The sequence below is a fragment of the Eubalaena glacialis genome, chromosome 1 (genome assembly GCF_028564815.1).
Source record: "Eubalaena glacialis isolate mEubGla1 chromosome 1, mEubGla1.1.hap2.+ XY, whole genome shotgun sequence".
Taxonomy (NCBI): domain Eukaryota; kingdom Metazoa; phylum Chordata; class Mammalia; order Artiodactyla; family Balaenidae; genus Eubalaena; species Eubalaena glacialis.
In genome coordinates, this window is record NC_083716.1 from 204,780,173 (window position 1) to 204,852,261 (window position 72,089).

Here is a 72,089-nt window from a genome sequence, read left to right on the forward strand (position 1 = left end):
GGGAACTATATTCAATATCTTGTAATAACCTATAATGGAAAAGAATCTGGAAGAGAATATATATATGTGTAACTGAATCACTTTGCTGTACACCTGAAACTAACACAACATTGTAGAGTAACTATACTTCAATTAAAAAAATCTATGTCTAAAGAAGTCTAAAAGCAATCTTTAAGTACAAGATTCTAAGTGCTAAGAAGCATCGAGTCATTGAGTTATCCAAGCAGCAGGAATTCTTCTTTCTCAATGGTAAAAAAAAACAATGACCTAGAATCAATGGATCTTAGATTTAATAAAAAACAGTACATATTCACAGATAGCCAACTTTAATATTTTAATATTTAAATAAAAGTATAAATTATACAAATACATATGAATACATATGTTTTCCAAGGACATACCTTTGTTTTGTATCCCTGTGGTGACGGTGCCATTACTACTCAATGCAAAATTGGAATTGTAAGCATTGCATATTTTCATTCCATGCAAGGAATTTGACTTCTGCATTAGAGAATAATAGCCAAAACATTATGAATAGGTAATGAGAACAGAAGTGCTGAAGGGAAGGGAAAGAAAGGAATGCTATGGAAAAGGACTGTTTTTAAGTAGAAATTTTAACAGGGCATACTCTATGATCACAATGTAATAATATTAAAAGTAAATAATAAAAGGATGACCAAAATCATCACAGCAACTTGGAAATCTAAAAACACTCTTTTAAATAAACCCCGAAGATGAAGTAAAAAGAGAAATTATTAGATTACAGAAATGTTTAGATTATAAAACTTAAAAAAGATACAGCAAGATCTTTGCAGAGGAAAATTTATGGCCTTAAATTATTTGTTTTTATAGAAAAAAGGCTAAAACTTAAAGAATTAAGTGCTCTCTCTCAAAACACTGGGAAAATAACCACAAAATAAAGCTAAAGAAACTAGGAAGCAAGAATCAATAATAACAAGAGATAAAAGTAATAAAATAGAACACACAAAAAAATGGAAAGGATAAATATATCATAAACAGTTAATCCTTTGAAAAGACCTATAAAGATATTTTTAAAAAATACTCAAAAGCCAGATAGTGATAAAAGTGAAACAGGACACATTTTAACCACAGATATAAAAGAGATTAAAAATTATGAAAATACTATATTAACTTCATAGCAAACAATTTGAAAATCTAGAGGAAATGGATGATTTCCTAAGAGAGTACAAATCACCAAAATTGACCTAAAAAGTAAAAACTTAAATATGATAATTACCACAGAGAGAGCTATCATTTTGAAAAAGTCAACAGGGCAATATGGTTTTATCCCATCTTTCAACAATTCGAGTTGCAAACACACTTAAATTATTCCAGACTATAGCAAAAGATGGAAAGCTCTTGAATTTATTTCAAGCATAACTTTAATATCAAAATCTATTAAAGATGGTAACACAAAAAAGAAAAAACCATAGATCAGTTTCACTATAAATATAGATAAAATTCTAAACATAATATCAGCAAAAATAGAACCAATGTGCCAAGGGAGTAGTTAATACAACTAAGGGCAGTTTATTTAAAGAATGTAAAGTGGTTTAATGTCAGAAAATCTATCATTATGTGATACTTGTGTATGTATACTTACATCCACACATTTAAGAAAAAAATCATTGAAAATATTAATAAATGCCAAAATGATATTTGATGATTCAACAGGCATCTCCAATTATAAAAACTCTAAGAATAATAGCAATAGAAGAAAATAACCTACAATAGAATTTACTAAAAATCAAGAGTATATATTATCCTAAATGGGAAAACATTGCAAGTATCTTAATTAAAATTAGGAACTTAGCAGATATGCTCAGTATCTTCATTATTATTTAATCCTGTCTTGAGGATTTTTGAAGAAAATAAAACATCTAGTATAAAAATTAGAAAAGAAGATATAAAACTATGTATTTTCTGTTGGTAATATGAATGCATGACCAGGAAGCCTATGAGAAATGCAAGTTTAAAAAAAAAAAAAACCTTTAGAATTAACAAAATTGGCAAGATAGCTGGATATAAGATAAATATCTAAATATCAACATCTTTTCTCCATTTAGGTACCTATAAATGATAAATATATTTATAGTAGCAACAATAAAATACTTAGAATAAATTTTCCAAGAAAGATACAGGACCTCTTTGAAAAGGACCATAACACTATTGAAAAATGTCAGATAACGTCTGGCTAGTGGAAGGACATACCAGGTTCTTGACTGAGAAGACGTAATTTCATAAAAATGTCAATTATTAAATGTAATGCCATTCCAGTTAGAATTTCAACAGGATTTTGTTTTGGGGAGGTAGGAAAAGAATTAGGTAATTTTATCTTAAAATACTTTTTGAAGGGCTATGTAAAAAACAAATTTTAGGGACTTCCCTGGCAGTCCAGTGGTTAAGACTCTGTGCTTCTGCTGCAGGGGGCATGGGTTCGATCCCTGGTTGGGGAACTAAGATCCTGCATGCAGCGTGGTGTGGGCAAAAGAAAAAAAATTTTTTTTAACTTATGTATTGCATAAAACATCTGCAAGGCAAGAAAGAAACAATAGATATAGAAAAAAACATATTTGCATCAGAGATGATATACAAAGGGGTATGTTTGTAATACACAAAGAGATCTCACAATTTGATTTTTTTTAAAAGGCAGAATCTAATAAATGGGTGAGGATATGAATAGGTAATTCTTATATAGATACAATTTTTCAATAAACATATTCTTTAAACTCATCCAAATTGTCTGCCAACAAATTCACTAATAGTCAGGAAGAGGCAAATTAAAGCAACAATAACATTTTACTTTACACCTATCAGAGTAGCAAAAACTAAAGAGAATTATAACACTTACTGCGGTAGGGACACAGAGAAAAGATACTCCCAGGTATTGCTAGGTACGAATATAACGTATTACTGTCCTTTGGGAAAGTAACATGGTAACTTCTATGAAAATTTAAAACACATAATATATTCTTTGACCCTGCAATCCCAACTTCTTGGACTCTAGCCCATAGAAATATAAACACTACCAGTGAGGAAAAATGTACAATGATGTTCACTGAAGCATTATTTATAGTAGAAAAAATAGAAATTAAGCAGTTAAATAAATTATGGCCTATTTACCACATGGAATATTAAGTAGCCATTAAAAGGAATAAATAGGAACTATTGTATATCAATTAATTTGGAAGGATTTCCATGAAATACTGCTTTATTTTTGTAAATGTATATATAGGTCTGTATATAGTTGTATGAAAACAGAGGGGAAAAATGAAAGGATACTTATCATTTGTTAACACTGCCTACTGGGGGAAGGAAGAAGAGAAGTGAGATGTGGGGACCCAGCAAAAAGAGGAAGAGAAAAAGGAGATTTTACTTTAAGAGTGTGAACATGATCAAATTATACATTTATGTAAAGTTATAAACCTATATGTGAGTATACAAAAAAAATTTTTTTTGAATAGGAAAATCTAAACGTCACCTATTGGATTGTGATTGAAAAAACATGAAACTGAAGTAAGACCCAGGGGAAGGACAACACCATAAAGCACTACAATTTAGTCACTATGGTAACCTGCAAAGTATTTTTGCAGAGCTGTTCTCATAGTTCCCACACGTACAATCAAAACAAATATGCTAAACATTAAAATTTAAAGAGAATTGGTCATTTTATGTGTTGTATTAACACATTTAATAGTGTCATTGTACATAATGTGAAATTTATGTTAAATCCATATAATATTATACAGTAAAGGCCATCTATTTTGTTTACTCTGATGACTGTGGTTTCCAAAGGACTAAGAGTATAAAGAAAAAATTTTGATGCTACAGTACAAGGTGATGAGAGAGGCTACATGCAAATATAAGGTGTCCTTTTCAAACATATATATGCACGCAGGTATACCTATATACCTATTTGTATATACTATATGCTATACTGTATTTGTATATGCTATCAGATTTGAAAAATCACATCACTTATGTGAGTTCATTTTCATAGTGGTACTAGAAGAATTAACTATATTACCCCCTTTAGAAGATAAAAACACGTAGATAAATAATGTGGAGGGTTTTCCATTATAAATTTTGTCTTTTTTCTCCTTACAATTTTAGGCATAAAAAACAATTCACTGTGAATTTTGTTAAAAAGAAAAAAACCTAAAAACCTAAAAAATGATGGAAGATGTAATTTGGGGAAAATTATAATTTTTCCATTATACTTGATGAACTGACAATTTTCACAAATATGAAGTCCCAAAGCAATTGTGCAACAAGGTCTCACAAAGTAGTAGGTCTTTTGTTAAATTTAGAAATAATTGATACTAGATTTTAAAGCGCATGGAAGATTGTTTCTCACTAGAGATCTCACTTCTATCCAACCAAATCTGGTATTCCTTTTGTTGAAAGTGCCTGTCCCGTTCTTCAAACTTTACCTCCTTCTTCAAGAAGCCTGCCCAGACTCCCTCCAGTAGCACAGGATTTTTTACTCTTACCATCTACTCTCACTTACTGTTGCTATATTAGGTGGCTTGCATACTCTTCTCCCTGCTGACTATGAGCTCCTTGAGGGCAAAAACCAAGGCCTGGGACTTTCTCCACCTTCAGTGTTGACTGCATACATGCCTACCAACAGCCCATTTAGGTACCATTTATTTCCTATTTCTGTGCTCTTGCTTATGTTATCTCATTCTTCAATATTCTCACCCTTCTCAATAATTTGTGTTTCCTGAAAAACTGATTGAATTTCCTCTGATGATTTCTTATTTCTACAGACCATTTATGCCCAGCATAGAGATTTATCTCCTTCTTGTGTCCATGTACTGCTTCAAATTGCTCTCTAATTACTCCATATGTGCATACTTTGTATCCAAAGCTAGATCCTAGACAAAAACCATGGAGACTGTTTTTTAAATTTTCAAATATCCTAGTACCAAGCACAAGTAATTTAATCATCAATTCTGGTTAAATTAAGGAAGACATCTTTTTTTCTCTCTCTAGATTCTCATTGTACTCTCAAATATGTTATTAAATTTAGAATTCTTTGATTTGTATTTAATGGATGGATTCAGGGGCACACACACAAGCACAGTGACCTCAAAATGCTTCTGGAATCACACAATGGCCAGAGGAGATCCTGGGAAAGTGATGAAATGAGGCTTTCTTCATCTCCCTGCAAGAGGACTCAAGTTCCTTTCTCTTACTGGAGACAGGCCTTGATCCTAATCGCCACACTTGTACATGTGAAATTAACATCTCAAACTGCCTGCAAGTATCTCTCTGTCCAAAGTTCCCTCAGAAACATAACAAGACTGTTGGAAATGTAAATAACACATGAGGTTGAAAAATAATAATAAATTAGGTGAGATAGGAATAAAGGACATATAACCCAAGGCATAGTTCTTGTCTGGTTTTCCATAGAAACCCTCTGGGGGTTAATGCAAGTTGCCTGGGAATAGACTGAGGAGGGGGATATTTACTTGAGAAGCAACTGACAGAAACATAAAACATATATGAATGTTCATCGTCCATTTAAAAAATAATAAAATTACCAAAAACAAACTAGAGAACAAAGGAAGGGATAAGTATTTTTGAAGTTTGGTGAAGTACATTTATACAGTCATTTTGCCCTTGTGAATCTTTACCACAAAATCTTATCCATTCTTCAGAGCTAACCATGATTTGATTACAAAGACAGTTAAAACTCTAAGCCAATTTTTGATCTAGACCTTTTCATTTTAAAAAAGCAGAATCCAGTATTAAAATAAATGCAGAGCACACATGAATGAAGAGAGGGTCTAAATGGCTATTGGAGTGATATTTCCCCCTAAACATATGGCATTGACATCAAGAACACACAACCACTTGGGCCAAGACCTAAAACCAGCTGTAATGTGAATCTGCTAAAGAAGTAGAAAAAATTCCTGTGTTGCATTAAACTTCAGTTTCTTTCCAGAGCTATTATTTTAGCAGATACTCATTATATGTGCACTTCACTTTGCTATCATTTTTTTTTTCTCTGCAAGGTTAGTTCAAAGTGTAGGACCAAAACCTTACAGAAAGGAGCGACATGAAGAGGAAAATCTGCATCGCTAATCATCCCAGTTGAAGATCACTCTTCCATACACTGATGTTCAAGTGAATCAGTACCCCACCTGACATGTCTTAGATGGATAGAAATCCCTAAACTTCATCACTGAAAATACAGATGCCCTAAAAAATGTATAATTCCAGATGAATAGTAATGGATATTAATCTCATTAATATTATCTGTTTGAGTACAGACTGGTAGAAAAGGTGGGAGCTGGCAAATTTTTATTTTCCCATAATTTTTTTATATTTTCAAGTGTGCCTAAAGAAAAATTTCGACTTGGACTGTTGCAAAATGCCCAACCCAACACCTGCCACACAGGCATTCAATAAATAGTAGAGGGCAAAATTATTTTTCTAGAATGGTATTTATTGGAGAATCAGGGACCCTTTGACCTGAATACTCTTGTAAGTTGTCTCTTCCCCACTTGTGATGCTGTGTCAAACATGATCACTCAGTACAAGGTAACTAGATAGGAGGGTTTTGTCTGGTTTATTCCAGCTGTCCTACTGCCTTGCCTTTCTTCCATACAAGTACACTGTGTTCTTTCTGCCCTATCTCAGCTCAAAAGGCATCTATCAAATAGGCCTTCTCTGACCATCTTACAAAAATGCAAACACACCCTAGACCCTCACATCCTCCGTATTCTGCTTTTTATTTCTATGCAGTAATTAGCATCATATGACAGCTTTTCTATTTACTTGCTTATTTGTAGACTATCACTAGAAAGCAAGTTCCCTGAGGGCAGGGGCCTTGTCTCATTCACAGCTCTATCTCCTAGAACAAACACTGCCTGACGCACAGAAGATCCTCAATAAATAGTTATTGAATAAATTCTTTTCTGAGAAGAATAAGCTGCCTCCTTCCAGCTAATGACCTGAAAGCACCAATAGACTGGCACCTCTTCCAAACCCACTGTGGGATTTCCTTCAAGGAGGGGATCTCTGTGCTCACTTTCAGGCTGAAAATGACAATGCAGAGTTTGGGGAATGCTTGTCCCTCTGATCTGTCTATAGCACACTGTCATTCATCCTCTTTTTACTTGTTTGAGTTCTGTCTCTCTTAATTTCAAGCTTTTAGGAAAAAGCACCGTGTCTATATGATTTTCTACCACCAATAACTTTTAGGTGCTTAGTAAATGCTGAGAGGTGATTTTTGCTTTGTGGAAAACATGCAGCCCTCTGAATTGTAGCTTATTAAAGACAATCTTTACATTCTAGAAATGGTACACTACACGTTGGGTGATATCTTCTATGTCTTCCAGAGACTTATGCTATAAAAAAGACACAATAGAACACATGAATGACTGTGATTTTTAACATTTTAAACAGGATTAAAAATAATTTTTTACTTTTTGGTTACTGTCATTTAAAATTTGGTGTAAGTTCATCATGGTGACAATAAAAACAATGAATATACCAAATAATTCAGAAAAAGCATAATTTTACCTGAATTATTTAGAATGGCTGCTCCAAATTGCTACTTTCCTATATATCATATTAAATAATGACTTAAAAAATATCAATAGTAAACAAAATATTCTCATTCAGTGGACTCATCCCTAACTGAAGCATCTTTCCCCAGCAAATAATATCATCATCGGAGTAAAAATATGTGAACTGTATTTATAAAACTCACAAATTGTATACTACCTAAAACTGACTTCATTGGATTACAATTAAGAGACTATTGACCTTCTGGATGTTGAGTGCACTTGGTTTTAACTTTAAACAATCAACTCTAGGTCAGTCACTTCTTCAAGTCGATGTCTAGATTTTGATGGGTAACTGAAGATTTCAGATCACACACTCATAAGCTGATTAATTGTGATTGACACAGTCCCTGCTGCTAAAGTCTGGATCAATGGCAAATTTACTCATATTACAAAATTTGTTCATGTAGCGATTTTCTTTCTTTAAGTGCTATTCTTTAAAAAAACAAAAGAAAACCAATCTGTTTACCCCAAAATGCCCCTTCTGGCTCAGAAAACAAGCAGTAAATATTTAATAGCCTTTTAAATGTCTAATCCTTTAAAAAGTAAACTGTATTAAATTGTAGGACTCAATGCTTTAAGCCACCTGGATCAACTCTACACTGGTGAGATCTAAATGTGAGCAGTAATACTCTCTCCTTTGCAGCGTCTCATGAAACTGACACTAAATATTCCAGAAAAAAAGTAAAATATAAACAAATCCTACATTTTATTTTATTAAATATTAGAATCACAACCACAATTATAGCAATAGAGCATTATTGATAGGTAGTATGTTTGCTCATAAGCTATAGTAATCATTTCTAATGAGAAATATGATATTGAATAGCTATAAAAGATATACTTTCAATTTCATTTTCAATCTACGTTCATTAGCAACAGTGGAGGCTAAATCTTATTTAAGTAGAAATGAATTTCAATATGCAGGATGAATGAATCAATTTATACTGCAGTTGAAATTCCACAAGATAAACATATATTTAGTCTAAGTAAGTAAAAAGCTACATCTTCCACTGTCTGGGTAGGAATACCTGAAATTTCATGCTTTTGAGGGCTTTACTTCTTTTTTTATTTACAAAAAAGTCACAAACTCAAAATGCTATTTTAAAATCAAAGAAATCTGTTCTGAATCTCATTTTACTATTTAATAGAGCAGCTGAAAAATGACTTAAAGATGTGGCCATATGGTGTGAAAATCCAGAATCAAGGAAAGAATGAGATACTGCAAACACGTAAAAAGCAATAAGAGGAGGCAACTCTGAGCTCAGTTGAAAATGAAACGCTGATGATGGAGACTGTCTTTTATTGATGACATTTGAGGACACTGACTCACTGGTGTTTTCCAAAACATGAATTCTGCATTTCAAGTGTTTGAGAGATTTAGCTAAGTCTCCTTCCCTCAGCCTGTGGTTGTTTGCACAGAAAGATTCCATAGAATAAATTACTGAACCTTCCAGCACAGCTCAATTAACTGAATGAAGCAGGGAGAGAAAAGCTCCAATCTGGTAACCACAGAACAGAACCTGGCATCATTTTTGTTTAAAGAGTGTACAAGTGGATCACAAGGCATTTAAGAGACGGTCTGAATCTAAGAGTAACGACAATACGAAGAGGTGGGAGGCACTCAGACTAACACTTTGCCCTCTGCTGATCTTTCCATGGGAAGTTAGAGTCAGGTGTTTGCATTCTGGAGTCACTTTATTGCCTGTCTTCATGAAGAATTTTGGTGTCTCCACCCTGTTTCCCAGCTTCACACATAAGCTGAACCAAACTTTCTGTTCCCCGGAAGTTCCAAACGGTTCCTTCCCTTAAATGCAACGCCTCAATGTAACTCAACTTCATGCAACAAAACCTCAAGTCTGATGATGAACAAGTAAGCCATCTATGCCTAAAGAGCTGACTAGTTCTGACCCATCTCCAGTGTTCTGAATTCAGTTATTTGTCCATTAATTCATTCAACAAAGTTTTTCTCACGCCAGGCACTGGTATTACCAATGTGAATAAAACAGTCTCAAAGAGCTCACAGTCTAGGGAGGAAAACACGCTTGCAAACAAAATTTATAACAGATGAGTTAAATATGCCAGCCAAGGTACACACAGTTTCCAGAGGGGACTTCTGAATTGGGGAAATGCTACAGGTTCTGCTGAGTTATGGTTTACCCAAATCCACAGAGCAATTTTAGATTTAATTTCTTAGGAACATGTGGATGCTTTGAAGGCATCTGAGACATTTCCCTTGCCGCCTTGAGAGTAAAGTGTGGTCCTTCCTACCCAGCCCTTCCCCTTAATTCCAGCATGTGGGCAGGTGGCAGAGGAAGATCCGAAGGGGACTACTCTGAGGTTGACTTGCAGGCAAAGAACTTAGACTCTGCTCCTTGGCTCTCCCAAACCACTTGGTGACAAGACAACAATAAAGGAGGAATAATGTTAACGATCGCAGGGTTTGCTTACACATTAAAAACTGACTACTGCCCTCAACCATACATGACCCCACAGTCAAATAAGTCAGTAGCTGTGGAAGTTGCGAAAACCACAACTTAAAGGCTGAAAGACCCACATTGTACCAGTGGTGTTTCCTTAAAAACAGACAATATCCTGGTCAGTAGAAAGTGCTGAAAACACAAAGAATGACTGAAAGATAGGAGGGGTGGGCACGTGAGAAAGCAAAGAGATGTTTGCGAGAGCTGAGAGTAAATCCTGACACACCAACCTGACCCCCTCCCCACAAAATCACTAGGTCTCCTTTCAGCCCAAGGCTCCCTACTGCCTGGGGAATCTGGCCTCATTCCAACAGCAGTGCCCTCATGTGCTGAACTGAAAATAAAACAAAGGATGCCATTCATCATATTTTTCAACAACTGGTTTCTTTTCTTAGTTTGGAAGAAAAACTTGGCAATCATAAAGCTCAGTTTTTTATTTTTATATATTTTTTTCTTAGTGACAAAATAAACTGAAAAAGAAAAAGAAATTGCCCAATGGTAAGAAAAGAAAAATATACAAGACCCTTCAGAGCTCAGTTGGCCACACACTGCCATTCGGCTGACACCAAAGCGTGGAATACAACACTCTTAAGTTCTCCCAACCCAAAGGGCCAGCTGCCTTCTGCTTCTGTAAGATGTGGCTACTTAGGGAAATTCACATAGGCTCCCAGTGTTAACTATGCTGCATATTTACTTTAATCAAAGTGACATTTCCCAGATGGTGTCATCAGAAAACCTCATCTGAAATGAGGAGTATAAGAGAACTCAGTTGTATATTCTGGGGAAAATTGGATACAGGTGTTCCCCCATTTTAAGATGCCTCAGTTTACGAAAATATAAAAACGATGAAACATATACATTTATGACATGTGACCAGCACCTCCGCCCCCTTAGAAATGGGTGCCTGGTACCTAGAATGGGTATCAGGCAGCCACATGAAGGTGAGAATGAATAAATGATAACACCTCTCCATTACCAACTGCACCATCCCAACACTCTCTGGTGTTAACTCTGAGCCTAATGTTTTGTGGTTCCCAGGACCCACTCCACCACCTCCACCTGGGGTGGGGAGAGGAGGAAAGGCGAGAAAAAGTGTTTGAAGCAAGAAGCCGCTCAAAGGTACCTCTGAAAATTAGTAGACCTAAAGGATCTAATTCACTGACTATACATGCTGAGCCCCTATGCTGTAAACAAAACAGACGGCTTCCTCCATGGAGGGTGAAGCATAATGACGACATTTACTTTAGTAATTCAATTATTGTGATGTGGGCTTTGAAAGAAAGGACAGGCATTATGAAGTCTATAACCTAACCTAGTGGTCTCAGACGATGTTTCCGAGGAAATGACTCATTGCTCCATAAATTAGAGAGCAATGGGTAAAAAGCACAAACTTTAGAAAGGACAGACTAAATGGAAACCTGGTCTTGCAACTTAGCAGCTGTACGACCTTAAGGAAGTTACCTAACCTCTCTGAGCCTCAGTTTTTTGTTTTTCCTCCACAACTTATGCATTTCTGGTGCTGGGTACCAGAAGACACGTTCATTTGTGACAACCTTTTGGTCCTGCTTTGTGTGTCACAACACTGGGTAAGCCATCGCAGTGGGAGAGAGGAGTATTCTTGGAAGCCATTCCCCCACTGGGAGAGTTGGCAGTAACTTTACGCATGGAAGTGACTATGAACCGCATAAATATATCGCACTAAATCCTAATTATCCCCAACTCAACCTCCCTTTAACTGGGTCCAAAAATGCCCATGGCCACTCCCAGAACCAGCTACATAATTTGTGGGGCTCAGTGCAAATGGAAAATTATTCAGAATTTCAGTGACAGCAGAGCACTGAACAAGCACAGGACCCCGTGCTACTGCACAGGCTGTAAGTCCACGAGGCTGACCCTGGCCACTCCAATACCACCTGTCATGAGGAGAAGTTTAATAAAGTATAATTGGGAATATACAGCAGTTTCAACAAATTGTGGCTAAAATATCTTATGTTTGCAAGTTTTACAAAATCATACGACACTATGAGCTTATTACCAGGGCCTGTCCCAGGCTTCACAGGGGCTTCACACAAGTGAGGGCACTTGTAGCTTAAGTTTCATTAGCATTGTGGTAAATCTGCCCCACTAAAATACAGTAGGTGCTCAATAAATACTAGTGAATGAAGCCTTATCCTCAGAGACTTTACAGTCTAGCCAGCAAGCCAAACAAGAGATTAAAGCCCTGCCACAACTCAACAAATCAAGCCCAAAAAACATAACTGCATGAAATGTGGGGATTTGAATTCAGAGTAGAACAAATAACCCAAGTGACTCTAGGCGGTCTGCCAGCCAGGAGTTCTGGAGTATTGACTGCACAATCCAGATGTGCCCTGGTGCTAGCTGCAGTTTTGGCACCATCTGGTGGCAATATTCTTCCCTGACTTAAACAGTGACGGGGACCATTCTGGGTCCTACAGACATCGTGGCTCTTTCAGGACTGTGAGAGTGATTCCAGGAATCTCCCAATTAATTGTAGCAAGTTTTGTGGCTCAATCCGCAGAAATTCATCTGGGAGAAATCGGGGGATGTGGGGATTCATCCTCCACTTCCTCACTTGGTGAGGCACGGCTGTGCTTAGCAGCCCTGAATCAGTCCTGCAGAGGAGACACTGACAGTCCAGGGGAGGAAGCTATGAAACTAGACGCTGATGGATCTTCCAGGTACAGGAAGGAATAAATGGGCAAGAATTCAGTATATGATAATTGTGTAAAAGACAGATCTCGTAGAGATTTTAAATGAGAAAAGAGTACAGAAGTACAGTCTGGAAGAAGTTTCAGGATTCTGAGGTGGGCCATCCTATGGAACTGCCATGGAAGGGGATGTTCAACCAACTGGATGTACAATTTCTCACTAGATCACAAGAAACTAGAGGCAAATGCTGACCAGGCCTAGGAGGAGAGGCCTGAAGTCCTGAGGATGTGGGTCCAAGGGCATTGTTTAGGGTTAGAGCAGTATAAATCTACAGAATATGGGATATGGTGGGAGGAAGCTCCTGACTGACCCAGTGGGCTAAAAAGAACTTGGGGAATTTTATTTCTTTACAGTCATCTACTCCAAAGGGTTGTTGTGAAAATCACATAATAGTACTTGACACTTAGTTGGAATTCAATGAAAGGTAGCCACGATTAATGATGCTAAAAGGGTTCACTGAAGACTTACTTCTGTATCTCGCTCTTTCATCTTGCTTTTATCCTTGTGAAATAGTGGAGTGGATATCATGAAGGAAGGTGAACTACTAAACACAATTGTAGGGTAGACAGAATAATACTTATCAGTTACCAAAAATTCTTTATACTTACTAGAAACAATATAATTTTATAACGCTTGGTCATTGCTAGACTACATCAATCATAATGATTACTTTTCCCAAAGCAGTTGGTCTTCATGAAGATAGAGGTACCTAAGAAGTTAGGAAACAGTAACTGGTTGCAGATGGGGTTTCCTAAGAAAAAGTTAATAGGATGGTACATAAAAGGCTTGGGAAAGATGTTTGGCTAGGAGTCTACCACCAGCTAAAAAGCATCATCTACCTGGCAGGTGAAGATGGCATGAAAGGAAAGACATACAACTATTAAAAGACTGAAAAGACTTTAATTTTCTTTTCTTTTTTTTTTTAAATGAATTAATTTATTTGTTTATCTTTGGCTGCGTTGGGTCTCTGTCGCTGCGTGCAGGCTTTTTCTAGTTGCAGCAAGCGGGGGCTACTCTTCGTTGCTGTGCGCAGGCTTCTCATTGTGGTGGCTTCTCTGTTGCAGAGCGCCAGCTCTAGGCGCGTGGGCTTCGGTAGTTGTGGCACACAGGCTCAGAAGTTGTGGCGCACGGGCTTAGTTGCTCCGTGGCATGTTGGATCTCCCCGGACCAGGGCTCGAACCCATGTCCCCTTCGTTGGCAGGCAGATTCTTAACCGCTGAGCCACGAGGGAAGTCCCGACTTTAATTTTTTAAATTATATTAGTCTACATTTTTAATGGTGGACTAAGCTACTACATGAAAGACATTCACTGGAAAACTCCATCCAATGATTTACCATGATATTTCCAATCCTTACCCCAATTCAACACTCAGACTCCCTATTAGATGAAAGAATAGCAAGACTGTCAAAGGGAACACAGAACATGACGATAAGAAAACAATGAAATTCAGAGAATACAACGCGAACGAGAAGAAAAGGCAAGTAATCATCAACAAGCTGTTTTCATTAGGAACTATAGATCCACACTGAATATTTTCTGCCTTTTTCTCCTTTCCTTCTATTTGGTCTGTTGATAGGTTTATTTCTGACAGGATCTAGTCAGGAAGACAGAAACCACACCAAGTATTTCAAAAGAAATCACGTTGAAAATTCGGTCAACAGTTGTTGGAGAACCAAAAGAGCTAGGAGAGAACGTGGTGCCCAGAGATAAAAAAAAAACTGCAGGAAGCACTACGCCCCAAGGCTGGAGGAACAAAGGGAGGGGGCAGGGTTCTCAGAGTCTAGAAGCCTAGAGAGGCCTCGCAGAGCTGGGGCTCAGCCACTGCCGGTGCTTCTGAGCGCACATCGAGGCCAGTTCTCAAAGTGACAGGAGAAAAAAGCTGGAGCCTGGAACCAACAGCCACTGTCAGGTCAAGAGCCACTGCTGCGGGTGGGGCTGCCCGAAACGGGAAGGAACTCGAAACAGCAAAAGCCCCTCTCCTCCTTCAGCCCTGCAGCCGCCCTGTCCAGCTCCCCTGAGAGGCGGAGCCTAACGGCAGAGTCCTGGTGGCATAAAGCAGCACAGGTGAGGGTTGGCGTGGGGCTGAGAGACAAAAGCTGGACCATGCACGCACTACACATTTAGAAAGAGAAATTCATCCCATGTTTAGGTCTCTGTCGCTCATCGTAACTCACAACAAACTAATTAGCCGCAAAATACTGCAAATTGGGCAAAAGAAGTGACAGAGTAATCCAACGTCAGGCTGAGTTCAACCAGAGCCACGCTTCACCAGCACCTTTCCTTGTACCTTAGAGGAGCACTCTAAGGGATTGCTGTTAGCGGCCTAACTGTTCTTACCTATGAAAAATGGGCTCCTTCAAAGCCATGTGCGGGCCTGCTTAAAACAATAAGCTTTTCGAACCCCCAAGCGCGACATACTCCGGGAGCATGGTCTGGATGCTTATCAAACAAGTTCCTGGGCCATTCTCTGAAGTTTCTGGGCAAGTACAAACAAAAGAGTCAAATAAAATGCCTTTTAAAAGCAAGGCAGTGGAGCACGTACCCTGTCAGTGAGATCCTCATATCCCCACAGAGTAAACAGTAACATGAGAATATTTATACTAAACAAAACTGTATATCAAGCCTGCTTTGGCTCAGCCAGAGAGAATGATAAATTCCTTGCAGATCTCTCATAGAGTGGTCCTTTGTGGTCCATGGACGCCACTTCCAAGACGGTACAAACCAATTACAGAGCAAGGCTTTTCATTATGTTGAGGAATGAAAATATCACCCCCCATTTTGTTTTATTTTACAGTTATATTTTACTTAGCCCGTCCCTCCCCCTTATGTTAAAGACGTTTTAACTTGTGGAGTCAAGCCCAGGTTCAGGTTGGAAACAAATGACAGCCCCCGCCGCACCAACAACAAAAGCCCTTATCACCTCACAGCCTAGCTTTTTGCTTTCCTTGTCCCTCTTCTAAGAAACTAAAACTTGAAGTTTAAAGTGGGGTAGAGTAAAAAACACTAAAGAGTTAATAAAATGTAAACTCTATTTGTCCACATCGATTTTGTCCCATTTACAATTGGCACAAGTCATGGGCAAAGTCATCTGGCAGGAGATGGGGGTTAAACAAGCTATGAAGCCACATTCCATACAATGTCCACTTTGAGGTCCGATGGAAAAAATACTGCAGAAACATTTGCACAAAGTGTTGGTCTGTTTCTAAGAGAGTAATATGAGAAAAGGTTAATATGAATCAGGGTATTTGTTAGTTTGTTTGGTCAGATTTTTCTCAACCCAATTTGATAATCCTTATTGTTATAGATCCATCCCGGCTACTTCTGCCAGCTCATACATAGAGAGAGCTGATGATGCCACATCCGTCCAAAGGATAAACCTTCAGCAACTTACAGCTGTTTCAGATTTTCTGAAGAACCATGGTGGAGCAAGGGAGAAGGGGAAGAGAGAAAGACAATAGAAAAAACAGTGAAATTAGAATATGAACAAGTGGTAAGAAGTGAGGTTGCGCTGGTTTTGAAAATTGTTTATAACAAAAATAGTAAATTATTGTCTTAAATAGACAGCTGGATCAAATGCCAAATTTAATCAACTCCATTTTAAACCATTAACTAGGCCTCACATGTAGTGCCCAAGTCCATCATAATAGATTAAAAAGGAAAAAACAGATCTTATATGTTTGTACCCTTTAATGGATATTAGAAATTTGACAAAATTTTATTTAGAAAGTGTGGGCTTAGTGAAATTGTCTTATTCAGATGTTTGTTTTTTGTGTTTTTTAAAATTTTTATGAAATTAATATATAATTTTTAATAATTAATTGTGGTAAAATATACATAAAATTTACCATTTTAACCATTTTTAAGTGTGTAGTTCAGTGGCATTAAGTATTCATATTATTGTACAACCATCACCACTATCCATCTCCAGAATTATTTTTTCATCTTCAAAAACTGAAACTCTGTACACCCATTAAATAGATGTTTGGTTGTGAATAGGCCTTGCTCAAAACTGGCAGTCTAGAATGCAGTGATACGAATCTGGAGAGGTTAATCCAGGTAAGTGGCAAATGAATCAACTCCTACTACAACCCCAAATGACTCAGTGACAACCTGTGCTTGTACCCTCTCTCATGTGTTTAATATTGATGACCAAAACTGAAGCAAAGCTCTAGAAGAGATCTGGAAAGAGTGTTAATATATTTCATTTTTACATTACAGCTTACAAAGTACTTCCATTTATCCCCTAGAACACAATCTGAGTGGGAACTCTTTTCCTTATTTTATAGGCAATGAAACCATGCCTACGGGGAAGGTAAGAGCAAGGACCAGAACCCAAGCCAGAATCCACTGTCCAGCGCTTGTCCTACTAGGCCACATGGCCTCTGCCAAAGCAAGAGAAAAACGAGGCATGACTGCTTCTCAGCTCTCCCAGACTCACTGGGTCTAACTGGAGAGCATCTGCTCTCTTCATCACAGCAACTAAACTTCCTTACACCTGAAAACCACACCTGGTCCATCATTTCTCCATCTTTGTTGTATTTATATTAACAGCAAAAAGAAAACACCCCAAAAAAAAGCATAATTCTGAAACACAATTAATGCAATCACAGTCAAGAGTCAAATGTAAGTCAAAAAAATATATTAGGATAGATTACTGGATCCTATAAAAAGACTGAGTTCAACCTCTTTTTTATTTTTATTACTTAAAATAAATTCACATTATGTGCTCTTATTAGACAAGACCATAATCTTTCTTACTAAACAAAATCTATGGAAAAATTCATTTCTTTGTGCTTTACGAACGGAAAGCACCTTGTACCAAAGAATTATAAGCACTAAGGATTTACATAAAATTGCCAGAATCAGCAAGTGGTGGCTTCTTTTAGTTCACAAAGAGGCAACCTATTTTGATTTCTTTCAAATAAAATTCTTCCACCAAACCCTTCTCTTTGCTCAAGAGCAATAAATTCCCTAAACCTTCAGACTTCCCATTTAAATTCCAAAAAGGATAAATACAATCGCTTGAAGTCATGCCCAACACCATCATTCCACTTCCCCACATAAACATAAAAAAATTAGACAAATCTGGCTTTTGGAGTTATCTCCAGAATGAACAGTGGGTCATCCCAAACAAGGCAGGAAAGAACAATCATGCTTCGAAAGAGTAATTTTATTTTATAATTCTCCCCATTTTTTAGTTACTTAGTACTTGATTTTTAAAAGTGCACATTAAAAAAATGATTACTTAAAAAATGAGAGTTGAATACAGGACGCTGGAATAGAGAGGTCAGGAAAACCAAATAAACTGAGTCCGTTTTTAGTTTATTTCATGATAATTAAAGACGATTTGGCAACGATGGCCATTTTACCCAGCTGATTCAGGAGGGCTTCTAGTACATGCAAGTGCATGAACTTGATACAGAAGAGGATTTCACGAAGTTTTAATGACGACTAGAAATATCATAAGGCGATAATGGACAATCTATAAACATCTGTTGTTGTCACTGGACAGAGAATGCTTCCAGTTTTCCAATTCACAGCTGGAACCAAGCTCTTGGATCTTCCACTCGTCTTCACTGGCCAAAAGAAAACTTTGTAATGGCTGATACTTTTTCCTTACAATTTCAATGAAGCCTTAGATTGGATCACATGAAAATGCCTCCGCGTATCTTCCAGAACTCCCCAATACCTTCCTTAATAGCATATTCAGCACAGTTCTTGCACTCTTGGGGTATAAATCCAATTAATGCTCTCCCTGTAGTACCAATTCCCCGATCACTTGCCAATTTTTTAACTTGAGCTTCTATGTAATGAGGAGATACATAATAAAAATGGTCCCCAAGGACACTGTAAGCCATGTATTGAGAGCCTTCTGAGGTTTCTGTAACTTCTTGATCTTCAAAACTCTCTACATTGCAAGCTATCTCAATTTTCCCTTCGTGAGGAAAAGCCATCGTTTGGACGCCCTTCAATCCATTCACATTTGAGCCCCGAATGGCACTAGCGATCTCTTTTCCCAGAGCCAAGTCTTGAGAATCTATGGTAACATTGCAGTTCATCACATATGGGCTAGCGCCGATGCCTAAATCATTAGAAAAGCATGTTAATCAAGCAAAGCGAAAGCCTCATTTTGAAGATTCTATTCTTTACCCAATTTTAATCCAAGGAGTTTCCTTTACTTGGTTTTATTTTAAAATAATACACAAACATTCCTCATTATCAACTCCAGAATTGTCTAAAGGTCATACATATTTTTAATAACAAGAGTTATTTGAGCTATAAGCAGATACTTTTATCTACTCTAAATGTATCTGGATGTTTTTTCTAGAATGGTTAAGAAAAGCCCAGACTTTCTAAAGTATCAACAGATATTTCAAAAGGCACATTTGAAAATTAAATATCAACAGCAGCAAAATGTCTTGGCCTTCCATTCATTTCCAAGGCCATCTCCACAGGGGCTGGAATTCAGTGCCAGGACTACGGGTCTGGGAGACAGGAAAAAATCACACTCTGTACCCATCCCTTCCACCCCAAACACAGACCTGTCATCACTGAGCTAGGTTAAGATCGGATTCAAATGAACCTCAGCAACAGTCTTGGCTAGGAAAGGAGGTCACTAAAAAGTGACAGTCTTGGAACTGGGAAGGACAAAGGGACTCTTGTGTCTCATGACCATGTGGGTTTGGCAGGGCAGGGTTTGGGGTGCTATGTATACCTTCTTGGTATAACCAGTTGGAGGCATCTCTTTCTTCCATCCCCAGCTTCCCAAGGGACTGGGACTGCCATTGCTACTCCAGAGCCCGGTTACTCTAGAGCCCAGGGGCAACTGTCCTGCTTTTCCCTGCCTTGGGGATGATGCAGCTCATGTTACATAAATAGCCCTGCTCTAATTATAGTCTACATTATAAGATGGACAACTTGGTTAAATTAGCATTGGTATAAAAAGCTTAGGTTTGCAGTTTCTTCATTTTGGGGGAACTTTACATTTCTAAAAGCAAAGTGACTAGGGATTGATGAGGGATAAAAGGCTGACCTCACCTTCAGCATAAGACAATTCTTTAGCTACTATTCCAACATTATTTTACTGTCAATGCTTTTTCTTGCTACTTTCAAACTTACTGCTCATGGTGTCAGTATCCAGTGAGAGATCCTGCTGAATTCACTTTCCCCTAGACAGTCGTGGTTCGGGGGCTTTGCTGCCTAGCCTGGGTACTCTCATACTAATAGACGCTTTACAGAAAATCAGCACACGGAAACCACATTTCATCTTTTTCCCACACATGTACATAATGAAACATTTCAACTCCCGAGGCTGGGCCTCTTCCTACTGGGAATTCTGCAGGAATGAATCAGATTACAGTATTTCTCCATAATGCTTATTTCATAAAAATTAAATTTCCTAACAGTCAATACATATCCCTCTCAACCTCATACACCAATCACTTACTCTAAATATCTTTGAGAATTATATCAGTTTTAACATTTCACAGAGTACAATTGGAAATTTTTCTTGTCAATGCTAATGTCATTCATTAATGGAAAGCATCCAAGCATGGTTTCTCTCTCCTCTACCCCTCAACAGGTAATGTTACAAACAGTCCCATTTTCTCATATCTGATATACATACCCTATTCTGACTCAAGAAGTGGCCTCATCTTTATCATTATTCGAACAAATAGCTAGATCACACTCAGATTTTGCTGAAAAGTATGTATTCATATATTGGGTTATACTAAGTATTGATACTATTCAAAATACTTATTGGGCCTATTGTGCTTTGCTATACCAGAACTTTGATATGCCCAGTCAACATTCAGATATTCATATGTAAGTTATCAGCTTGGGAGAGCTAGTCACTTCCAAGGAAAGTTCGTTCATATGGACCCAGGGCTCTTCCTCCCCACAGTATGGTGGCGTGGACCATTCCATCCCTAAAGACATGGGACTTTTTCTGAAACCCCCATCCAGCAGATTCCAAGGCACCTGTTACCACCATGTGCCCAATAACTGTACCTTTTGTCACAGAATTTCTAAAATTGATCATTCTTGCTAATAAATGAACTCATTACCTAAGATAAGTTATTAGATGTAGAATAAGCTTAGATGTTAAGTCCAGAGCACAAGAGTGCCATAAAGAATTCACTTGTCCCAACACTGATTTACTTAATTAAAATAAAACTCTACTTAAAAAATTCCTTCAAAAGCATACTTTAAAGTTAATTATTTCTTAGAAAAATAAAATTGAACATTAGAAGTAACTTTTATATCCTCTTCTAAATAAAATAAGAGTAATCACAAACAACACAGAATAATCATTTCTTTTGTATATGCTCTTGTTATGTGTGTTTGAAATTCTTTTTTTAAATTTATTTATTTATTTATTTATTTTTGGCTGCATTGGGTCTTTGTTGCTGTGCATGGGCTTTCTCTAGTTGCAGCGAGCGGGGGCTACCGTTTGTTGCGGTGCACAGGCTTCTCATCGCGGTGGCTTCTCTTGTTGCGGAGCATGGGCTCTAGGTGCGCGGGTTTCAGTAGTTGTGGCACACGGGCTCAGTAGCTGTGGCTCACAGGCTGTAGAGCACAGGCTCAGTAGTTGTGGCGCACGGGCTTAGTTGCCCCGCGGCATGTGGGATCTTCCCAGACCAGGGATCGAACCCGTGTCCCCTGCATTGGCAGGCGGATTCTTAACCACTGCGCCACCAGGGAAGTCCCTTAAATACTTCTATTAAACTTTAATTATACAATAACTGATTTTGTTTTATCATTATATCTTATTCAAGCAGTGAATAAACAGAGATAGTTAATGAAGCTGAGAAGTTTCTGGCCTAATCACGTAGTAGTATCCTCCCTGAGGGGTTGTGAGGTCATGACCCATTTCTTAGAAAGAAAAAAAGAAAGAAAGGGAGAAAGAAAAGAAAAGAAAAGAAGAGAAACTGCTTTCTGCCCAAATGCACGCATTTCTAATTCCTCCATTTAATCCTTCCCAAGTCTAACACCAATATGGTGATCCAATTCTAATGAATCAAATTCTGCATTTAAATCCAGCAGTCCCACTGACCTTACATGAAATGCTGAAGTTGATTTTTTTATGCTAGTTTAAACTTAGTAAAGATTTTTTAAATAAGAGAGGTAATTAATCCCAGAAAATCGTATTTCTAGTTAAATGTCATATAATTAAAGTAATTCCATTTTTTGCTCTAAAATTAGAAACCTGATGTGAAAGTTTGTTTCTCAGTTTGTGGTCTCGCCCCGCTCCTGCCTCCCGCAGATTGGCACTCGGCTGCTCTGGCGGCAGCATGAATCTCCTCAGTGCAAAGCTGAAATTCCAATTTTATTCCAACGCAACTGTCACAACGCCCTGAAGCAAGCTAAAAACAAGGAAAAAAATCTTTGGTATGATTTCACTTTCCATGTGTTCTTTAATGAAAAATTTATCATTCTAAATATTGGTGTTTACTCCTAGTTAAATACTTTTTTTATCAAAAAGAAAAAGAAACTGAGATTCAGTTGCTATTATTTCACAGGGAAATATAACAGGCCTGATGTTTTCCTGACAATTCTGTTATTTTCTTGTGTGGAAACACTGTATTTATCATATACTGTACGGCTGGTGATTCAGATATTGTAGAGACCTTATGGTGAACTGATATAGATGTAAACTCTTTATGCCAGATTGTTTAAGCATAAAAAAAACAAATGCACTTAATTAACATCTGATGTGTAGCTTTTGCAAACACAAATGCAATATTTGTGTTTGAGCACTGGCAGTAATGACTGTGAACTATGCTATTAATGTCTGGTTTAAAGATGCTTGCGGTAGGACCATGTCTGGAATAACACAAATAAAAAACTGCATTCAGACAAAACAATAGTGAAGAGCCCATTAGAAAAATGAAAAAGCAGCACTCAAAAGAAACACGTGTATTTCTTTTTCCCTTTAGATCAAAATTATTCTCAAAAATAGTTCCAGGTGCCATCATCTTCAATCAATTAATGGTGAAAAGATTCTATATATTTTCCTCCACAGAAAGGATTTCATTTTAGGGAGTCAGAAGTTGCTAAGGGATGTATTTAGAAGTTCTATTTATCATATTAAGTTCCTCTTTGGTGGCTTAGCTTTAAAAGATGCATGAGGAGAGAGCCGAGGTGGTGCTTTGGGATATTTGGCATTTTTATATCTGAAGAGAGAACTGCAAATTTGTGGATTACATTACAGTTTGAATAAATAAAGAGATTCTCATGAACTAATGTGCGACTCCCTCATTAAATATGTTTTCACTGAAAACCTGCTGAGTTCCAGGAACCATGCAGGTTACTGGGTGTAAAAACATGAAGGTTAAAATAAGATAAAACCTAGCCTAAACGTGGTCCTTGCTTCAGACTAACAAACAGAGCAAGACAACAGACTTGGAACGCAGGTTCAAAAATATAAACAGCTGTTATTACACCAAAAGCAATTAGTCATCATTACGAATTGGTATTTTAAATTTTTTAGAACATGTACTAAAGAGAAACCACAGCTGAAACAGGACATTTGATGACTAAAGCCATAAAACTCAAACATAATTGCTAAGTCCAATACTCCCATGGCGGGAAGAATGCAGGACTCTTATGCATGTGGCCAAATCCACAGAAAAGAAAGCTGAGTGACACTGTGTGGCATAGGGCCGGCAATGGCTCCCCGTGGGTCTGAATTCAAGTTCTACCTCTTCAGGGACACTGCCTCTGCTCAGCTGTCTTTCAGCAAAATGGCTATGACGTTTTCCCACTCTGCGAGGAATTGTGAGCCTCAATTTCTCAACTCTGAATCTTTCAGAGTAACAGTGCTTCAGAGAGGAAATCACAGAGGTAGATACATGTTAATATCATAATGGAATGAAGCCAGTCCAGTTGAAAGGAACCTCAGGTGACCTGCCTGCTCCCAGGTTTTCTATAGGAGAACAGTGCCTTTCACCAGCTCATGCAGAGACAAAAGCAAAGTCCTTCATGCTTCTATTACAGGTTACACACTTAATTACACATTGAGACTTTCATCTTCCATCACTCCAACTAGATTTACAAGCAAATGTAGAAAATTATGAAAATAGGTTCCTCAAAACAGGACTCATTCTAAAACTAGAAATTATTTTTCAAAGACTAGGTAAAATTTTGGGTGTGAAGTAAATGGCATTATTCAATGTCAAGAAAAGTGCCTGATGCTGCAACTTCTCATTTACTGAGACAGAAGTAAGCAGGGACAGCTCTCACTAACCCGTTGAAATAACTAAACAGAAGTCCTTGATTCCAAGATGTGCCAATTACCTCCATCTATGATTCCTAAGGCATCATATGAAACTATAGTTCAAAGAATTGTCCCTCTATTTTTAAACAATGATGCATATATGCAGGCCAGTCATATATCAGCCAGCGGTGTTTAAATTATCCTATAAATGTTTAGGGTTTTAAAATATATATGTATAAAGTATTTATTTATAGATCTAAAAGTATCAACTATTACTGCTTTGTCCTTATTTATGTTCCTCACGAGCTGGCCAACTACAAACTTTTAAAAGGAATTTGGTTTAAAAGATTTTGTGTGTTTGGCACTGACTATGGGTGTTAATCATTTCTGAGCTCACTTTTTTCTCTTCTGTTTATAATACTCTCAGGGAACTTCAAAACAGAAACCTGTTCCCTTATAGATTCTGCTTCCTCTCGGGTATTGTGTAGATTACTTTGTCACTGGAAAGTTAACTGTAAGTGTTCAGTTGATAGCACCAATCATTTCTATTTAATTTTTTTAGGAAAAGAAATAAATATAGCAATGTGTTGAAGCTTTTCTGTTTTGATGGGAGGAGTGGAAAACTGTTGAGAAACATTGATGTAAATAAAAAATGTTAGAAAAATATATAAAGCCATTAAATTTAAAAATAAGGAGGGAAATCGCCATAGTTAGGAACTAAATTCACTGAAAAATTAGATGAATAACATTTCTACCCTAATGACAGAGGTGCTAGAAATTCTCCTTCAGTAGATATTACTTTTAAAAATGAAAACATTTTACTCCTTCTTACTGTTTCTTTTTTTTTTTTTTAATTTTTTATTATGACATTACTTATATTCCATCTCTTTTAACTTCAGGTGGAAAGAAAGTCCATTTCTTTTTTTAATTTATTTATTTTTTTTATATTTATTTTTGGCTGTGTTGGGGCTTTGTTTCTGTGCGAGGGCTTTCTCTAGTTGCGGCAAGCGGGGGCCACTCTTCATCGCGGTGCGCAGGCCTCTCACTATCGCGGCCTCTCTTGTTGCAGAGCACAGGCTCCAGACGCGCAGGCTCAGTAGTTGTGGCTCACGGGCCCAGTTGCTCCGTGGCATGTGGGATCTTCCCAGACCAGGGCTCGAACCCGTGTCCCCTGCATTGGCAGGCAGATTCTCAACCACTGCGCCACCAGGGAAGCCCCACTAAGTGTTTCTTAAGAGATAATTCGTGCAAGTAAGGTAACCTAAGATTTCGGTTGATTATGTGTCTTAAACTCGAATTATAATCTTGTTCATGAAATATTAGAAACTGTTTATCCATATCCTTTATTCACTGTTCCTCTGTGAAACATTTTACTTTTCTATTAGAATCTCCTTTGAGCCTATTAAATGAGGTGTCTCTCGATGAATAACAGTCTACCTAGCCTTGGCAACTTATAATTTTCATGTTTTTTGCACAAACTGAGGACTCTGCCACTTAGCAGGAGATATTAGCAAAAAAGACATACGGAGCGGAAAGCTGTGCTACTTTTCCCTTCTTATCTTAAATCTTTCATCAGCAATCTGAATGAATGCATTGAAACCCAGCTTTTATAAAACTGACCATTGATAAACCTCAATAATTACCCTTTATGAAAGATGATGGAAAGTAATCACAAGATCAAATCAATTTAGAGAAGTAATGAAAATAAGTTGAAAGCTTTAAGAATTTAAAAACACTTTTCTTACAAATATATAACATAAATAAAATAAATAGATGTATACATATATTTTACAATATTGAGATCATACTGTTTATACTACTTTATATCCTCTGGCCTTGACACTGGCTGTTCTCTCTGCCTGAGACTCCTGTCCACATCTCCACGTGGCTAACTGCCTCTCTCCCAGTCTTTGCTCCAACACTGCCTTCACTATGAGGCCTACTTTGGTTTATCCCATTTAAAAACTGTAGTTCACTCCCATCCCAGACACATGATTCCCACTGTCCTGTTCAGTTTTTTTTTTTGGCTGTAGCACTTATTTTCTAACATACTATATAATTCTTTATTTATTAAGCTTGTTATTTACTGTCTCTCTCTTCACCCCTTCCCCACTGGAATGTGGGGAAATAAACTCTTTTTTTTTTTGGCTGCTTTGAGTCTTCGTTGTTGCTCGCAGGTTTTCTCTAGCTGGCGGCGAGTGGGGGCTACTCTTCGTTGTGGTCCACGGGCTTCTCATTGCAGTGGCTTCTCGTGTTGCGGAGCACGGGCTCTAGGTGCGTGGGCTTCAGTGGTTGTGGCTCGCGGGCTCTAGAGCACAGGCTCAGTAGTTGTGGCTTGCGGGCTCTAGAGCACAGGCTCAGTAGTTGTGGCGCATGGGCTTAGTTGCTCCGCGGCATGTGGGATCTTCCCGGACCAGGGCTTGAACCTGTGTCCCCTGAATTGGCAGGCAGATTCTTAACCATGGGCGCCACCAGGGAAGTCCCTGGAATGTAAATTCTTTGAGGGCAAATAAATTCTATTTTTCCCACTGACGATAGTGCCTAGCACATACTAGGTACTTAATAAATATTTGTTGCATTAATTAATAAACTGCAAATTCTCTGTACATTGTATTGTATTTTTCAAGTCTCTAAAAATTCTTCCAAACCTTCACACTTAATTGCTTGTATAATAGTCTTTCACCTAGGTATAGCTTATTTAATAATCACTCTCAAATACTGAACATTTACATTGTTTCCCATATTTACTATTATAAATAGTTCTTTGATAAACACACTTGTGCATAAGTACATGTACCTTTTATTATTTCCTCAGGAATAAATCTATTTCCTTAAGATAAATCTATCACTAGGACTAGAATTTCTGCAAAGCAGTTACATATATTCTTGGAGCTCTTTATACACATCACCAACTCGCTTCCAAAAAGTTTATACTAGTTGATGCTACCATTAGTAGCATGAGCGCCTCTAACTACATCTTTACCAGTATCAAATATTACCTTTAAAATACCATTTTTAAACATTTTTGTGCCAATCTTGGCATTTTAAAGTAAACTTCGGATTTTCAGATGTTGATGAAATTCTCCATGTAAATCACAGATCTCCACATGGAGTAAAAATAGAGAAGAAATTAGAAATCCCAATGGCTTGTCCATTCCAATCAAACAACATAAAATGGGTGAGATTATCCCAACCCCAGACAATCATTAGGTGAGATGGGGGAGCAGTGTTCACTTTGGTTTAGACATTTACAAACCAAGTTTGTTCTTAGAAGATTGAATATGATTAGTGATAACATGAACATTTAGTCTTTAACTCAGATATGCTTTTTAGAGTTCTCTAAAGTTCTCCCCAAATACTGACCCATTCAGTCTCATAGCAGTGCAGAAATGAGAATGAAGCTTTTCCAGGGACTGCCTAATCCAACACTAAAGCCAGTTCTGTTCTCTAGCACTAGAATCCCTGCTTCTAACTCCTGTCCACTGACTGTAATCCCAGTCACCGGGCACTGCGCTGACTAGGTTTGTGAAATAATCCTTTCAGTCTTCAGTGAGGCCCACATTAGAAACCAGGAAATAGCTTTCTGAAAATTTAGTCACAAACTTACACTTCTACATTTGTGAGACAAATCGTGGGAAAATATGTGAGGTTCAAATTGGCAGGGAGCAATCAGCTTCCTCCTTTTTCCGTAAGTAAAGACTAACACACACTTTTTTATAAATCTTTTCTCTAAATGGAAGGAAAAAATGGCCCCTTAGTACTGTGTTCGGCACTTAATAGACATTATTTCAACTTCACAGTCTCATGAGGGAGATATAATTATTATGTCCATTTTACAGATATGGGAACTGAGGCTTAATGAGTTAAGGAACATTCTGAAGTCACACGGCCAATGAACAGCAAGGCCAGGATTCGAGCATAGCCTCAAAGCCTGCACTGTTTTCATTGTACTGCTCTGCTTGATTATAGATATCATTGGTTTGAGAGCAGAATTCTGCACCAGGGATTAGTAACCAAAAGCCTATGTGTAACTGCACCATGCGGAAATGTGTTTCTTATGGTTGCCCACCTCTTGCTCCTTGGGGACCTAGTATCTTAGTAACGGCTAAAATATTAACTGACTATGAAAATGTTACCTAGCATGGTTTAATTTGTGATCCCTACAGAAGATACTTGAGGGTGAAAGAATTAAGACTCAAATAAATGGCACTAGGATGGTGAAGTGCAGTGAATGGGGATGGCGTTTTGGATGGGGTGCTACTGCTTTTTCCGAAGGTAAGCTCTAAGCAAGGAGTGGGACTGGAGTAGCAGAGAGAGGTAAGAGTTGGTGAGATCCAGGGGAAGGAAGAATACTATTCCCCATGTTTGTTCTCTCTGGCCTAGAGCCTGCTGTGTAGAAAAGCTTGTCTCCAGGGTGCCTCTAGAACTGACTTCCAGCTGTAAGCATCAACTTGGACACACTGGATGTTCAAGTGGTGAAAGACTTTCCTACCAGCTAAAAGTAAGCTCTACCCACGTCCTGAGCCACCAAGTGTCCCCAGGATACACCCTCATGCCCAGCACAGCAGCGGGCCTCCAGGACCTGTCCTGGTGTCAACCATTCTCATCATCAGTGGCCACGCTGCAGGGCTCGTTATTTATCTTGAACATCACTCTTGGGGGCTCTCATGGAATATATGATGAGGGCTTCCAGCCTCTCTGGTCAGCTCATGAAGGCATGGGTAAGAAAAAGCCATGAGGAGACCTTCAACCAAGTCAAGAAGGAGACCCAGCTGAAACCCTCCTGCATTATGTGGGAGGGACCAAATGAAGGTGACCTCAGGATTCTCAAGTTTAAAAACAAAAGCAGAGGGACTTCCCTGGTGGTGCAGTGGTTAAGAATCCACCTGCCAATGCAGGGGACACGGGTTCAAGCCCTGGTCCAGGAAGATCCCACATGCCGCGGAGCAACTAATCCCATGCGCCACAGCTACTGAGCCTGCACTCTAGAGCCCGCAAGCCACAACCACTGGGCCCACAAGCCACAACTACTGAAGCCCGTGCGCCTAGAGCCCATGCTCCGCAACAAGAGAAGCCACCGCAATGAGAAGCCCGTGCACCGCAACAAACGGTAGCCCCTGCTCGCTGCAACTAGAGAAAGCCTGTGTGTAGCAACAAAGACCCAACGCAGCCAAAAATAAATAAATAAAATAAATAAATTAAAAAACAACAACAACAACAAAAGCAGAACAAAACCATACTGTGAACCTGTTAAACCACATCTTCGGGCAGGTGCAACTCCCAGGTCAGGTTTAAGAGCACTGAAATCCCTCCTTGTGAACCAGCCCAGTTGTTTCCTTCTCTGGACAAGAGTGCGCTTCTCAGGCAGGTCGGCCTCACCAAAGAGAAACACACTGCAGCCAGGAACACGCTGGACCAAATTCTCAGCAAGACCTATGGACAGTGGGAAATTTTAACAAAATTAAATTAAAATCAGGCCTAATGAAAGAAACTAAAGCACATAATTTTCTTATTGTGGTAAAATATATTTAACACAAAATTTACCATTTTAACCATTTCTAAGTGTACAGTTCAGTAGCATTAAGTGAGTTCCCATCACTGTTATAACCATCACCACTATAGCATATAATTCACACAAATTTTAAAAATCAATGTTTGAGCATAATTAATTTTCCCTTGAAGTTAGTCTCATAATAAAAAGTTTGTCTATGTACAAGGAGGCTGGAATTTCTAAGCCATTATGAATCTAATTCCATAAGGAAAATTCATCACTAAGATTAACAAAATTGGTACCTTCAATTTTTTAACTATTTTATAACAGCCCCAAATTGTGTATACTGTTAGGAGAAAGAAAAAGTTAAGAATACAAGGGCCAGATCTGCACTGTCCAATATGGTAACCCCTAGCTACATGTTCCATTAAATTTTAATTTTAATTTTAATTAATTAAATGAAATGCAATAAAAGTTAAGTTTTTTCAGTTGCACGAGCCACATTTCAAGTGCTCAATAACCACATGTGGCCAGTGGTCTTCCTATTGGACAGTGCAGATACAGAACATTTCCATCATCACAGAAAGTTCTACTGGATAGCATTGGGTCAGATATTCTGTAAGGAAGCCTAGTATTTAAATATAATTTTATGGAGGCTACTCTCTGAATGACGTTTTTTCATTCTCTTCTGCCATTTTTATATCTAGATTCTGTCTCTGACCTTATCTTTTCAAGGCAGATTACAGAATTACCTTCCTGTTTTTGCTAGAGAACTGCTTCAGGGGACTGCTGTTTGCAGCTGACAGCATGTTTTCACGGCGCTAATCACAGTCCCCTGTAAGCAAGGATAGAGACAGCATAATTTTTTTTCTGATGTATAGATGTAGGTATTTGGGAATTTGGGTACTGGCCTGGGACAGCAGGAGTGTGGGCCTCCCTTATTTGGAGGCCCATCATGGAACATCAGAGGCTGAGATGGGGCCTTTAGCCCCATAAGCACAGGAAACCTCTCCAGCTGCAATTCTGAAGGTTGGTTATTTGTTTGTTTCTAATGTAGACCGCTATGATGATGGGAGGGGTGAAATGTGGAGGGCATTAAAAAAATTTTGTACCTCTGGGTTGTATGAAGTCTGGGGAAATGTTCTTTTTTAAAAATATTTATTTATTTATTATTTATTTAGTTTGGTTGCACCAGGTCTTAATTGCGGCCCACGGGATCTTCGTTGAGGCATGTGGGATCTTTAGTTGCAGCATGCGCACTCTTAGTTGCGGCATGCATGTGGGATCTAGTTCCCTGACCAGGAATCGAACCAGGTCCCCTGCATTGGGAGTGCAGAGTCTTATCCACTGGACCACCAGGGAAGTCCCGGAGAAACATTCTTTCTCTGAGTCAGGTAGAGACTCTAGCATTAGAAGCCCGTGATATGTAGACACCACAAAGCCAAGAAAATCTCCCAAATTTACTAAGTGAACTCTACTTCTTTAACACTACTTTAAGATACTAAAGGACCATGGGCTTCAGGGCAGGGGGGCGGGCAGATGCCAGTGACACAGTTAACAGAGGTTTAGGTAGGAATTATAAAATAATGTTTAGGTAGTTACCTAAGTACTCCCCTCAAATCTGGAAAGGCAGAGAGCAGGGGTGGCATAAGAACGGGAAAATGGTTTAGGAGAGTTAGTTAAGACATCTTAACATCTGACAACTCTCCAAATTGTTTGGATCACCGTTATCTGCTCCAACCATAACTTAGAGTGACTCACGCTTTGGTTGTCACAGGAGCCTAAAACACAAACTGTGATGCTAAAGCCCCTCCTTCTAAACAGAAATAGTGTGACTTGTTTCCTGGCTCTGCTCAGTTCTTGGCCTAGCCAGGCCAGCACCTCCATTTGGAGCTACAGTTCTGGAGTATTGCATAAGTTTATAAAGCCCAGAATGCTGTAAAGGAGGATTCTTGGAGCCTGGTTCTTAAAGGGCAAAGCAGGGGGAGATACTTGCAGTAGCAACTCCCAGCTGTCAGCAGCTAGGGGGTTGAGGGCAGGGGTACATTTTGGTTTAGTAGAAATAGCATATGCTTTTGAGGCCAGAAGATATCAGTTTGAATACCATTTCTGCTCCTTAATAGCTGTTTGGGATCTTGAGCAATTTTTTTTGACATCTCTGAGCCTCAAGTTCTTTGTCTGTAAAGTGAAAACGAAAAAAAAAAAAAAAAGCTTCCTCTAAAGCACCAACTCCTTATCTAGAAATCTGGCAATTAAAAGGAATAAAAATAAGCATTTATCCTGCCTTTCCTGTATAAACTGTATTTCAGGGTAGCCAGATAGCCTGAACTGATGAGGGAAAGATTTTTTAATAGAAAAAAATCTAACTAATAAATGTGGAAGAAATGATATAATTAGAAAATCACCATTTTGGAGCCCCTAAGAAAATAACTGTTTCAAGCAAAGATCATCAATGGATAAAACCCTCATGAAAAGTCAATTAGGAACAAAGGCAATTTATCTTTGCATCACCAGATGTGAGATAATCAGACATTGTGGCTTCCTGATAGGACACATATGAAGCTCAGAGCCCACCTTTGAAGAAGTTTTGCCAAAAAAAAAAATGAACTTCAAGCCGATCAAGGGGCTAACTTAAAGTTTGTAGGAAATGAGAGGGATAAAGAAACAAATTAAATGAAACCACAAGGGAGCAAACAGATGATCCAGAATGTGGGAATTCCATAGGACAACTGACCCAGTTTCTGCAACCAGTGAATCGGAGGAAAAAAGGGGGGCGGGGAACTGGGCGAGATCAAAAGAGACAGAGATACAACAATCACCTCGATATGTGAACCATGTGTAGATCCAGATTCAGACAAGCCCATCATAGAAAGACATTTGCTTGGATTATACACTGGATGTTAGATGGTAACAAAAAATTATCATTTTGTTGGGTGTGATAATGGCACTGTGGCGATATAAGAAAATGTCCATATTGCTTAGAGATATTTTAAATATACAGGGGTGAAATAGTATGATTTTTGGAACTTGCTTTAAAAAACCTTTAATAAAACTAAAGGAAAAAAGAGGGAGATAAAAAGAGAGGAAAGGAGAAAAAATAAAGGAAGTAGAGAAAAAAGAAAGAAAAGAAACTACCTCATGGAATGGATACAGAGATTAAGATTAGATAAACTAAGAAAAGCATCTAGCACAATGCCTGGTGCACAGTAGCCAGGGCATGTTGCTTCCTTTCCCCTCTGTAAGCCTACACCACTGTTCTAAATTCTGAAAATTCTGAATACCTTCCTGGACTGGTGTGTCCCTACTTACTAGAAATCCCCATATATTTTAACAACACTTCTCTTCCATTATCTCTTCTACACCAATTCATGGTGGAAGGAATCAAATTTAATTTTTACTCTCCAATGAAGAAAATAAGATATTTCATTATTCTCATACAATGAAAAGACCACCAAAGCCAAAATGATATTTAGCAATAGAGACAGCACATTATACTCTTCATACTCAAGGAAGTATCTTTTATGTTTCTAATGATTGCAAGCCAAGGGCCCAAGGTAGGTATTTGTAATGTAGCTGAAGAGGAAAATTTAGATTGCCTGCATTTCAAAGAAATGTCTCAAATTTAGTCAGAAGAATAGTTACCAGCAAGCTATTTTATTTGTTATATAAATTGCATTCAAAAAAACTGGTTTTAATTGTATCCTTTTATTTTCACAATTAATCTACGTAAAAATTATCCCCTGTACTGTAATTTCAAATGCTCACATCATGCAAACAAACAGGCCTGTTAGAAGATAAAATCTTGAATTTCAAGATTTCAAGATAAAGATAAATTTCAAGATAAAATCTTGAATCTTCAAGCTCAAGTCTCACAGTTTTCAGATAAGTGACATTATTATTTAAAGCAATAGTTCTGTGTGCATTTCCCATAAAGCGATTGTTTCCCCGACAGTGAAGTCAAGCATTTCCAGAGCAGGAACTTTTCACATTTTCAATGAGTCCCAAGAAACCAGAATTTCTGAGCTTATCCCTGCTTTGTCACTGTGCTCCCCCTCCACTGAAATTCATTTCTCCCTCTCATGTTCATGTAGTATTTTACAGCTTTTATTGATAGAATATCAAATCTAATCTACTTGTATTATATAGTTAATCATGGACTTTTGTTTCTCCGTCTAGGTTTCAAACTCCCAAAACAGTCAACATTTGTTAAGGTGAATGAATTGATTTGGTTCCTAAGCACTTTGCAGATGCTGGACGCTGCAAACCTGAAATAGCAGCATCCATTCCAAACCTACACAGGAGAGTAAGGGGTCGCTATGCTAACAAAATGAGAACAGGGTTTAAGACCAGCAGGTGTACGATGTACCCCTAGTGAGAAACCATGCGATCAATTTTCCATCACCGGCATCATGTTTTATGAGCTCTTCTCCAGCCCCCAGCTGTCAGAGTCACCTGCAGCTGTGGTCTACCTGAGACAGTAAGTAATGTCAGACAGGAAAAATATCCGAATCACCTTGTGCTGACAGAGTATGATGTCATCATGCCGGCTTGAAACAGGTAAAGCAGCTTCCTAAATTGCTATTAAAAGACAAATATTTTCTAGTTTTTCTTCCATTCTTGACAAGTTTTCCCCACCACTATTATTAATACTTCTGATCTTTCCACTTTCACAAGTCATATTCTAAAAAGCCTAATGACAATATTTTTTTAACTATAATTTAACCTTTATGGTTGGCTGATTATATGTACTGGAAAATGATTTTTAGTCATTTCTATACATGTATATCTATCACTTTCAGCCTTAACTTTAGAGACTTCTATGAGTTTGGTTATTCCTCTTTGTAAAAGAAGGATCAGCACAATGAGACAGGAAAGTTTAAGCTTCATATCCTCAACACAAATGTTTGTTTCTGAGCCTGTAACAGACCTAACTATGGCTGAAATGTAGTATTTTATTGAGAATGTACAATATTTAAGACAGTATTTAAGAATCTCCTTCATTAAATGTATTTGCCTGCCTTACGCTAACACGCACCTCATGTCTACAGAGGTATTTGATATCATTCTTTCCCCTTCTGCTTTTGTTTCTTTCAGAAGTATTTTAGGACTACTGGTATAAATGGAGTTGAGATTTAACTGTTAAACAGAATTGCAGTTCAGCAGCTCAAGGAACATAACTGATATGCTTGGTTTTGTTACATTTTCGATAGCAGTCAAAATGCACAGCTAGGAAAAACCTCAAGCCTGTCATTCCCTTTCCTCTAGGAATAGATAAATTCTATCTCCCCTGGCCTGTGGTATGAAAGTGTGGCTTATTATTATTATTTTTAAACCAGAACTCTAATGATACTCAAAAAAGTCTACTGACACATTCTCGTAAGTACATACCAATCAAAAAGAGTATTTTTCAACCCCATCACCTCATACTCAACAAAAAGCAAAGGGAAAAAAGCACAGAATCTAAAAATTAAACTGGGTGCTAGACTTGAAATCTTAGAAGCATCCTCTAGTTTTAGTATAGCTCTCTTAATATAGCCAAGTTTTTTGTTTAGTTGATTTTTTTATTTATGTATTTTTTAATGAAAAGGAAAAATAAGATCCTCTACCAGAAGCCATAAAAATCTCTCAGATGGTAACACAGATAGCCCTAAAAGTTTTTGCCTAAATTCATACACATACCTAAAATAAAACTGGCTGATTAATCTTGCTACAGTACTTTGAAAAAGAAGACATTTGAAAATACAGTGTAGTTGTGATGCTGCACTGCCTCTAATTAAGTGCAGACTAGGAAAAATTATTCTTAGTTTAGTCTATGGAAGGGAGGTGGTGGAAATTTCTCTTTGCAATTCAAAATTATTTTAAAGATGGAGTGTTTCTTTTCCAATGTCTTCATTAAACAGAGCTGTTAAGAATTGTCTCCCAACCATCCCCAAAGAGCACAAAGCTACCCAGTATTCACCCCATATGCTCGGCTTTGAAGTGTGAAGCTGTGACCATCCTACCAGACTCTTACGCCACCATCAAAGCCATCTCATTATGCCCAGCGCTGAGAGTTAAAGCGCGGGGCCTTAACCACTCCAACACACACGCTGCATTAACAAAGTAACCGCAATATTCCTCCCCCACATGGCTAGAACTTGAAGAAATTTTTACCATATGTACACATGCACGAGATACGAAAATTTATTGTGCTAGAACATCATTGAGAAGTACATTAAACATGTTGACTAGAACTGGATGTTATTCTAAGGGACTGGAAAAAAATAAAATGCAGCTGATCTTTATGATGAAAGAACAGAAACATTAGGCTGAAAAACAAGATCAAGTGCAATTCCTAAATTGCATTTCTACTGACACATTCTGTTGCCTGTTCTTTCTTGAGGGAGCAGAAAACAATTTAGGGGGTAAAACAAAACTCTACTGCGTATCACTGGATGCTATTGTTTACTCTATCATATTTCATTTCTAAAGGACAAATAAACTTACAAATAATGCAATGCTGATAACAGCGTCTATAATTCGAAACGAACAGTACATGCTAAAAGAAAGTAATTTTACTGTGTTTCTGAGTTGTCAATTTACCATTGGCATGGCAGTAAAAAATAAAATGCAAAGAAGAAACTTGTTATGTATTAATGGAAATGAGGTCAGGATAGGCATTTGATTAATTTTCATATAAAAATTAATCTGTAAAAATATTTTGAAATGTTTGTACCTAATGATCAATTCCTTTTTTTTTGCTCTAGAGAAATCCTTACATTTGTATACAGGAAAGTATATTCAAGAGTGTTCACTGCTACACTATTTGTTTTGGAAAAAATGAGAAACAATCTAAGTGTCTATAAATAGGGGAACAGAAAAAATGTGATATATGCATACTATGATAACTATACAGCAGTTAAAAGGAATGAGCTATATGTAACACCATGGATAGATTTCCAAGATATCTTGCTGAATAAAAGTTATAGTATAAGAATCTGAAAGAGAATGTACATATATATATATATAGAACTGAAGCACTTTGCTGTACACCTGAAACTAACACAACATTGTAAATCAGCTATACTTCAATTAAAAAATTAAATTAAATTAAAAATTTTAAAAAGTATAGTACAATAGCATTTATACTACAAACACGTACAAGAAATATTATATTGGATTTATGAGTACATACATAGGTATAAATAAAAGCATGGGGAAAATTCTGGATTGAGTGTGAGTATACGATACCATAACTCGGAAGGGGTGGTTCAGGGAACCAGGAATGTAGTTGGTGGACAGAGGTGAACTTTAACCTTACCTGTAATGTTTGAAATTCTGAAAAAGAGAATTAATAAAAAGTTCCAGGCAACGTCTGGCAAATAAACAGTTGTGAGGATCCTTTGTTCTGCTGCTGTCTAGATGGAAAACTATGAGTAAGTTTCTTAATATTTCTAGGTCTGTTTTCTAGCTATAGAATAAAAAAATTGGACCTATCCTCTATCCTTATCAAAAACATAAGAATTATGTGCCCCCAAACCCTTAGTAAACCATACAATTTCATGGAGATATAGGTATCCATAAAAATATGGTATATTAGTAGTCTGGGACATATTTTACACATATGTCTTCCTTCCTTCCTTCCTCCCTCCCTTCCTTTCTTTCTATTTTTTTTTTGGCTGCACTGCATGGCTTGTGGGATCTCAGTTCCCCGACCAGGGACTGAACCCGGGCCATGGCAGTGACAGCCCAGAATCCCAACCATCAGGCCACCAGGGAACTCCCCCACACATATGTCTTCTAGACTTAGGACTTAGGACTTAGAATTTTAGAGCTGAAAGCACTTCAGAGATCTCCTGCCCAAGTGGTTTTCAAACATCTTGTCACGCAATCCCTTTCCTCAAAAGGTACTTTATTTGGGATCTTGATAACATAAAGCAGAGAAGAGGGATCCACTCTCTTTATGGTGGAGGGGGATAGCCTGGGTCCCCACTGCTCAGCAACCCTCTCCATAAGGCCACAGAGAATCACTAAAAATAGTGACAGCTCTTTACTGGTGGGAGGTAGGGGACCAGGGGCTTTACGTGTGGGCACTATTTTCTATAACCATCCTCCCAGGATGATATTATTCCCCATTGTATAGATACAAAACCAAAAAGACTATAAAAGAGACTAAACAATTTTCCTAAAGTCAGCTAGCAAATAAGTAGGAGACCTGGGGCTTGAACTCAGGTTTATTCAGCTGCAAAATTCTTATTCTGTCCACTTACCATTTGGCTTCCTTGTCTAGCCATTCAATGTGATTTAACTGTTTAGATCACATTGATCAAAAACTTATGGGCATGTGCATATATATATATATATACATACGCATATGTAAAGGGTGGGGGGGATTGGAATTGCCTGTCGCTTCCATATAGTGCACCCCCTTTGTAAGGACTTCTCATTCTCTTTCAGGGGGGATATTAAGAAGCTGGGACTACCTCAAAGAGTAGTTCAGATGGGACATGGCTAAGCTTTGGGGATGGCCAGGAATCCTTCTGCTGGCCAATGCATCAGCAATGTGTAAACAGCCTTCAGTATAAAGCCCACTCCCCACAGCAAGGAAGAGTTAAGGTGGCTCTTCCATCCAACTACAGCTCTCCAAATGCCAAACAAATAGTTCACATGAGGTAGTTTGGTCTCCTTGTATGTGTTCGGCTCCCCTACATCTTCCCTCTTCCTGGCCACTGGCCACTGACACCACTCAACCACATCTTAGTAGTCTCAAGCCTAGCCCTAATTCTTGCCGCTTGCCCCCAAAACAGGTCAAGTCCTCCAATCCCCATGCCCCCAAAACAGATCAAATCCTCCCATCCCCCTGCCCACAATCCCTCTCCTTTTTACCACCTCTCAGGGGATGCTCATTTCCATGCACCCATGCCCACCACATTAAATCTCCTTTTGAAGGAAAATGCTTCCTGCCCACTACTGATGTTTACTTCCACATGGAGAGAGTCCTGCTGGTCTTGCTGGCTGTTATGAGTTAAACTGTGCCCCCTGAAAAAATTCATCTGCTGAATTCATAGCCCCCAGGACATGAGAATGTGACCTTATTTGGGAATAGGGTCATTGCAGATATAATTAGTTAACATGAGGTCATATACTGGAATGGAGTGGGGCCCTAATCCAATATGACTGGTGTCCTCATAAAAAGGGGAAATTTGGACACAGACAATATACAGGGAGAATGCCATGTGAACACGAAGAGGGCCATCCACAAGCCAAAATGGAACAGATCCCTCCCTCACAGCACTCAGAAAAAACCAACCCTGCCGACACCCTGATCTCGGACTTCTAGCCTCCAGAACTGTGAGACAATACACTTCTGTTGTTTAAACCACCCAGTCTGTGGCACTTTTGTTACGGCAGCCTTAGAAAATTAAAACGTTGGCCTTGCTTCCTCCCAACATCCATTCCGTGATGGGGAGTTTGGGAGAGAAGCTGGCTTTGCATAGGCCTACTCTGCTCTCCCCTCTTCCTTCTTAGGAGCTAGCTGTCAGCAGGAAACATACATTCCGCTCCACCTCCTCCTTGCCATTAGCTTGCCAGGGTCAGGCCTGTGCTGTCTAGTGCTGCCTGTTACTGGCTGCATGAGTCTGTCTAATTCTCCAGGTGGGGAAGCCTAGCTGTCATATTAGTTTTAACAGTAGTAAAGTTAGTATTTCCACTTCTCATCTGCCTTTCTCTACTGTCAAATTGGTTCAAGATTTGGGAAAGGAAGAAGTGTACTATTTGTAATGCTCTCCTCCCAAACCCCACCCTGAGTCCTCATCTTCCTGGGAGCAGGGAGTGAGGTGGCCTTCCTTCTTTCTCTACTCTATTGCTATGGAATAAACTTTGTAACCTGCTTTTCCAAGCCCTCTCCTTTTGGTTGTCAAAAATTCAAACATGAACACTGACTGTTACTTCTTCATTCTCACTATAACAATTCTATACCCCTCAAGGTAGCAAATAACTCAAGACTGTCCAGGAAACAGTCACGCATAAGCTATGGGGGAAAGAGAGGCACAACAATTATCATCTTGAGATATTATCCTACTATATATTTCTTGGTTAATTAAAATTGGAGAGTGAGTTATTTAATATATGAAATTTTGAGTCACACAATAAATGATAACCTAATTAATAATAATGCTATAATTATTGTAATAGCACATCATGATAACCATGTGTTGTTGTCGTTACTATTATCACATGCTCTGGGTCTCCTGAGAAGCACACCCTCACTTGCCCACTGGAGACGAGGTGGTGGGCGCATGAGGGTGTACAGAGACTTGGGTTGATGCACTTAATCTTATAGGTCCATCAAAGCCACTAGCATCACTATATTATTTCCTTAGAATTTTCTGATCCTAGTGGTCTTGACACTGGAAGTCACTGTATATGCTAGGAAGGAGAGATGGAAAGGAAAAGGAATTCAGGAAAAGCGTAGCCAAGGTTAGGAGTCTGGGCTGAAAAAGTTAGCATCATATCAATCATATGCTATAAATCCCCTATTAGGTCCCAATCCTCTAAAACACCATCAGCAATAACATAAATTTAATCTCTGGGTGCTATATATATATATATATCTACTGAAAATCAGAAAACTTAGAACCCCTAAACTTTGAGGCTCCTAGGGCTGGCTCTGCTAGTAAGGGGTGAATGTTAACATCTCCCACAGTGACCCATGGCTTGATCCTGAGTACTCTAGGAGACCCCTTCCCTAGGTGAAGTGGGGGGGAGGGTCTCCCAGTTTTAAACTATATACTTATAGACTGGGGAAGAATTACAAGAAGTGTACAGTCAGGCAGCAAAGGTTTCATGCACTCCACCTACTCATCCCAATTAGAAGATTCTTATGGTACATTTATTCCTGTCAAAATGTTCAATAAAGTCTATTCAGTATATACCAAGAGTAAAACAGGGAAGAAGGGAAAGCCAATACGAGGGTGTGTTATCAAGCTAGTCATCGCTACGAGCAACTGGAGCTTGGTCTTGCTGGAATGGGCCTTAGAATTGTCCGTCTACCAGCTCAGGTCCCCCACTGGCCAAGCGGTGCCTGTGGGGTATTAATTTACTTGGACTTCAGGTTGCTGCAGAGCCAAAGTGAGAGAAAGAGAGCAGCTTTTTCAAGTATGGTTGTGTGCATCGGTAATTGCTGGTCATGGAAGAATAGGTTAGTTTATCCCAGTTCTCCCATTTAGCCTTTTCCTTTCTCATTAGTAGCTCTGTTTTACAGTGGTTGATATAATCCTGTTGCATTTATTAAGCTTGTAGCAATATGCATTTATGAACAACCTGGTAACTCTCCTTCATAGTTAGAATGTACTCAAGTTGCTGGAAATCAATTTTGATATTTTATGTACTTTCCCAATGCGCAATCCCTTTTTTTTTCCAGCTTTTTATATGGTGGCAGTATCCTATAATTGTCAAAGTAAATGCTATGTCCTAAAACTATGTTAACATATGCTTGTAAAATCAACCATTGCTTTTATGCTATGGCAATGAAGGTAGTACTAATGGTGGAGAGAACTATATCAGAACCCAACATCTAAACTGACTAATCTCAACAAAATCCAAGGCTGTTTTATGAGACAATCTCCATAGCAACTGGAGAATCAGAGTAGAAAATTCTTGAAGTGAAAAGTTGTTCCTGATTTGTCAGATCAGCCCATGTTTTGACAATCTGTAATAAGGTAATCGAAGGGTCTTAAGACTATCACACAAGTGTTGATGTTGTGTGAATCTGTCATGGCACATGTCCTCCAAGCCATGAAAATACTCAAAAAATCATCCAACAAGGCTGATAATTCTAATCAAATTCATTAATGTTGTATCTATTTTAAGATAAATCCAAAAAAACTCAATCATGTAAGAGCTAAATCTTTACTTATGTAACTTACTTAACTAGCATTTTATCTTTCCAATATTCTAAATAATGTCAATTTATAAAGCATTATATAAACCTTATTTCATTTGATTAATGACATAAAACAAAAAGCAAGTTTCCATATGATTTACAAAATTTATAGCTATGGTCCAGACTTTTAAAGCTGAATATTATGAACCTACATGTTAGTTAAGCCTATTTCCACTGGCAAATCATTGGGGAGATTTGCCTGAGCACCTTCTGCCCTGACCCCTCCCCTCCACCTTCACTCAGTCCTTCTCAGGAAGGTTTGTGTGTGCATGAGAAACAAGCTCATGTTTCAGAGACGCTGGCTCCTGCAGGTGAACCATCGAGTAAGGAAGATGTGGAAAACATATAGGCAGCACGATGGCCCACAGTAATCCTTTGGAGAAATTGTCTATACAAAATTTATTAAAGCCCAGAAATTGAGACTAAATACCTTCAATATTGAGTTAGAAGTCAGAAAAAAGAATAATGTTCCTGTAAATTTACCTTTGGTTCCAAATTAGGTGAATTCATTGTTCTTGAAGGATCTAAGATAATCAAAATCACCAAGAGGAATTAGAGAAGTAGGGACTTCCAAGTAAAGATGGGAGTGTAGATTCCTATGTTTACTTTCACTTCTTCCAAATACCCCAGGAAACAGATGGTAAAGAGGTCTATTTTTTAAAGCACTGATTCACTCAAACAAATAGAAATGGAAGAAGAAGCAATGGCGTGGAACTTGGAGAGCAGACATAAGAAGACCAGGATATTCAGCAGACCCCGGACAGCAGAGAAGCAGCCTGACTTAGAGCACTGGCACCTGGAAATGGTCAGAACTGGTGACCTCACTCTGGGAGAGAAGGTAAAGGCATAGTTCAAAACAGGGAGACTGGTGGAAAGTCTGTTTAAGCAGCAGTTAGATCCCAACCCCTCCACACAGACACGCAACTGGCAGACGACACAAAAGGTAAAAACACAAGGCGTCTGAGCTACAGGATACAGCTGAGGGTAGGGGGGATTCATGAAAAGAGGGGAATTAAGGGAACATGTACACACTAAATGCGGTGACTCTTCTAGCCCTCTTCTGCAACTCAACTCTTCTGCAACTCAACTCCTAAATCATGGACAGCTGTGTGTATACTCCAGGCTGAAGACTGGAGAATCCTTCTCTAAGAAAATTGAACAGCCCAAGAGGAAAGACCCCAAAGATACTGAAACAGGCGCTCCCCATAGAAACAACCCAGCCAGATCGGCCTACAGCTGACAAACCCCACCTAAATACTCAGATTATCCATTCAGTCCTTTAGTGTCCACTCTTAGGTAAGCAGCCAACCAATGATCATCTGACATCTGAGGAAAGCCTTTAAAACAAACAGGAGAAAGCAACCTGGTGGTGTGGATGGGGGTCGGGGTGGGGGGGGGGGCGTGTTGGGGAACAGACACCATGCAGAAAGAAGAAACTGTCAAAAATTATTCACTGACACTGTATTCATGAGACATGACCAGGACATTATTTAGAATAAAAAACCAAAATGAACATTCAGAGAGTAAAAGCACTTGGAAACTAATACAGAGGAAATGAAAAACTTATTGAAGACTTGGGACATTAAGTAGAGGAAATTTGTAAGAAATTATTATAAAAATATAAAGTGATTTAAAAAAAGAGAAGGTAAGTGTACAGAACCAATACAAGAGTTCCAATATCCAAATATGGGGCTTCCAGAAAGAACTGAGAAAATGGAAGAAATATCAATGGCAACCTAACCTTACTCCTTACACCTAAAGCACTTAGAGAAAGAAGAACAAAAAAAACCCAAAGTTAGCAGAAGGAAAGAAATCATAAAGATCAGAGAAGAAATAAATGAAAAAGAAATGAAGGAAATGATAGCAAAGATGAATAAAACTAAAAGCTGGTTCTTTGAGAAGATACACAAGATTGATAAACCATTAGCCAGACTCATCAAGAAAAAAAGGGAGAAGACTCACATCAATAGAATTAGAAATGAAAAAGGAGAAGTAACAACTGACACTGCAGAAATACAACGGATCATGGGAGATTACTACAATCAACTATATGCCAATAAAATGGACAACCTGGAAGAAATGGACAAATTCTTAGAAAAGCACAACCTTCCGAGAGTGAACGAGGAAGAAATAGAAAATATAAACAGACCAATCACAGGCACTGAAATTGAGACTGTAATTAAAACTCTTTCAACAAACAAAAGTCTAGGACCAGATGGCTTCACAGGCGAATTCTATCAAACATTTAGAGAAGAGCTAACACCTATCCTTCTCAAACTCTTCCAAAATATAGCAGAGGGAGGAACACTCCCAAACTCATCCTACGAGGCCACCATCACCCTGATACCAAAACCAGAACAGATGTCACAAAGAAAGAAAACTACAGGTCAATATCACTGATGAACATAGATGTAAAAATCCTCAACAAAATACTAGCAAACAGAATCCAACAGCACATTAAAAGGATCATACACCATGATCAAGTGGGGTTTATCCCAGGAATGCAAGGATTCTTCAATATATGCAAATCAATCAATGTGATAAACCATATCAACAAACTGAAGGAGAAAAACCATATGATCATATCAATACATGCAGAAAAAGCTTTTGACAAAATTCAACACCCACTTATGATAAAAACCCTCCAGAAAGTAGGCATAGAGGGAACTTACCTCAACATAATAAAGGCCATATATGACAAAACCCACAGCCAACATCGTTCTCAATGGTGAAAAATTGAAACCATTTCCTCTAAGATCAGGAGCAAGACAAGGCTGTCCACTCTCACCACTATTATTCAACATAGTTTTGGAAGTTTTAACCACAGCAATCAGAGAAGAAAAAGAAATAAAAGGAATCCAAACTGGAAAAGAAGTAAAGCTGTCACTGTTTGCAGATGACATGATACTATACATAGAGAATCCTAAAGATGCTACCAGAAAACTACTAGAGCTAATCAATGAATTTCGTAAAGTAGCAGGATACAAAATTAATGTGCAGAAATCTCTTGCATTCCTATACACTAATGATGAAAAATCTGAAAGAAAAATTAAGGAAACACTCCCATTTACCATTGCAACAAAAAGAATAAAATACCTAGGAATAAACCTACTTAAGGAGACAAAAGACCTGTATGCAGAAAACTGTAAGACACTGATGAAAGAAATTAAAGATGATACAAACAGATGGAGAGTTATACCATGTCCTTGGATTGGAAGAATCAACATTGTGAAAATGACTAAACTACCCAAAGCAACCTACAGATTCAATGCAATCCCTATCAAACTACCAATGGCACTTTTCACAGACCTGGAACAAAAATTTCACAATTTGTATGGAAACACAAAAGACCTCGAATAGCCAAAGCAATCTTGAGAAAGAAAAACAGAGCTGGAGGAAACAGGTTCCTGGACTTCAGACTATATTACAAAGCTACAGTAATCAAGACAGGATGGTACTGGCACAAAAACAGAAATATAGATCAATGGAACAGGATAGAAACCCCAGAGATAAACCCATGCACATATGATCACCTTATTTTTGATAAGGGAGGCAAGAATATACAATGAAGAAAAGACAGCCTCTTCAATAAGTCGTGCTGGGAAAACTGGACAGCTACATGTAAAAGAATGAAATTAGAACACTCTCTAACACCATACACAAATAGAAACGCAAAATGGATTAAAGACTTAAATGTAAGGCCAGACACTATCAAACTCTTAGAGGAAAACATAGGCAGAACACTCTATGACATAAATCACAGCAAGATACTTTTTGACCCACCTCCTAGAGAAATGGAAATAAAAACAAAAATAAACAAATGGGACCTAATGAAACTTAAAAGCTTTTGCACAGCAAAAGAAACCATAAACAAGATGAAAAGACAACCTTCAGAATGGGAGAAAATATTTGCAAATGAAGCAACTGACAAAGGATTCATCTCCAAAATTTACGAGCAGCTCATGCAGATCAATATCCCAAAAACAAACAACCCAATCCAAAAATGGCAGAAGACCTAAATAGACATTTCTCCAAAGAAGATATACAGATTGCCAACAAACACTTGAAAGGATGCTCAACATCACTAACCATTAGAGAAATGTAAATCAAAATACAATGAGGTATCACCTCACACCAGTCAGAATGGCCATCATCAAAAAATCTACAAACCATAAATGCTGGAGAGGGTGTGGAGAAAAGGGAACCCTCTCGCACTGTTGGTGGGAATGTAAATTGATACAGCCACTATGGAGAACAGTATGGAAGTTCCTTCAAAAACTAAAAACAGAACTACCATACGACCCAGCAATCCCACTACTGGGCATATACCCTGAGAAAACCATAATTCAAAAAGAGTCATGCGGGCTTCCCTGGTGGCGCAGTGGTTGAGAATCTGCCTGCCAATGCAGGGGACACGGGTTCGAGCCCTGGTCTGGGAAGATCCCACATGCCGCGGAGCAACTAGGCCCGTGAACCACAACTACTGAGCCTGCGCGTCTGGAGCCTGTGCTCCGCAACAAGAGAGGCCGCGATAGTGAGAGGCCCGTGCACCGCGATGAAGAGTGGCCCCCGCTTGCTGCAACTAGAGAAAGCCCTCGCACAGAAACGAAGACCCAACATAGCCATAAAGAAATAAATAAATAAAAGAAACCATGTTCTCATGTGAAAAATTAAAAAAAAAAAAAAAAGAGTCATGTACCACAATGTTCACTGCAGCTCTATTTACAATAGCCAGGACATGGAAGCAACCTAAGTGTCCATCGACAGATGAATGGATAAAGAAGATGTGGCACATATATACAATGGAATATTACTCAGCCATAAAAAGAAACGAAATTGAGTTATTTGTAGTGATGTGGATGGACCTAGAGACTGTCATACAGAGTGAAGTAAGTCAGAAAGAGAAAAATAAATACCGTATGCTAACACATATATATGGAATCTAAAAAAAAAAAAAATGGTTCTGAAGAACCTAGGGGCAGGACAGGAATAAAGAGGCAGACGTAGAGAATGGACTTGAGGACACGAGGAGGGGGAAGGGTAAGCTGGGACGAAGTGAGAGAGTGGCATGGACTTATATATACTACCAAATGTAAAATAGACAGCTAGTGGGAAGCAGCCACATAGCACAGGGAGATCAGCTCGGTGTTTTGTGACCACCTAGAGGGGTGGCATAAGGAGGGTGGGAGAGAGACGCAAGAGGGAGGAGAAATGGGGATATATGTATAGGTATAGCTGATTCACTTTGTTATAAAGCAGAAACTAACACACCATTTTAAAGCAATTATACTCCAATAAAGATGTTAAAAATTAAAATAAAAAAGAAATATCAATGGAATAACTCAAGAGAACTTCCAGCACTGGGGGACAAGTTTCAAGAATTCAAAGGGCCTACCAGGTATCCAGCATAATGAATGAAAACAGACGTATACAAAGGCACATCACAGAAATTCCAGAACACTAGGTACAAAGTGAAGATCTTACAAGCTTCCAGAGAGAAGTGACAGGTCACATAGAAAGATCAGGAATCATAATGGCTTCAGAAGTCTCAATAGCAACATGGAAATGAGAATTGATACAACATCTTCAAAATAAAGGAAAATTATTTCTAACCTATTATTCTATACCTAGCTAAACTAAAAATTAAGTGTGAAGGTAGAATAATGGCATTTTCAGACATGTAAGTTCTCAAAATTGTACTCTCCCTGCCCCCACCCCACTTTTTTTTGGAAAGCTAGTAGAGGATATGTTCCACCAAAACAAGGACATAAAAGAAGGGGGAAAAAAAGAGAAGATATGGGATTCAGGAACCAGGGGATCCAAAATAGAGAAAGATGAAGGGACCACCCAGGATAAAAGTAATGGGAGATGCCATGATGACAGTCATCCTCAATAAATTGAGAGCAATTCGTCCTAACTGAGCCAGGTCAGAGAGTTCTAGAAGAAAGTTGGGTTTTTTTTTGGCCACACTGTGCGGCTTGTGGGATCTTAGTTCCCCGACTAGGAATCAAACCCAGGCCCTCAGCAGTGAGATCGCAGAGTCCTAACCACTGGACCACCAGGGAATTCCCCTAAAAGATAGTTTTTTAAGAAGATGAAATTTATAGAACAGTCAATACATGGTGTGTTCTATCTGAATGCATGGAGAGATGTCATTAGTGACAGAGTCTGGGGTTAAACCAGTGGTAAGTATATAAAAAAGTAAGCAAACAATCAAAAAGATAATGATCAATTGTAGCAAAAAGAAAAAGTTGTACAGAAAGGGTAAAATAATAACATTCTAAATGCTTCATTGTAAATAATGTTTACATAGTTATAATAATATGACACTAAATACTGTTCCAAGATATAACCATATGGTGAGGAGGGAGAATTCCGAAATAAGTGGGAAACATGTGTGTGTGTGTGTGTGTGTGTGTGTGTGTGTGTGTGTGTGTGCTGGGGGTGAGGGGTGGGTGAAAGGAAGCTAAATTCTCATCTTCTGCAGTGAGAAGTCAATAGACAATGCCTAAAACTTAAAAAAACAAGAAGTACCAATACAGGTATGATATTCAGATATTTGGATTTGAATCCTAAATAATAAAAGAGTTGAAAGTACTTGGCTCAGGGGAGAAGGAAACTGAAGTGTGTACAGAGTGAGGAGGAAAGGGAAGTTATGTAGGTCTAGAGTTTGGGGAACAAACCCTGTAGATTTGACTTTTAACCATGTTCACGTATCATTTCAATAACAACAAAAAGAAGCAAAGAGAGGAAAGGAAGGAGAAAAGAAGGCAGAGAGGGAAGGATGGAATGGAGAAGGGAAAAAGGGAGGAGGAGAAAAATTTTAGAGACATAATACAGATAAAAATGAAATGGAGCCTAATAGATCAAATGTGGTTTTTTTATAGAAAATGAAAACCAAAGTCCAAAACATTGTTTTAAATTATAAGCTTTAAATAAATATAGACTAGATCTATGTGTCGCCTTTTTTACATGGCAGCATCTGTAAGTGAAGACACTTTCATACCACTGCTCATACCCCAACCTCCTATGGAGTCTCCCCATTCTCTCCATTCTCTATTATCTTAGGCCACCATCACCTTTCCAGACTGATCTACCTGCTCCTTGTCCATTCTCTACCATACAAACAAAGTAATCTTTCTAATGTTCAAAGCCAATCATAGACTTTCTTTCTTAAAACTCTTCCAACAGTTTCCACTGCGTTTAGGATAAAGTGTGAACTCCTTAAGCTGGCATATAAGACTTCATGACCTCGCCTCTGATTACCTCTGGAGCTTCATTTCTTAACCTTCCCACCCCACCCCATCTCTAAGTTTCAGCCAGCAACACTGCAGTCCCTTCAGGTCCTCAAGCCCAGGCTGCTTCCACCTCTAGAACTCTGCATTGCTGTGCCCTTCTAGAAGTTCTTAAACTAAAATTATATACAAAATTATGAGTGTATCTATGTATGTATACACAAATGCACATCATAAAAACTTACAAGTGATTTTGACATTATTTATAAGTCCCCTGAACATCAACTTTGAACCTCACTTTAAGAATCCCTTCCTTAAGGAATAAGCAAGCTTCCAGCTGCTATCAAAAGGCTCTAAAATATATTATCCAGAATTTTTGCATATAAAACATACATGAATTACACATGTCAGTATCTACTATCTTCTATGTCACTGGAATGTTCTCCATTGCCCTTCCTCCCAAAGAAAGTTAGTTAAATTATTATTTTAACGTGGTTTCCCTGACAAGGGGTTACTCTAGTGAAAAACATCCTGTCACTGTTCTGAAAACAGTGAGATCCTAGAACGTGAATACTTCTGCCTCATACGAATGCCTGAGCATGCTGTTACCAAAAAAAAAGAAAAAAAAAAAAAGAAAAAAAAATTGGATGATATTAGACGAACAGCTGTGTAGAAAGGAGAATGTAAAAATAAAAACTGCATGTTGGAGCATCAAAATAGTAACCATGTACAGTATATGACTGGTTTTAATCAGATGAAGATTGAAGCTATTACATTTCAAATCGAATGTTATAAATTAGTTCAAGAATGCAGCTGAGCTCTCATTTAATTAGAAATGTCCATGTTTAAATCATGAGGTACAGTAGCTGCCAATGAAGCAAAAGGGCAAAGGAAGGGAGAAATACTGTGTCCAGACCCTCCTGTTGTCAACTGTCTCCTACTCTGGCCGAACATCTGGGGTGGACTAGCCCTGATGTAATGAAGAACTTCATGTACTAGCTAATTTGAGATTTAATGTAATTGAACATAATTGTTTTGAAGACATTATAATCATTATTCTGGTCTGGACAATTCTGAACTCTTCATTTTTGTGTGAAAGGCATTTTCCCCCATGCTGAATTTTAACTCTTTCTTAGATGAAAATTAAAGCAAATTTTGGGCCAAGATTTCTCTGGGAAATAATCCATCGATTGTCAGGTCATGTTAAAATGCAGCACATGGAGTGAGATACACCTTTGGAAACAAGTCTCATTTCATACTTCCAGCACTTGATGGAGCTCAGCTAGAGTCCAAATCTACATCCCAAATGTTAGACATTTCCCTATTACCTAAAAATGAGGCACCACCACAGAGGATTTCTGAGGTCATACAGAGAAGTTTGCAATCATCCTAAGGCGGACTTTTCCCCAAAGGTTATGAGTCTCTGCATCTCATAATTAACCAGCTAGACAGTCCAGGCAAAAGGTCTTTCTTTTCTCCCAATTTGCTTAATTCAAAAACACCTCAAGTGACATAGCTCAAATTTTCCAAATTAAACTTACCCATGGGGCTGAAATCAAGCATGTGACAGTTCAGTTCTAAAGAAAATCTTAAAGAGCGTTGTGCACAAGGAAAAAAGAAAAAAAAAAAAATCAGAGGAAAAAGGGGTAGGAGTTAACATTTAAGCGGGTTTTCAACCTCATCATTACTCTTGCTCAAGAAAATAGGACACAGATGGGTGAAACACACCATCATTCTGCCCCAAAGAGTCTAAAGAACTCATTAGAGTTCTAATGTTGTCTCCTCATGGTCTATTGTGAATTTGTAAGGGACACGATGGTTGATTTGCTGCATCCCACAGCATTTAGTATTCCAGAGCGTCACGGGGTAGAAAGTGGAAGGACGAGTCACAGCGACACAGTGTGCCACTGCAACCCATGGAAGCTTACTGTTGATACAATTCTTCAAGGTTGACTTTTCCCAGGGAACTGAGGAGTGATTATATTGTCACAAGCTGTTCTGACTTGTAAAAATGGTTTCCATTAAGGAATAACACACTACCCCAAACTTTCTCTTACTTCTGGCCACAGCTCCACACTCTTCCACTCCAATACCAGAGAGAGGGTAAATGGGAATCAGGTCCACTGCTCCCAGGCAAGGATGGATCCCCTCTTGAACCTCCATATCAATTGACTGGAAGGCCTCCAGGCAGGCAGCCAGAATGGAATTGCCTTAAAAATGTAAAATTGTAAAAAAAAAAAAAAAAAATCATTAAACTTACAATCGCATCTAAAGAAGTAGCTATATTTATTATTGTCCCACCAGTTGTTTTTCTGTAATATGTATAGAAGATTGTTTTTCCATCCAAAATAAAGAAAAATGAAAGACCCAACATTTCCCCTCTCCCCACCTCCCAAGTGTCATAAAGTTTCACATTTCTTCTAACTCTTTACTCCCCAAAGTGGAGGAAGTATACAAAGTTTATCAGTCTTAAGACACTTTGTATTGTATTTTTTTTACAATTGGTTACTTTAAATTTTTTCAATTTTATCAAATTAATCTGATAAAATTCCTTGTTATTTTCAGAATATTTTATGAATTTATAATAAAATACACACACAAACAAAAATTTTTAAAAGCGTAAGTATTTTAGTTTTGCTCTTATAATTAGATTTTTCATTAAATTATTCTATCTAAATACATATTATAGACACCTCAGAGTGTTATGTTATCACTCTGAGTTTTCATTCGCAGTGCAGTATGACCATTTGGCAAGATAGCTAAACAACAAGGAAGATAATCGGTCCTACATCTGCTGGGAACTATCCATCAGCTCTTTGTTTTCCAAACAAATATACCTTTTGAAAAAAGACAATCTGCTAAGTTGAAGTCAAGTTTATTTGAAAATATTTTAGGACTTCCCTGGTGGCACAGTGGTAAAGAATCCACCTGCCAATGCGGAGACACAGGTTCGAGCCCTGGTCCGGGAAGATTCCACATGCCGTGGAGCAACTAAGCCCGTGAGCCACAGCTACTGATCCTGCACTCTAGAGCCCACGAGCCACAACTACTGAAGCCCGCACACCTAGAGTCGGTGCTCCGCAACAAGAGAAGCCACCGCAATGAGAAGCCCGCGCACCGCAACAAAGAGTAGCCCCCGCTTGCCACAACTAGAGAAAGCCCGCACGCAGCAACCAGGACCCAACACAGCCAAAAATTAATTAATCAATTAATTTTTTAAAAAAAAGAAAATATTTTAAACACTTTACCAAGCAATATTAAAATAATACAGGTTTTTGTTTAAACAATTATGAACCTTCAAATTCAAGTTGTCCCACTAAACCTTACAACAGAAGACTTGAAACCCATTTCATTTCACCCAGTGGATCAACTCAAGATGTCAGGCTCCCAACCCAAAACACAACTTCTTAGCATGTTTCATTCCATGTCAACTTATCAGTGAAATCAAGGCTGACTTCAACACTATTACTTCACAGGTTAAAACCTGAAGATATTTTTCTTAACCACAAAGGATATGTGATCATCTTCAAGGAAAGAATGTTATTAAATACTGGACCCCCAAGGTTCATTTTAATGAAGAGGAAATGGGAAATGTTTGAGAGGTACATGTTCAGAAAAATGATATGCAGTTTTGAGGTAGACTCCCTATGTAATGGAGGGGAGTATCCAGATTAACACAGGAAATCAGTGATTAAAGAGCATTCAGGTGTACCTGAAGCTGACCCTTCGCCAAAAGACATATGTAAAAAAAAAGAAACTGAAATCTTACCTAACTCAGCAACAGAAGCTGCTATTGTAATGACTGATCTGTTGTACTCTTGATCAGAAAATATGTTGAGCACTGATACCTCAGGATGTTTCTGCCCTATAAAGAAAACAACACATAAATGCAACAATTTTTTTCTGTGATGAAATCTTAATACTTTATTTCTTCTGATATAATTAAATAGAAATAGTTTAATAGTTTAAGAGAAAAATTCTGGGGGGTGACCTCTGAAGTGACACTGACTAATCATGAAATTTGTAGACAGTAATGTCCACTACAAGCAGATGGCTCAACTCAGATACTAGGCTTTGGTGTCTATGAGAGAACTTTTCTGGCACTTGCTTCTGAACTTGCCAAAGTTCTCTTAACTCAGACTAAGACGGTAGCTCTTCTTTCAATTGCCAGATCATATCACTCTAAATTCTGTTCCTTATCAATCTCATCTTCTAGGCCTTGTCAATTTTTCCTTCCAAACCCAGAAATCAAAATCTAACATCTGGAAAAACTAGGATAGGCCAATTAGTGCCTGGAGCAGAGGTTTCTGGGATACATGCACCTGCCTATTAGAAACTGTTCTGACTCCACCATCTCCTTTTCAAAGGCCACCAACAGCCTTCAGATGTTAACGACTTCCAGCCTTCAGCAGCTTGTGACTCACTTGAATGTGTAACCTGAAGGAGAAAGCTGCCATACCCTTGTATGGCAACCACACATAACCCTGTAGTTATTTTTGAAGTTTACAAGCCTGGTTCAGGCTCCTTAAAAGTTCCTCATATGCCTACAAAAGCAAATTCAAAGTGAAGGACAAAAGTTTTCAGACGGTAATTAAACCTTTCACTATGCCATTATACCTTTGTCGCCCTGTCCCCTGGCAGCTTAACAATTAATCTTTTCAGAGGAGAGGAAAAATAAGTTACACGCAGCAACTACAGAGCTTACAGCAGCCCCGCACTATTAATTTTAATAACATGAAAAGATAAACTTACGTCACTCACTCATAGCCACATGAGCATCTACAGAGAGCTGCCCTGGTGTAGGTCTAAAATTTATAATTCAGCTTTCTTTCCATAAGACCTTTTAGGTCATTTAAATGTTTTCACATTGCTTAACTGGAAAAAATATAGGTGATACAGTTTTATTCCACTCACTTAAAAATAAATGCCTTTGAAGTATTTGTAAAGCAGCAGGTCATTTTCTTAACTAGTGCTACCTTCCCGGCGTTTTTAAAACTATGAAAGGTGGAGTAGGAACACGATCATACAACCTCTTTTTATGTATTTTTTTCAACATACTTAAGCTTTTAGAAGAAAAGAAACGATTTTATTTTATTTTTTCATTCTAAATCTTCTTCTGAAAAGCTTTTATTCTCAGTTTCATATGATTCAATTGAATCAAATGCTGAAAGAATGAAACACTCTTTCCTGAAATTTCTTAAGCATGCACATAGAAAAAAAATTACTGCTGGCAGGAGGAGCTGTCAGTATGAACCTCAGCAGAAGTAACTTGTTTGGTGTTTGTAATGGAGTGTAATAGCTATAATTCCATTTGAGCTGCTGTCACTAATAAGCTGATAAAAACTGTGAGTTGAGACCCAGGCGTCCATCAGTGTGTGGCTTCTGAAGGAGAAGCTCCTTAAAAGAGACAAATGTCTCTGCCCAGTCACTTAATCACAGAATATGTCTCTGCACATTCACCCAATCCCATTAGATGTACTATCTGACAATGAGGGGCCCAAGCTGGCTCTTACTGCAAAGAGAATGCAAAAGCACAGCTGCACACTGACTCCAGAGGAGCTTTCTTATCAGAAATTATCAGGAATTTTCACAGACATTTCCAGCTCCCTCAAAGTTTCAAGACAGTAACTTAAATGTGCTCAGCGTTAGAAACGGGCTGGGGGAAAACGCTTCTCTCTCATGAAAAGCAATAACCAAATAAAAAATGACAATCAGAAATTAAAATTGACTGTCTCAAATGCTTTAGGGCTGTGACCCTAGTGTTCACCTGTTGCCAAAAAGCTGTTGATTTCAAATAACAAAGTTAAGTGATTGTAAGTCTGTAAATACACTATGTTCTGTGTATGTGTGAAAGTAAAAACAAATGTCTAGAACTGTACGTCATCACATGAACATTTTAACAAGGGTTAAAAAAAAAGAGAGAGTAGTATCTCTTATAGTAAATACTGGTCCAGGGAATAAGGAGGCTTGAGTTTCAGTCTTCTGAATTGAATCGCAGAGTAATCATACACACATCACTTAAATGCAACTGCCTAAGAGTCTTTATGCGGAGAAAATGGAGTAGAAATATTAATGCTTCAATGACAGCATGGGCTTTAGTGGCAGGAGTGCTTTTGAAGAGTACTTGATATTTGTTAAGTTTATTTTTTATTTAACCTGCTGAATAAAAAGCATAATATACAATTATGCTCATTCTATTAATGATCATATAAATGGCCCATGAGGGAAACATTAAACCTTTATGTAAATATATCCTCCTCAGGAGCCTGCCAATATCCTGAATAATGTGCATTTCAGACACTCTCTCCAGTGTGAAGAAATATGCTGTGGATTGTATGCAGGCGTTTGGGAAAGAGCATATGTGCATCTGAGTAAGTCGTCTATCTCAGTATCCTGGAGTCCTGCAGAAGCTATAACAGCCCAAGAACAAGGGGGGAAATTCAGGAAGAAAGAAGAGTGTTCTATAGACATTGTTAGCAGAGTACAAAAATTACTGTATTATCAAAACACTACATATTCACTTCAATTGCCTGTTGTTCCTACCATTTTTTTCAAGAAGAGCTGCTTTCGCTACGTTCTCAACAATGTATTTTCTTCTGGCTTCTGAAATGTTTAATAAACAGACAGCCAAACGGAGCCCCAGTCTGGAAGAAGACATGGTAATTTTCTTCTAGAATAGGAGAAAAATAAGCCTTCATTTTGGTTTCTACAGTTCATTCATATTTTCATGTTCATTAAACTTTTTAAAAAAATCATAGCTTTTTGGAAACCAGGCAGTCATAATATGAATACTTCACTATTTCATTCCTCAGTAACACCTAAAGGATAAAATCCTCAGATTGACTCAACCAGGAAACCATGTATATGTGGTCATGCACATATGAACATATGAAGATAGTAACAACACTAGAAAATAACCATCAAGTTACTCAGTCTGAATTCTGTCCTGTGAAACTTCTTCATTAAAGTATGTTACTCCCTTTAAGAATTGTCTTCCACAGTTTAATCCTGTTTTCAAACAGGCATGATACTTTTGTTAAATGAGATTACTGGGGAAATGCAGAAAAGAGAAATGAGACAGATTACTTAATATGCTGATTCTCACAAAAACTATTCTGACAGAGAGAAAGGGTATCTCTACAGGCCATGCCATGGGCAGTATATGAACTAACAAAAGGGACTCATGTGGGGGCTTTAAATGACAACTCTATGACTAAGTTTCTCTTGTATTTTGATCTCCATAGTCCCTATATCAGCTTAAAATCTTGTTTCACAGGACTCTGTACCTTGAACTGACATGGACTACTCTGATATGTTACTCAATAATCAGCCACAAATGTGACTGATTTTGTTGAAAATGGAATGATTCCACACAAGCTTTGGTGGTTGCTTTGATTCTCCTTAGTACTCTAGAATGGCATTTTCAACTAGTTACCTTTCTATACCCCAAATGATACTATGAACTAAAGAAATTTCAATATCTCAAAACAAAAAGAAAATAATTCCCCTTTTTAAGATCAGGCCATCATATTTCGGTCTCTTTTAAATATAGCTAAAAGTGAATGTGGCCCTCATGAACTCGATCAGCAAATATTTGATGAGGGTCATTTTGTGCCACGTAATGTTCTTCATGTGGGGATACTGCAGGGAATGATGTCCAACTCTGAGACACACGTTAAGCTCATAAGTTTAAGCTAACATGCTGTGGTGCCATTAATAGTGTTCTCCATGCATAAATCCACTGGCTTCTGTTCACTAGGATTGTTCGTTGGCCTGATCACTTTAACCTAAGAGGGGATACAGGGCTTCATGGTTAGTTCAGGTTTTCATATTGTGACCATCATCTCATGATTGAAAATTCATAAAAAATACGGTCATTAGGATTTTGTAGACATTAATAACACTGTTGTAATAAAGCAGCTCAGACATCTCTCGTTTTTATGTAAACAAAAAATTGCTTTACACAAGGGGTGTGGGCGTCTTCTGGCTTTCATTTGTTTTCAGTGTGTTTATGTAGCTTAATTGTCTCATCAGGCACTTTCCCAACATAATTATGCTTTTTAACAAATGGTGTTTATGGCAACCCCTAACAGTGCAAAAGAAAGGATTAGTTTCATCCTCTCATTCCACATTTTTATTCCCTGTGGACAGCTAAATCACACAAAGATGGTGTTAGAAAAATCCACCTTCACCGCAAAAGCTGAAACTAGGGGCAATATCAAGCTTTTGGCAAGCAGTCAGGCTTGTTAGTAAAAAGGGGAAGTCTTTCTCTCCCTCGGCCTCTAAGAATGTGACCCCGAGCAAGACCCCAAACACTTTGTGGTTTGAGGGAGTGTGATTCTAGTCCTCCCACCACTTCCATCACCTTTGGGATTACTTCCGGCGAGAGACCTAAAACCTGCCTCCCCCGGAGGAACCGGCTGGGCCCCTGAGGAGCTGAGCAGTTCGCGACGGCTCTGCCACATCACCTGTGTCCTGCGCACGCACCACCGTCGGCACTTTTAGGGCAGCAGAGGCTCGCCGAGGAGGCCGTAGTGCGAGGTCTGGGGCAGACACCGTCGCTGGGACCCCCTGCGCGGTCCCGCCCAGGTTCTGGTGTGCAGTGGCCCAGAGCCACTTGGGCCGAAGGGTAACCCGAGGGACTCGCTGAGGGCCCCGGGAGACTCCAGCAGGGGTATCAGCGTCCGCGGGCGGCGGGCCCCGGAGCGAAGGTCGGCCGGCGGCGGCGCTGCCCCGGGCCCGCCTCGAACCTGCGACCACGCCGGCTGCTCCGCGGTTTGGGGCACCCACCTGCTGGCGCGGAGGGCGGCGGGGTAGAACGGCGCCGAGCCGGAGTCGCCTCGCGTGACCGGCGCGCAGCTTCCGTCGCTGGCCCCGCCTCCCGGGCGCCCGGGCGCGCTCCAGCCCCGACGCCCGCCGGCTCGGCTCGGCTCGGCTCTGCAGCTCCCTCCCTGACCCCACTCGACCCCACCGGCCCCGAGCGCGTGCAGGCGTCCCGGAGAGCTTAACGTTCTCTCTAGAATTGCTTTCCCGCCCCACCTGCTTTAACCTGTAACTCTCCACAATTCTCTAGTAAATGAGTGACTTTTTAAAAGGGCATTAGAATCTAATGATGAGGTCATTACCCACTGATCCTACACCAGCAGGGGGCTCTTTTCCCCGGTTTACACACAAACGCATCTTTGATAAATTCCCTTCTCAGAAATACTGCCCGCGAGCGATTGCGAATATGATCTGGACCCACCCCAAGACAAAAGCATATACCCATTTAGTCTAAGTTACAGCGAGTAGGAACCAGGCATTAAGCATTTCCCTTCTTTTTAGGCCAGTGAACCTTGAGAATACATTTCTCTTCCAAAAAATCAGGACCTGCTATTTTTTTTTAATGTAACAAGGATTAAATGTCACCATTTTGATCCAATTTAGTTCCTGAAGTGAAATAATCACTAAATAACTACTTTGGCGGAATAAATTAATTTTTAAATCTATTTTTTATTTTCTAATTATACTTTTTAAACACAGATTTGAGGAAATTAACATTTATGTGGACATTTGGTTTCTAGCCTAATGTGGCATAAAAATAAGTAACATAATGAGTGTTAAAAAAAATCAGGTTCATGATGCTTCTCACATCATCATCATTGTACTTAGATGTCACAACAGTATTATGTGCGATTGTGTCAGATCCAGCCTTCTCCATCTCAGAGTGTTGGCAGGTAGGAGGGTTGTTGGCAAGAGGAGGGGTGTTAACCTCAGGATCCTGGATCCATTCCAAGTCTGGTAATTACATTCTGCCAGCCAGAATTCATCCCATAATTTTAATTGGATAAATCCTTTCTGGCCTAAGCTACTGCTATGCCTGTCAAACTGTTGCCACATTTCACCCCAGAGGTGTCTGTGTTTTAGTTGTAAGAATCAGTCCCTTTGAGGTTGGTTTATCAGTTTAAATCCTCAAAATGCTTTGGGACCCTAAGGAATTAAATATATATTTAGGGTTTTTTTTCTATTGACTCTGCATAGAAATGCATAAAATAGATTTATACTCATGTTAATGCCTAAAAACCAATACCCATCTAATGCCAGCAGATAATTTTGAGAGCTCTTTAACCAGATCAACATCCCCAACTTTCTCTTCTTTCAAGAAATTTTATTGCCTATAGCTTTAACTTCCAATTTCCAAAAAGTTCTGCAGTATCCAAAGTTTCTTTCCATGGAAGACAATGGAACTGAAGCCCCTGTATTTCACCTTTCCAACAATCGTATGATGAGATGACTTGCTAAAATGAAAGACATAGTAACATTACACCTAGTCTTATCATATCCCTCCAGAGAAAACAGTGTGACACCTAGGGGCTTCATGGTTCTAGCTGTAGCACCTGCCAGGACTAAATCTTCCTCCCTGCATCCCCTAATCCTCTTTGTGAGAACCACTCTCTCTTCCAGGGCTGCTGGGGCATCAAGTAAGATAATGCTTCTGAAAGCATCAACACAGAGGAGTTACTCAGTAAACTTTAGTCCCTTTCTCCACTCTACTCATGTCAAACACAAATGGAGAGGAAGCAGGGCCCCAGGGTTCTTTTGTAAGGGGGGCAGCATCTGCCCCTGCCTGAAGACTGTAAGCATATCTTTTTTTAAAAGACAAGGAGACAGATACCAGCAAGGCTGATGAGAAGTTTAGCAATGAGATTGGAAGTATTATTTTGACCTCTTCAAGAATGGAAAAGTACCCTTGGTGTTAGTTTAGCTCTATCACATGTAATCCTGCCCATTTCATGCTTTAAAAGAGTTTATGTCACATTTACAATGTATGTATATCAAGCCTCTCATTTTTATTTAACTTAGCATGCTTTGGAGGGATTTTTTCATACTTTTTGGGTGAATGTGTTATTCTGACTCCTCATTTCTCCTGCTAATAAATCCACATTCAGGGCATTAGTTCTTTTGCTCATCATGGATCCTGTCCAGAAAAAATTAGTACTAGAAGAGAGAACAGCTAAAAGTCCCAGTATCAGTTCCATCAATGACAACTGCTTCCTACACTCCCATAGCTTCCCTATGAGACAAAGAGGACACTTTTCTGTACTCTTCATTTTCAGTTTTGCAAGCAGGGAGAACGTAGCTCTTGTAAAAGCCTTCCCTGGCCCATCAGAGTCGAGGCGGGTAAAAGGGAGAGACTGTGCTCTAGTGTGGCTCCATAGATCTACTTGAACGCAGAGCCCAGTACTGCTTGAGGGAGCCAGGACCAGGGTGAGCGAGGGAGGCATTCAGCTTGGGCACAAAATATAAGTGGGTGCCAAAAAATTCGGTAATGCAATATTTTAAGAAGTCAAAATTAATACAAAATAAGAAATCAGTGCTAAACAAAATATCAAAATTTTAAGTAAAGCAGGAGCCTACCCTGCACTTGCAGACTCACCCACACTCACCTCACCCTGATCCCTGCCCTGTGGTTGTGTTCCCCTTCATGCCAGCCTGTTTCTGATTTGTAGGGTTGAGCGGAAACTGCGCCACTCTGCCTCGCCTGCATCCTCTCTTCTGGCCCCCCAAATGGGCAACAGAACCAAAAATATCAAGGGTAGAAATTTCCAGGCCAGCAGATACATATAATTTACAGTTTGTTCAACAGTTTCATATATAGGAGACTCGGCCAACTTATCACAAAAGAAGGCAAGCCCTTATTAGAACAAGCAAAAGAATCAACTTTACTAACTTAATCCATTTCACTACCTACTTACCTGATGCATTTCAGAATATGGTAATTAGAAAGCTTCCTACTGTGCTGTGGAATTTTGAAATACTGTTTTAAAGAACATTTTAACTAATACAATGAATCTTTTTTCTCTTTTCATATTCTAGCATTTATCTGTGTTCAGGGAAATATGAGTAGAGAATTTCCCTTAGAAAGACAGAAGTGTAGGGAATTCCATGGTGGTCCAGTGGTTAGGACACAAAGCTTCCACTGCAGGGAGCACGGGTTCTATTCCTGGGGGGGGCGGGTAGGGGAGCGGGGGGAGGGGAGCGGGGGGAGGGGGGAGGAGGGGGCAGGGTTAAGACCCCAAGCTGGGCAGCACAGCCAAAAAAAAAAAGAAAAAAAAAGACAGAAGTCTAATTCCTTGTGCAATTTTTCTAAGATTACACTTTCACCATATTTTTACACTGTCAGATTTCATTCTGCCTTCTTCCCTCCTCATGGAACATGAGAAGATTTTGTTTCTTCTTCCATATAAATGTGGTCTGATAAATGAAGAATTAAAAAAGAGTGACTTTAGTTGTCATTCTAGGACAAGTTAAGTGCAGAAGTGGTTTTAATTGCTTGTGAGTAATAAATTATTTGAATCATGTGACATTATGAAATATGTGTTCTATTAGTCATTTTCTAAAATAGCAAATGGGTTTCACTGCTGCCTTATTTAGTTTGGAGTGGAGGAAGCTATGCTATTCATTTTATTTTAAATGAAGAAAAGGAGTTTGATATCCAAAGATGTTACAGCAACTAACAGAAATAATGCCATTGCCCTTATGTCTTTGCCTTAATTATGGGAAATGGATCTCTAGCCACTTTTGTCTCAATCAAGGGGGAAAAAACAGCAAAATTCCCAGAATTAACAAGTTTTCATCTTAATATTTGGGAAATGTCTTTCCCTTTACACAATATGGACTGGATTCTTCCTCTCTAGTTAGCTGATCTCTTTATTTTTCTTTATCATGAAAAACCAGTAGAGTACAATGTAAGCATAGTTATTAGCTTAAATTGGAATCACTGGTTATGCATTCTATTCCTTCACAGCCAGAATATCTCATGTACTGGCCAAAAAAGTAAGTCTATGATCCATTCACCCCTTAATTCATTCCTTTCCTTTTCCACCTTCCCTGTGGTCATTCCATTGTGCATTCCTTTATTATGGAGGCTAGGTGTTGAATGGAATAAAGTGTCTCCCAGAGCCTCTCTCCAAAGCTGTTTTTTGGTTTTTTTATACCTATTAGTTATGTTGCAGATGAAGAGCAATCCCTAAAATAGACTGAGTTTTTGCTGAAAATGTGTCTTAATTTATGGGACTACATTAAGATTATTTCTAAAACTATTATAATTCACAAAATGTATCTTATTATTTTCAGAAAAATACTGAGAATGTTTAGAAACGCTGTCCCCTAAGTAACATGAATTTTTGTTGCATTATGAGGTTTAATCAATGAATATTTACTTAAAAATTCCAACCAGGGCTTCCCTGGTGGCGCAGTGGTTAAGAATCTGCCTACCAATGCAGGGGACACGGGTTTGAGCCCTGGGCTGGGAAGATCCCACATGCCATGGAGCAACTAAGCCTGTGCGCCACAACTACTGAGCCTGTGCTCTAAAGCCTGTGAGCCACAACTACTGAGCCCACGTGCCACAACTACTGAAGCCTGCGCGCCTAGAGCCCATGCTCTGCAACGAGAAGCCCGCGCACTGCAACGAAGAGTAGCCCCCACTCGCCGCAGCTAGAGAAAAGCCCGTGCACAACAACGAAGACCCAACGCAGCCAAAAAAAAAAAAAAAAAATCCAACCAGGGGGTGATGACTGCCAACTTTTATTAAGAAAAATGACACATCTTGTGACAGTCCAGTAGTGTCCAGTCATGCTCTGTGCACTTGTAGGCACTTCTGTGCTACTGTTGTTTAATGTCCTATGTATGTATATCTAAGTGAATGTCAGCTCTTACTGACACCAAGAGGGTAATCTCCCGTATGCACAGGAATCAGAGACCCTGAACAGAAGCATCCTGTGATGTCTGCATGCCCTAATTCCCATGTGTCACCCCTTGCTTTGAAAAGGACCCCTTCTGGAGAGAACCAGCTCTCCTGCTCTTGGGCAGATCTCCAAGGTCTGTCTCTGCAGGACATTCAAACTGAAGGTTCGAATTAAGGTTTTCCTGCTGATCTGTTTGTCTTTTACTGTATATCTCAGTGTTTGAAGGGATTTAACTTTTTTAAATTGTGTCTTTTCATTACATTTAAATAGAAAATGTCTAATTTCATAGGAAGAAGTAGAAAAGTTAAATTTTTTGGTTCTGTTGTTTTTAATGTTTTCTTTATCCTACCTTGTGCCTCTCAGTTATTACTGACAGCTTTTACTTGAAGTTCTATGTTTTTGAAAAAGATTTGAAAATAAAAATTCATAGAACCTCCGGTCAGAAGGGACCTTAGAAATCATCTGGCACCTCCTTGTAATGTTTGTTCAAACAATATTGGATCTGGAACAAATAGGCAGTAGAGGTGGAAGCAGAGTTTATGATGAAGTGGGGTTAGGGGTGGGCACTGGGGGTGTCCCTGCAGTCCTACACTTTGCCCCCATTCCTGCTTCTTCCAAGACCCCTCTCTGAATGCTAAGGTGCCTTTGAAAACCACTGACTATTTCAACTACTTTTGTGGGGCTTGAAACCCTTTTTGTAACATTATACAAAGTTCTCATCTTTTGAAGATTAACCTTCTATCTTGAATCGAGTCCCTAATGCTGTCTCAAAACACAAGCACTGTGGAAAATCCACACTACTTTTTTTTTTTTAATTTATATATTTTATTTATTTATTTTTGGCTGCGTTGGGTCTTCATTGCTGTGCGCGGGCTTTCTCTACTTGAGGCGAGAGGGGGCTACTCCTTGTTGCAGTGCGCGGGCTTCTCATTGCGGTGGCTTCTCTTGTTGCGGAGCACGGGCTCTAGGCATGTGGGCTCAGTAGTTGTGGCACGTGGGCTCAGTAGTTGTGGCTCCCGGGCTCTAGAGCGCAGGCTCAGTAGTTGTGGCGCACAGGCTTAGTTGCTCCGTGGCATGTGGGATCTTCCCGGACCAGGGCTCGAACCTGTGTCCCCTGCATTGGCAGGCGGATTCTTAACCAACCACTGCACCACCAGGGAAGCCCCACACTACTTTTTAAATTATTGGATTGGTTTTAATAGTAATTTCTGTGGAGGAAAATAAATACGAATGGATATTCAAATCTGAAATGATCCATCAAGGGTTTGAATTAATACTTGTGGAAATGTGGTACAGAAACCAGAAGGATAAAGATTTGGGGGAAGGAGAAAAAAAGGATTCAAGAAGATGCAATCAAATAGAGTAGACAATTATAGTCAGACAACAGGCAAGGATGAAAGCGGCTTGGTTACTGTATCACTAACCAGTTCAGAAGACTGTAATACAGCCCTGCCCTTCTCAGTGCCTCTGTCACTTTTGACATCAGTATTTTCATTTCTATATTTGGGGCAAAAGGATGGCAGTGTTCCTCATAGGAGATTTTTGTATTTTATTTAGATATGGGGCCCATTTTTCTTTTTTGCACCCCCATCCAATTTTTTTCTTTTATTTCATGTTATGCCATTTGATCAATGGGCTTAAATTCTGAATGACAACAGAACTGGTCTGTAGCAGCGGTCTCAGCTACCCATATTTTAAAGCTGAATTTATATTTCAAGTGTTAAAGTATTAAATGAAAAATATGTAATGAAAATACATTTTGTAAATCAAAATCAAATATCCACTTGATAGCTACTAATTTACTCAAATAAAATTCAAACAATTGTTAATCTTTGAGTTTTCTTCATTTATCAATGTAAGACATAAAAGACCCCAATGTTTTTTACGGCAATATGGATGGACCTAGAGATTATCATACTAATTGAAGTAAGTCAGACAGAGAAAGACAAATATCATATGATATCATTGTACGTGGAATCTAAAAAAAATGGTACAAATGAACTTATTTACAGAACAGAAACAGACTCACAGACCTAGAAAACAAACTTATGGTTACCAAAGGGGAAAGGTGGGGGAGGGATAAATTAGGAATTTGGGAGGAACATATACACACTACTATATATAAAATAGATAAACAACAAGGACCTACTGTATAGCACAGGGAACTATACTCAATATTTTGTAATAACCTATATGGGAAAAGAATCTGAAAAAGAATATACATATATATTCTTTTGTATATATTTTAAACATGTATAAAAAAACTGAATCACTTTGCTGTACACCTGAAACTAACACAACATTGTAAATCAACTATACTTCAATGAAAAAAATAAATTTAAAAAAAGACCGCAATACATTTTTGAAGTAATTATTCAAATTATAAAACATATGTTAAACTACTCCAATCTAATCAGATTATCTAAAACTTATTGATAAAAGCACAAATAATAGAGAAGGTTGTGTGTGGAAAAGATATTTTAAAAATTTATCCTGGGTCAACCTAAAGTAGTTACTGATGTAGGAATAAACCAATCAGAAGACTGTATATTCTGTAAGATAGCTTGATCTTCTCAAGTATGTCCAGCCTTAAAATAAACACCAAATATATTAATAGGAATATATTATATTTTGTTCATTATAATGAAAGTAAATATCTGTGATAATACAAATTTTGTGTATGAAAAAAGATATTTTCTTCACAGATATTGTGATTTTTATTGATGGTTATAATATAAATCAAAGAATATACAGTATTTAATATTTCTAATGGATTGGCTTTATAATTATAAAACATAGTTTTAAAGCTAAAAGGAAACCTGAAATATATCTCATCAAATACTCTAAGGGTGTGAAACTAAAAAGTTAAAGTGATTGCCACATGTCTAATATCACTCTTCTGTTTTAAAAAATCAATGCCTGGAAGGTGGAATCCAAGGCCCTTCTCAGTGGGGCCCCAACTGCTTTTTCTCCTTTCCTTTTCCTAACCCTCCTCCTCAGTCTAATCTCGTACTGCAACAGTATACTGCTCACCCAACACACTTTAAACTACTATGTGTCTCTGGCTTTACTTGTGCTTTGCTCAAAATTTTATTCTATGACCACCCTCCACCCACCTAATAAACAATCTCCACCTCTATGACGCCTTCCTGAATTCTGTCCTCTTCTCCAAAATTCCTCATACTCTTCTGTGTTCTCAGAACATCTTACCACTGAAACACTGATCATATATTATTGTTATATTATTTCATAAGTGTCTCTTTTCCCTGTTAGACTGAACAGGAATAAAGTAGTTCTTGTCTTTTTAATCTCTAGAGTTTAGTCCAGTCTTGAATCATAGACACTTTATAGAAATTTGTAGAAGAGATGAACTAATGGACTGATGGGTAGATAAGTATACACATAAGTGAATAAATGCATGAACTAATTAATGAATGAACAGACAAACCAACAAAGGAGTGAACAGATAGGTCAAGTTTTTTGATCTTAGCACTATCGATATTTAGCGGAGGATAATTCTTTGTTGCGGAGGCTGTCATGTGCATTGTAGGATATTTAGCAGCATCCCTGGCCTCTCCCCACTAGATGTCAGTAGCAGCAACCTCCCCCCCCCCCCAAATTGTGACCATCAAAAATGCCACCAGCCATTGCCAAATGTCCCCAGGGGTAAAACTGTCTTTGGTTAGGAACAGCAGGAATAGACGGAATGATGGCTGGAGGCAGCAATTCAGGTGGAGGGCAGAGATTAGAACTCTGGTCTCTGTTTCAGTCCGGTACTTTTCATATTAAGACTTAGTGAGATCCAAGTTCAATTCTCAGTCTTCTCACAATATATTCTTAAAACTTGAGATCAATAACAGAGTTAACGGAAGTATAATTTATGAGATAAATTATTAGAAAGCAACATTAGGAGTAAAGGTATGCCTTCCTTATATCAATGAATCTGGTTTACATTGTTTTAAAAATAGCATTTATCTATACTGGATGTTATTAAATGGTACTTATTTGGTCCTGCCTAAAAATTGCACCTAGAAGGCATATGGTTTTTAAAATTTTTCTAAATGCCACTTTATAGCACCATCTTGTGGATTTTAGAGGAATTCACTGATTTCAGTTTAAAATGTCTAGCTATTTCTCCAAAAAGGAGGAAAAGAGAATAGAGAAACTATAAAAAAAATTTAGGACATTCTTTGCTTATTGAAATGTTCTACCAAACTCTGAATTATGGACTTAGTGTAAGTTTGACTTTGGTATTTGGCCAAAATTTCTATTTGGCTTCAACTACAGCCTGCCCTTTGGCTTTTGGAAAGTCAAATAGCTACATACCTACGTCGTCATCATCATATCTGCATCTGTACAGTCAGCAAAGGAGGGCATAATGCCAACAAGGAAGGATATTCTAATGCACTGGTTAATATTTGAATATTCACTTTGAATGCACAGCTATAACTTGGAATTAAAAGTTCCTTGTGTGCTGGAAGTATTGGAAGAGCAAAGTGTTGCAAAATTAAGGAAGATTGTGAAAGCTGATGATCTTATATAGAAAAAAAAGAACTTTTAAGTTTTTAAATTGAGAAATAGGGAAATAGATTGATAATAATATGAATATTTGTTTCTGTACCATGATATCAAACTTTTAAATTTGTTTACCGAGATTTTTTTATTGTAAAAGGGTAATTGCAATTACATTTCACATTTCTTCTTATATTCAAGAAGTTTATTCTATGATGATATCTAGCTTCAGCCTCTGAAAATTGTTGAGATAATACTAAGCCATTTGGCATTTGGCCTAAATATGTATTTATATGCCTCTATTCTAAATCTAAAAGGAGAGTAAAATTGAAAGATGATGATGCAAAACACAATAGACTTGAAGTTTCTTCCTCTTTTTCAAACATCTGAATTTTTCCTTTCTGACTTGAAAGAAAATATTCAAGCATAAACTGTCAGGAGCATCAAATTCTAAGGGCAGTGCTGGGAACCTACATGGGATTACTGATAATGGAAAAAGCACTTCTACTAGCAGATGTAATTAAAATCTAATTTTATAGGCAAAATGTTTAATTGGTTATAATTCTTATTTGTTTTTCCCATCCCAATATACAATCTCCTTCTCTTCTCCATGAGATAAACTTAGCATAGCCATACACTAAAAGATTTTGTTCCTTGATCATCTCCTTTGTTCATCTCTTCAAATGGAAGAATTGCCAGTGGGGTTCAGTCCAGGGCAATTGGATATCCATGCTTCTTTCTTCCTAAGATAAGTTACTATTACTTTGGGAAATGGGAGAAGGCAAGGGTGTTAAAAAGAGAAGAAATCTTCCTGCAGGAAACTTCACATAATTGTTTTGACCCCAAAGTAATTATTTATGGTATAGGACAGTGGACTACCTTGCCTGCCTGTGTGGCTTAAAATAGAGCCCCAGCAGGAGGATCAGGAAGTGAAATCTAACAACCACAACGACAATAATTGCAATGGCATTTAGCTCTCTTTAACCCACATTATCTGTGTAAGAAGGCAGTCAATGCTATGAATAACACATTTCTGGCTCTGAGTAGATACCGAGATTAGTCAATGTTGCGTAGTGGAACAAACTGCAGACCAGAGATCAAGAAGCTGTATTTTTATTCCAGCCTGTCACCAAGTGTGTAACATTGGAAAAATGACTCAGGCTCTCTGCACCTCAGTTTCCATATCTGTAAAATGAGGGAGCTGGACGAGGTATTCTGTAATGTCATTTCCAGCTTAATAGGTTAAGATTCTATGAATTTCCAGCTTAATAGGTTAAGATTCTATGAATTGTCCTATTGGGTAGGAGCATAGCCCCACCTCCGTATTCTCTTTTTGGGAGTGGTACCAAGGGATGATTTGAATAGTGTTGCCCTGCATAGTTTAGGGATCTAACAAGACCATCTCTAACTTCTCCTCCTAGTTATCAAAGGTAGAAGATGTTAAGTTTTTAAACCTAATACAATTTATTTTCCATATATAACACATCTCTGCAGAAAGAGTTCATTTTACTTGTAAATACTTTCTTCGAATTTCAGAGGATAGCGCCTACTTCTAACTATTCAAAATCTAGGTTTCAATTTTCTGAACCTTTCTATAAATCATATATCTTTAAACAATCTTTTCCTGAAGAGGGCCTGCAGAATATATATTCCTTGAGATGCTAAGTTTTCCACAAACAAAATAAGTTTGGATCTCACCACATGGTATATTGTTTTCTTGGATATTAACAATGGCCACTATAATTTTAATGATTATGAAATCCATTTTTATCTTTATTTTTTGACTGTTTTTGTTTTGGTTTAGTTTATTTTGGTTTGGTTAATCTGGCAGAACATTTTGGGGGTGGTGGGGGGAGCTATCGTTTTGGGAAATGGCTTTATCTTTCTAAACCTATTTCAGCCTGATCTGACACAGAAGCCATTCCTGGAGATGTGATGCTTCTGGATAGGTTTTCCAGCTCCTTTGTTTTTATTGTATTTAATTATTTCTTCCTAGAAACAAATAAGAACCTCTGAACTTTCTCTTTAACATGAGGATGACCATTTAGCAGATACATGAACTACCTTATTCCAATATTTAGGTACTCTCAAAGGTTCAGGTAAAAAAAAAAAAAAAAAAAAAAAAAGGTTCAGGTATCTCTTGTTTTCGTACTGAAACTATCACTGTAGGTAATTCAAAAGTAAACTAAGAACATTTGAGACAAATTTGGTGGGTTCCTTTGTGATACCTTGTTCAAACATCCTTTGGTAATGAAAGTCCATGTTCAATATTCACCGGAATAAAAAGTACTTGAGTGTGAGAATTTTCTAAAACTATACACACACACACACAGAGAAAAGAGTTATATATTTACAAGAAACGAGAAGATCAGTTAAGGACTTGGAACCTGCTGCAATAAGATAAGAAAGGGATAACATTTCTACTTAATGCTAATCTCTTACTTTACACTAAAGCCTCACCTACTGAAATACATATTAACTTCATAAAACCAGAATTCTGACCTGTCTTATGTTGAACGTTAGGCAACAGTTGTAGCAAAGGTGATGACTCAGTTAATCTCAAACTTAGGCATGGTTCTAAATTTAACCTATAGATACATGATAATAAGTAGTGTTGAGGCAACCAACATTATTTATTGGCATTGTACATGATGTTATATTATCAAATATTCTAATTAAAATAATCAAAGTATTTTTGGTAAATGAATTTCATACCATTTCTATATCTTTATTAATGCCATAATACGGACCCATATATTTTAGTATTTTATGGCATTTACTGATGACAATGTTGTTTCTATTTAATATTTAAAGAAAAGATTTTCATGTTTTTCTCTTACAGTTATCTTATACACATTCATGTTATTTTTATCTTATTTAAAAATTAAGCACATTTAAATTACTAATCTACTTATAATTTTAAATGAGAAATGCTTTTCAAAAAAGCAACAGGAATTAGAGTGCCCAAAATATTGAAAACATAATCCCTTTAAAAATATCCACCATCCCTCTCCTCTTTCTCTAATTCAAACTAGTTAGTTTCCTTTGAAGATGTCTTTTGCCAACGTTTCTGCAAACTATTTTTGTTTGAAAATTTCAGGGTGGAATAGTTTTTCAGATGAAGAAAACTGTATTTGCAATTACAGCTTATAAAGTAAAGAAAACCATAAACTCCCTTTGGCATCAATTTGACTCAAGGTCAAAATTAGATTTCCTCTTCCTATAATGTTTGAATTATAAACCTATCTTCTTGTAAGTAGATTTGAGGGATCAGCTGGAAAATGAATACTAGAGTTAAGGTACTGTTTGAAGGGAACAGCTCACTTAATTTTGACCTTGTTCTGTTACAGTAATGAGTTTTCAGTTTTAGTACTGATACCATTGTATATTTTCTTAATTCAATAACAAGACTGGCTTTTAAAATTTCAGATTAATACTATTAAAGATTGGAGTCATTTCTTTTCATGTCACACTGGATGGTGATAGCGTTGGTAACAGTTGCAAAGAAAGGTGTTGGGGCCTACTGTGTAACAGAATTATTTATTAGGTGTTATGAGAAAATGAAAAGGTACTTGTGGAGAGATAATTCCTGCCCCAAGGACTCTGTAACATATAGCTGGGTTTTTTTTAAACTTTTATGCCAAACAGTTTCAAATCAATCTTAGTGAAAATATCCTTTGAGTAGGAAAAAAATCACCTCATTTCCTCTCATCATCTCTTACCTGAATGCATCACATCACTTATGATGGTGCCTAAAGATAAATTGAGAATTCAAACTCATTTTACCTTAATTACTTAATATATATTAGACTGTTTATTTATGAAGTCACAAATCACTGACCTGAAAAGACCTGAAAAACCCCCCTGAAGAGGCAGGGATATACATGTGTCGCTTGTTAAGGAATTAGATTTTAAGATAAATGGAAAATCACTAAAGGGTTTGCTATAGTCTGAATGTTTGTGTCCCCTCAAAATTCATATGTTGGGGGCTTCCCTGGTGGCGCAGTGGTTGAGAATCTGCCTGCTAATGCAGGGGACACGGGTTCGCGTCCTGGTCTGGGAAGATCCCACATGCCGCGGAGCAACTAAGCCCGTGAGCCACAACTACTGAGCCTGCGCGTCTGGAGCCTGTGCTCTGCAAAAAGAGAGGCCACAATAGTGAGAGGCCTGCGCACCGCGATGAAGAGTGGCCCCCGCTTGCTGCAACTACAGAAAGCCCTAGCACAGAAACGAAGACCCAACATAGCAATCAATCAATCAATAAATAAATCTTTAAAAAAAAAAAAAAAAAAATTCATATGTTGAAGACCTAATGCCCAAGCTAATGGTATTAGGAGGTGGGGCCTTTCAGATGTGATCAGGTCATGAGGGTGGAGGCCTCATGCATAGGATTCATGCCTTTATTAAAGGATACAGAGAGAAATCTTCAGTCTGCGACCTGGAAGAGGAACCTTCACTAGAACTCAAACACACAGGCACTCTGATGTCAGACTTCCAGCTTCCAGAACTGTGAGAAATAAATTTCTGTTCTTTATAAGCTACCCACTCTATGGTATTTTGTTATAGAGGCCTCAGTGGCCTAAGTCTGAGTCCAGCACCTGATGATAGGCCCCACCTAAGTCTTTTCTGCAGATGGCCAACAGCAGGTGGGCTATCAAGGTTACCTTGGTTATTTGGTTACCTTTCCAATAATCTCCTTGACTTCCTCAGCCCTTGTCCAAGTAAGTGCAAAGATGTGCTGAGGATGACTTGAGCTTTGTGTAAAATAAGTCTATGCATAGCTCCTTAGCTTTTCCCCAAGATTATTAAAAACCTGATATTAGTGATATGGTAACAATTTCCATCATAATTGTTGCATCTAGTGCTAAAAGTAATTTTTTGTCATGAAGACAAATCTTTTAAAAAATTTTCTTAATCTACATATTATAAGAAGGGTTTCTAAGATGAGACTATATCTACCTATCAGGCAGTATAAATGTTTATTATGTCAAACTCTTAAGTGGAAGGATGTGTGGTTGTTTATTTTCATAGAAAAATTCAAACACTAGAGAAGAGTATAATGGATCCCATGCACCTAGCTTCAACAATTATCAACATGTAGCCAATTTTATTTCATCTATACCACATCTATTTTTCCTGTTCCCTCCACCCTACCCCTCAAAGTA

General features: G+C 38.3%; 1 protein-coding gene across 1 annotated transcript; it reads right to left on the bottom strand.

The window, feature by feature from the left end:
• Positions 1 to 22,160: 22,160 nt before the first annotated feature.
• Positions 22,161 to 55,340, bottom strand: FTCDNL1 (formiminotransferase cyclodeaminase N-terminal like). Its single transcript, XM_061203735.1, has 4 exons — positions 55,226 to 55,340; positions 52,452 to 52,547; positions 29,281 to 29,466; positions 22,161 to 22,180 (listed from the first exon to the last, which is right to left on the bottom strand). Exons 1-4 carry the CDS (start codon positions 55,338 to 55,340, stop codon positions 22,161 to 22,163), a joined length of 417 nt encoding a protein of 138 aa, XP_061059718.1.
• Between the last annotated feature and the right edge of the window lie 16,749 nt (positions 55,341 to 72,089).

Coding starts and splice junctions, on each gene's coding strand:
- FTCDNL1 (XM_061203735.1), bottom strand. CDS start 55,340: ATGTCTTCTTCCAGACTGGGGCTCCGTTTGGCTGTCTGTTTATTAAAC. Junction 52,548..55,225: donor AGCTCTTCTTGAAAAAAATG/GTAGGAACAACA, acceptor TTTTCTTTATAG/GGCAGAAACATCCTGAGGTA. Junction 29,467..52,451: donor AGCTTCTGTTGCTGAGTTAG/GTAAGATTTCAG, acceptor CACTGTCCATAG/GTCTTGCTGAGAATTTGGTC.